The sequence below is a fragment of the Sorex araneus genome, chromosome 2, assembly GCF_027595985.1.
Source record: "Sorex araneus isolate mSorAra2 chromosome 2, mSorAra2.pri, whole genome shotgun sequence".
In the NCBI taxonomy this organism is placed as follows: domain Eukaryota; kingdom Metazoa; phylum Chordata; class Mammalia; order Eulipotyphla; family Soricidae; genus Sorex; species Sorex araneus.
Window position 1 is genome coordinate 201,100,552 of NC_073303.1, and position 72,089 is coordinate 201,172,640.

Sequence of the window (72,089 nt, forward strand, 5' to 3'; positions counted from 1 at the left end):
GCCATCTGTGTCCATAGGACCACTCAGCAGGGCTCATGCTGACGGGATGTTTAAGGGCCTGTAAATAACACCCAGTCTTCTGCAAAGGGGCTAAAAATAAATAAATAAACACAAGGATCAGACAGATGGAGATGCAGGGTGGCCTGGCAGCTCATCGGTCACCGTCGGCGACCAGGTGCTTTGTGGGAAGATCCTGTAAGAGCATGTGCTCTTGTGGCCGCTCTCCAGCTGGTGCGGATATGACAGGGTCAAATGGAGGTCTCCCCGTGGGATATTTCACCCGAGATCCCCACTTGCATAGGTCCCAGGTGGACAGGGAAGGAAAGAGACTTAATCCCAGTTGCTTACAATCTTCTAATAGATCAACTCCAAAGAATCCTGGAAATAAGCCAGCACCTTGTACACAACCTCCCCTCCACAGGCCCTGGCTCGTGGGGCTGCATCAGGATGCTGTTAAGTTATTGGAGTACCAACCGCCCCCACACCCATGGGTAACACAGACATGGAGTATTGCGTTCCCATCTACATTAAACTCTATGTACAATCTTAAAAGCTAAGGGGAGAAGGGGAGAAGACATCTTAGTGGTTCTGCCCATGTCTAGTATGTAGTTTTATCTCATATTTCTCATGGTCCTTGGATCACCACTGGGTGTGGTGCTTGGTCCCTAAATATTCCCAGACAAGGAAACTCACCTCAGGGCTGAAGCTCTGAATTGACAGAAAAGCTGAGAGAGGGTCCCTGGTTCCCCAACACTGTTGGGAGTGTACACTATGGGGGAAAAAAGGAAACAAATAAAGATACTTCAAACTAATGGATAATACAAATCGCATAGTAGGAAACGCTACAAAGTCACTTACAAACACTCCTAACAACTACTCAGAACAGAAGAGTTACATCACAATATACTCAAAGTTCCAACTGAATTAGAATTTTCACATGAGAAAAAAATCTATCCTGCCATATCATAATTTAAATATAAGGCAGGGTGAAAGATTTTAATCCTCTGGGTGCAGGCACTCGCTCCCTGTTCCTTTCATCTGCCCTCTCCCTGAGTAGGGTCCTGCCTGCAACTGCCTCTGGGTGGTCTATACTTTGCTGTCAATTGGGCCAGAATAGTTAAATTGTCAACATTGATATCTTTGAGCCAAACGGAAGCCAGCTAGAAATGTCTTCAATGTCTTCACATATTCTCCCCAGCTGTCTTTTAGCCGAAATCAGAGCTTTGCTGCAACCATGCCCTGAGAGTCGAATCAACATGAAGATGCTCTGAGAGTAAAATGTCAGTCGCCTGAAACTTGTCCACAGCGCAAGAGAATGGCACGTTTTCATTAAATACTGTTTGAGTAAGATAAGCAGCTGCGTGCCGCTGCCGGGACCTGCTTTCCCCATGGGTTCCCCTGGGGGAGGGCACGTCTTTGCTCTTCACTCTGCAGCCTCCCAGGAGAGTGAAGCTCTCCCCTGGATTTTGTCTTGCCACATTCCCCGGGACAGTTAGTGCCTGACACTTTCACCTGGAAGTGACAGTGGCCCTCTCCTCTCATGTCATGAGTCAAACATGGGGACATAATGGGGAGGTAGTAGCTGAAGCCCAGTTCTTCTACAGAACTGGAGGATAACCCAGAACAGTGCCAAAAGTCTGGAGGACCAGCACATAGATTTATGGAGAGCCACCATATTTAATAATTGTGCAAATTAATAAGCAGATATCTTGTGTCCAAAGTAATTCACTGTCACTGTATCACTGTCATCTCGTTGCTCATCGATTTGCTCGGGTGGGCACCAGTAACGTCTCCATTGTGAGACTTGTTGTTACTGTTTTTGGCATATAGAATACACCACGGGGAGCTTGCCAGGCTCTGCCGTGTGGGCGAGATACTCTCGTTAGCTTGCCGGGCTCTCTGAGAGGGGCAGAGGAATCAAACCCGGGTTGGCCACACGCAAGGCAAACACCCTACCCGATGTGCTATTGCTCCAGCCCGTGTCCAAAGTAATCAAAGTGAAAAATTCAATACTCTTGCTCTTTGGAAGTCAAATCCAATGTCTGTCTTCCTAATGTTAAACCAATAGTCAAAGCAATGAAGACTCTCTTCCATTTCTTGTCTTCTTTTTAGTAGAGGCTGAATTTCTTTAATAATTGAGTGCAAACTCAGCTATCATCTCACAGCATGGGCTAATGCCTTGAGGACTTCTGAGACTGCGTTAGTTCAACTTATTATTTCTCACTCTGAGGAGTGTAAAGAGATCAGAGGACCCACAGGACAGGCTCAGTGCTTATCTTAACTCATTCACGAACCTTGGCACCCAAGGAGCTACCTTTAAGCAAAATGTACTTCTTATCATTCTGGGTGAAATTTCAACCTCTCTGACTCATGTTGTATATATTAAGTGCATTATTAGGGAAATGCAAGTCAGAAACACAGTGAGATAGTGCCTTACACCTTCGAGATCTGTGTCCTGTGTCTGTGTCAAAAAAGATCGGAGAAAAACCAAATGTTACAAAGATGTAAGAGGAAACTATGGTGCACTCTTGGTGGGAATGTAAATTGGCATAGCTGCTATGGAAAATGGTTTGGAAATTTCCAAATAAAATAAAATGCAAATGTCATATACTTCAGCAATACCCTCCTTGGCATTTAGCTGAGAATATAAAATACTAATCAAAAGGATATTTCGCGTCTTCCCCCGCCATTGTCACCATACTCAAAGCATGGAATCAATCTAAATATCCACCCACAGATGGCTGCATTTAAAAAGCATGATATTTGTAATCCATGGAATATGACTCTATGACTCTGCCCTTAAAAAATAAAATTGTGCTTTTGGGGACAAATGGATACGAGGAGATTATGCTCAATGAAGTAAGTTAGGAGGTGCAAGATATTTCATTGCCAGATGTTTTCACTCACTTGAATATTTTCAATTCATTTAAACGTATTCAACTGACTATGATTGAGTTATAGTCCATTATACGTGGGTTATATTTAAGTAAAGCAAATAAATCAGTGAAAACAACATCTAAGTCCTAGATTTGTTGTAACTATCCTGGTTCTCAGAGGCGAAGGGGAGCAGGGTAGGAGGAGTCGGGAGAGATCTTCGGGGAGCTGGGGGTGGCGCTGAAACTTTGGCTGTGGGGTGCATTGACTCCTATCACATTGAGAGCTGTGAAGTCACACTCATGACATCTTATAATACAAACTACCAGCGACTTGAGAGGAAAAGGAAAATAAAGTTTATACAAGAGAAGAAAAATGTGGCAGTTCTGGGCATCTGAGGGCAGGTTGGTTATGAGAGAAGAAAAATCCCATGTGTCAAATCCATCCACAGCACGTCTCTGGGCCGAGAAAACTGACACTACTGCACGAAGTAGCCCCTCCAGTGGTCAATGGTGGTGGAGCCCAGGAGAATGGCTGCCTTTTCCAGAGTGGGTGTTTTCAGAAACCTTGGTTGAGACAATGATGCCTTCCCTCAGAGTGGAAGCCACGGCCCCAGGGCAGCCTTCCTTCCACCCACCTTCCCCTTACCTTTTGCATCTGCTAATTGGAGCTCCTGTCTGCTTTGAGAGGGGGTGTTCTCCCCTCCCACATCTGCATTCTCCTCCCAGCTCCTGAGGCACTTCCAACCGTGGACCAATCCTCCCGGCCCTTGTTTCTATCATCCTTGAACATTACTACGTTTTTTTGTTTTGTTTTGTTTCTTACTTGTATCACTTGTCACCCCCTTGATCTTCGATTTGCTTGAGCAGGCGCTGGTAATGTCTCCATTTGTCCCTGTCGCATGCTAGTGTAGCCCAATGGTATCTGCTCGATCCAGGAACACGAAGAGCTCAAACCATTTGTTCAGGGTTTTGAGGAAGAAGTCTGACCATCTCATAGGTGGGCGGCCACGCGGTCTTTTGACATCCCATGGAATCCAGTCGGTAACAGCTCTAGTCCAGTGGTTGTCTCTAAATCGCATTACATGTCCAGCCCATCTGATTTTCGACGCCTTAGCAAACGAGACAGCGTCCCTGATTCTTGATCGTCGATGGAGGTTGGAACTCTGTATTCCTTCTCTCACTTGAGTGAAATGTGATATTCCAAGCATAGCTCTTTTGATTCCTCTTTGGGATACCCGAATAGTGTTCTCATCCTGCTTGTGTACGGCCCAGGTCTCTGAGGCATATGTTAGTGCAGGAAGAACAGCGGAGTCGAAAATATGTGCCCGGAGCCAGAGGTTCTTCATCCTCTTAACAACTTCTTCGACACTCTTGAAGAAGTGGTCAACCTCCAGTACCTCCCTACCCAGCCACTGCCATGCTCCAGACTGCTTTCCGGACACTTGGGCTGAACCTCATGCATGAGTGAAACCCCACAGAACCAGGTAAAGCAGAACTTTGTGACGTTGGACTCCAGGCTCAACGAGACCCAGAAACAATATCCTCTGTCTGCCTCCTCCAATCTCCGGCAGCACAGGGATCAAACTCAGATGACCCACCTTACCGGTGCCAGATAAATACCTCACTGTTTTGTTTTTATATCCCACAAATGAGTGCAGTCATTCTATGTCTGTTTCTTCTGACTCAATTCACTTAGAATGATACTCTCCATGTCCATTCATTTATAAGTGAACTTCATGACTTCATTTTTCCTGGTGTCTGTGTAGTATTCCACTGTGTAGATGTACCATACTTTCTTTATCCAGTTATCTGTTCTTGGGCATTCGGGTTGATTCCAGATTCCGGCTCTCGTGAATAGTGCTGCAATGAACATAGAAGTGCAGATATTTTTTTCCTGTAGTATGTTTTTGGGCCCCCAGGGTATATTCTCAGGCATATTATTGCTGGGTCAAATGGAAGCTCAATTCCTAGGTTTTTTTGAGGAATGCCCATATTGTTTTCCAAAACAACTGGAACCATCTGCAATTCCCATCAACAATTAATGAGTGTCCCTTTCTCCCCACCTTTGTGTCAGCAATGGCTTTGTTCCTTATGATGTGTGCCATCTCTGTAGTGTGAGATGATATTTATTGTTGTTTGGATTTGCATCTCCCTGATGATTAGTGATGTAGAGCATTTTTCATATGCCTTTTGGCCATTTGTATTTCTTCTTTGAAATACAAATTTTGAGGAAGTTTCTGTTCATTTCTTCTCCCTATTTTTTGACAGGGTTGAGGAAGTTTCTTTGGGGAAGTTTCTATTCATTTCTTCTCTCTATTTTTTGACAGGGTTGTATGTTTTTTTCTTATATAGTTCTACCAACGCCTTATGTATCTTTGATATAAACCCCTTATATTGCTAATGAATCAAATTTGCTATTTTTGCTGGGGATAAAACCCATCTGATTTCTGAAATCCAATTTCAGGGTTAGAGGTCAGGTAAAACAGTTGTCTAGTCAAGTTGCAGAGAAAATAGCAGTGGTACTGGGGGCCAGCTGGTAAAAATGTGGAGACTGTGGTAACAAAGAGGTGATGCTAGTGGATGTTGAAAAACGGAGGGATGGAAATGGTGGTGGTACAGTGGTGGTGGTGGAGGTGGTGTTAGTGATGGTGGCACTAGAGATGGCTGGTGATGATGACGGAGTCCGTGATGGGAATAGCAGTGATGAGGAAACGCATGTGGAGATACTGGCGGTGATAAGGATGCTAGTGGCAATGTGAGAATGTTGAAGGTGATGATGATGGTAATAATGGAGGAGATAAAGGTGCTGATGGTCTCAATGATGTGCAGTCAGTGGTGAAGATGGGAGTGGTTGTGGAGGAGGTGGGGAGGGGGACGGACGGGTGAGGGAGAGTGGAGGGAAGGATCATGAGGGTGGTAGCAGTGTTTATGGCACTCGTGGGTGGCATTCAAGCTCTCTGGGAGGCACTGGCAGGGAGGGAGGAGATCCTCACTTCCCTGCCAACACTCACTGAATTTGAGTTTGGGAAGTTCCTGTGTTCTGTGTCTGGCACTGGATCCCAACAGTCCAATTCCCTAAGAAACACACAGCATTTCTCATTATAATTTGAAATTCTTGTCCATATAGCTGGCTGAAACAACCCAGGAATGCTTTCCTGTAGGATGACATTACTGTAATGTCATCCTACACTTTTCCAATATCACTAGCAAAAAAGCATCAAATTCCTAGGCACTCTGTACTTGCAGAGTTCAAAGTAAAGAGTGATGGTCTACACAAGCGGTCTACATAAGGTGGTGGGTGTATTAAGAACCTCGCTCCAGAAAAGCATCTCTTCCTCCAGATGCTAAGAATCCAGGCTTTGTGGGGCTGTGAGGGTGTGTGTGTGTGGGAGGGGGGAGGGTGTTTGGTGTTTGTAGTGGGGATTAGCTGCTACTTATCTCCATGTCTCCACCTTCAACTTTTAAGTTTCTCTGATTCTTGTTTAATTAACATTCAGGTCCTGAGTTTTATATGAGCTATCTACACCAAATGTCTGTATTTTTTTCCACACCAAAGTAGAGCTTTTAGTGATGTCAGTGAAGAATGTCCCCTTCTGTTCACATGACTTTTGTTTTTCTTTTTGGGTCACACCCAGTGATGCACAGGGGTTACTCCTGACTCTGCACTCAGGAATTACCCCTGGCGGTGCTCTGGGGACCATATGGGATACTGGGAATAGAACTCGGGTCGATTGCGTGCAAGGCAAACGCCCTACCCGCTGAGCTTTCGCTCCAGTTCACGTGACTTTTGAACCAACAGATCACAAGGAACCAGATGCTTTAGGATAAAAAAAAAAAGTCAGTTTATTGTTGATAAATGCTAAGTGTGAGGATATGGCTCAGGAAGGTGATGAGATGGACTGTTTGGTGGGTTGGGGTCTTGGCTCAAGACCACCCCTGGCATAATCCAGGGCTTGAGATACTGGGATTATTGTAGTGTCTCTGAAAAACATTTGCTCACCCAGGAAAGGGAATTGCTCACTTCTCTCTGGTTCTGCCTGGGAGGAGAGGAGAGAAATTTTCTCTTTTCCATATCCAATCATTCACTCACTCGACAAATCTGTATTGAGCACCTCAGCGCTGCCAAGAATGAACAAAACAAAACCTGATGCTGCTCTCGTGGCATTTATATTTCAGAGGAGAGAAAAATGCTCTGGGTTTGCGGCTTTTTATTGGATTTGTTCTAATGAAACTCACTTTTTATCTGGGAGGAAAAGGGAGAAAAGGGCCTTCATTCTCGTGAGGAATGAGGTACATGTATTTTCCCAAATCACACCTCAGAAGTCAAACGTGATTTCTCTTGGAGGTGAGGGAGTGTGTTGAGTGGGCAGGGTTTCTCCTGTCCGGTGCTCCTTGGCCTTTCTGCAGTGGCTGCTCCAGCATCACAAAAATCTGTGGGATTGGTCCTGCTTCCCTCGCATGGATGTAGAACTCTCCCCATTTCCGAGCTCAGTGTCAGGAGTTTTGTGAGATTCGTGAAGGACTGAGAGTCCCAGCTCAGATGTCTTGAAGGCATGATGCTCTTTGTTAATGGACATGGACACACTGGTGAGGGGCTTATTATTATTATTATTTGCAGGAAGAAACTGGTGAGTCCACATTTGATCTTGTGAGATACTGAGGAGACAGTGTACGACCCATGTATCTGAAGGTCACGACTATTTTGCATCCCATGGCATTGTGGAGGAGACAGAGAGGCCTGAGAATTCCCCGGTCCAGCATTAGCAAGCATCCAGTATCAACAGAGTGTGCATTTTCGTCGCTGTGTTAACCAAAATATAATATACCACTACATTCAGGAAAAGAAGAAGACTGTCTCTCAGGGTTTAAATGGGCAATTTCCATAGAGGGGGAATGAATATCATGTAGTCCTTATAGGAACAAAGCACTGGTCTTTGATGGGTATACGACAATTCCTAGCATCCTGGCTGAACCAGGAAATGCATATTGTCAGCTGGAGCCTCCTCCAGGCATCAATCATTCTAGGTGCAAGTGATGCAACTGAGGCAGAAGTGGACAGCAGTGGGTCTCTGTGTTTGCTCGTGATTCCCAGGTTCTTCAATATTTTCATTCTTGAAAATATTGACTAATAAAGGTGCTCAGACTCAGAGTTGGAAAGTAGAGAAGTTTATTGGAAAGCAGAAAAGAAGAGAAGCTTTCCCAGTGGGCAGGAACTGTTGGACACGGAGCAGGGCAGGAGCGACGCCATCATGCCCGGTTCCTGCTCCACGTCCTGTTTGACTTAAACCTTTTTGTTTTTCTTAAAACCCCCGCTTCTCCCCCCGGCCATCTGTGAGTGACAGCTGAACCATTTGGGCTGAAAACTCGGCCTTGGCAAATAGTTTCATAACCACTATTCACTGTCTATAGAAGCCACCCAGACACAAGCAGGGTGGGGAGCTGCCAGAATGTTCCGAAAACATGTCTAGATCACCTATCTGTAGCTGCTTGTTTGTACTATTTGGAAGTATGTTTTCTTTTGAATCATGAAACTTGCATTTTCACTTATGTTTTTGTTAAAAATTGCAAGTGCAGGCTGTGATGTAAGCACGGACTATAAAATTTGCGGCTTTTCCCTTGTTTAGGGCCTTGCTTGGGCCTGCGTGCCTAGAAGCTTGACCCCAGCTAGCTGGCTTAATAAACACTGTTTGTGTGTTACATTACTGGTTGAACTCCCTGTGAAGGTTCGGAGAAGGGGATATTATCGACACCAGACCCTAACAGAACTTAGTATAGGACTAAGTTAATAGGGAGTTTTGTGGGGGCCCTTTTAAAGGTTCCTGGCATTTCGTATCAGAACAAGGATTTACAGAAGATGCCAGAAAATTGCAAGAATATCGAGCTATCTAAATCTCCATGGACATATTTGTGCCTTATCTCAGTCTCCCTGTCTGCCTAGACTCCAGGAACAGAGTTTTATGCTCCTGGAAGTTTCTGACCCCTGGGCAGGCCTTTGGGAATGAAATGTGTCAGGGGAAGGGTGTGAAACCAATCTTCTAGGCCTTTATCTCAGTTTCCCCATCAGCCAAAACTCCAGGATTCCTCATCATCTTAGTTTTCCCGGCAGCCTAGAGTTCAGGGCAGAGTTTTACATTCCTAGGAAGGCCCAGGAATGCTGAGACAGAACCTTGGGGGTGGGATGTGTGTCAGGTTGATGGGGGAGAGAAGGTATATTGGAAGAGAGGAAACTGTGGCTTTCTTTCTCAATGGCACGGGGAGACTGAGGCTTCCTCTTTCACAAGGAAATGCAAAGATAACAATTCACCGTAAGATTTTTGTTTGGATGGAAGATCTTTCACCCTGGACTTCAGACTGGCATCGGAGGGCTGGAACTTGGATGGGATAGGGATCTTTGCAATTTAAAAAGGAAGGACTTGGGGCCGGAGCAATAGCACAGCTGGTAGGGCGTTTGCCTTGCACGCAGCCGACCCGGGTTCAATGCCCGGCATCCCATATGGTTGCCCCAGGCACTGCCAGGAGTGATTCCTGAGTGCAGAGCTAGGAGTGGCCCCTGAGCATCGCTGGGTGTGAACCCCCCAAAAAATAATAATGAAAATAAAAAATAAAAAGGAAGGACTTATTTTCTCCATGCCAGATTCACTCAAATAAACGTTGGAAAATCAGCTCCTCTATACTCACTGTTACTCCACAGTTGCTCCACTTTATAAAACAACAGCAAGAGCAAATTCAGTCTTCAAAGATTTCAACCAGTCTTCAGTCTTTTTGATTCCTTGTGAATCCTCCAACAAACAGATGTTGGTACAAATATGGTCTCCCCCCACCCCCCCCAAATTGATGCTTAGATATAATTATGTTATCACCGCAGGCATCGCTTGCCCCTGAAATGTCATTGGATAGTTTATATATAAACCCAGGGCAAATGAAGCTAATTCAGCAACAACAAAGATCGTCTGGACTTTGACCCACAGGAAATTAGGAACTGTAGTGGATCCCAAGGCACAGGAGAAATCTGAAGGTGTCTTTGTCGGTCTCACTGTGCATTTGGGTCCCTCTGCCTGACATCTGTAGGCTGCTATTTCATTTAGCAAACAACTGTGCTTTCACCCTCAGGATTATCATACAATTAAGATCTCTGAGAAAATGACATCTTGTCAGCTAAATGCATACATTTCACTGCTAAATGGAAACTCACAACCAGAGTGAAATTGCTATTAGTTTTATATTAGGAGCTGGAAATGTATACACAAGTGTGGCCTAGCTCTGCTGCCATGTTTGAAATGCAAATGTAGTTCTCTAAAAGGGAGACCCTATTGATGCACCTATCCAGGGTCAAAGGGTTTCTCTGAGGGAATATTTTGGCTTTAAGATGTAATTTCATGTAAATTTCTCTAGGCTTTCCACCTGGCAATTACTTTGTCTTGCAAACCCTCTGACATATGATTAATCTATCAAAGAGCAGAAGCCTGAACAAACAAACAAAAAAAAAGCATTTTCTCTTGTAATGATAGCTGGGTCAGTTCAGGTCAAAATTTTATTGGTTTTGACCTAAAAACTATTGGAAAATCCTGTAGAATGAAGAGTGGTTACAATGTGATCTTTAAAGCAGATCCTCAATGATGAAAACACAACCAATTCATGACTGTAAAATTCTATCCTCTCTCCCCCCACAATATCCTGTAGGTTAAGAAGGAATAGAAATATACTTACATGGTCTTCAGTCTTCTGGATATAAAGTCATTTTAAGACCTTAAGTCTTCTTGATGGAAGTAGACATTCCTTGGGGGTATTGGATAATGTCTTCTTGTATTCCAGAGACGATATTAAAGTTTATGATAGCCTTTCCTTCGGGGGAAGTTCTTCTAGGAGACCCACCCAAGGACAGAACCTCATCTAGGGGCTCAGCACTCTAGATTCCTGCTAGGAGATCTATCCAAGGGCAGGATTCCATCTAAGGGCATATTGCTCTCTCCTTTCTTTTGCTAGTAATCCATTTAAATTATCATATTAAATTTACTTCTTAATAATATGTCTAGTCATTTTGTATGAACACAGTAAGAGATATGTTAAGCTCAAAGCGTGGCTCTCAGGATATAGCTTGCTATATATCCCAGACTACAGTCCTCAGGCCAGGTTAGTTTTCTGTAACCCCAACAGGGTCCTTATTCAGTTACTTCTTTTGGGGTCATGTCAGAGCTTATTTCATGATTGTGCTCTTACTTATTATACTTCTTATGGTGTTTAGCCTGTCCCTTTCAAAGCCAGGGTAGCTTACGGCTTACTTTGGGTCAATGCAAGTACCTTGGTGGGAACACCCCCCCCCCCCCGGCTTTAGGGGTGTTAAGGACTAAGGGTAACTGAGGCTTAAGCAAGTTAATATGATGGATGCCCAGGAGTAAATATTCAGAGTCAGTTAACTCCATTGTCACAAAAGCATAGCATTAACTATCTTCCTGTGTTTATACAAAAAGTAGATTGCTCTAAAATAAATTATGCAAAGAACATAATGAAAAGAAAAAAGAAATATTTCACTTACATATACAAAATCCAGAGCTCTCCAAAGATTTGACTTTAGAAATTGCAGTGTCTTATTTGGGGATATTTGTGATAAATAGAGATAGGGGAAGAGGAAAACAAAGGTGAAGATTGTGTAAACACACAAAAAAGGAAAGGGAGGGCACCACACTGGGCATAGGGCAGCGGTGCTCTATCTCTCCTGCCGCCTGCGTTTGGTAGTCTCCAGCTGCTTCCCCCACCCCGGGGAGGTTGATGGTGATGATGAGGCAGGCGAATGAAGGAAGGAACGAGGGCCAGGCTGGTTGGTCTCAGTTGCAGCTTATTCCATTCCCATCTCCATTCTCCTCTGATTCTCCTCCTGCTTCTTCCTCCCCCCATGCAACTTCATTGTCCTTCTTCTCTGGATCTGGATCTTGAACTGGCTTCTCCAGATCTGGCACTGGGACTGGCCCCCAGCCCACTCTTTCAGCCTAGTTAAATCCCCAAGAATGAGGGGTTGGGGCTTACACATAGGTGTGGTCACCATCAATAGGGGTAAAATTCCTTTCCTCAGGGGATGCTGCTTCCAGGACAGATTCTCTTCCAGCAGGACACCTGTCCTAGAGCGGAATCCCATGGGTGTGTTTCTCCTCTCCTTGTCCAACTAACATATAAGTATTCATAATATTAATCATTTTGTATGGACAAGCAAGAGAGTCATTAAGCTTATGGAATTGCTCTCCTGGGGTCATCTTGATCTCAGACTACAGTGCTCAGGCCAGATTAGTCTTTCCTATCCCTAGCAGGGTCCTAGTCTCAGCGTTGTTTTTGGATCATGACAATAATTGTCCATGGTCAAACTCTTAACTTATAGTTAAGCATTAGGCACTTTGGCCAGGCCCATATCGATGCCAGGGTAGCACATAACATACCTCTTGCCCTGGGTCCGTCCTGTCCCTCATCAGGACCCTGCTTTTGGGGGTGCTAGGAAGTAAGGGCAGCTGAGGTTTAAGTCGAGAAAGCAGATGCCTGGGAGTAAATGATATTCAAAGCCAATTAAATCCCAAGTTACAAAAGCATATTAACAACTGTCTTTCTTTGTCCATACAAAAAGGACATTGCTTTAAACTATTCAAAAGCACAAGTAGAGGAGAAAGGCAATATTAATTTACAATACAAGTTCAGTGTCCTAGAAAGATCTGGACTTACAAATTAACAGAGTCTGATTAGGGGAAAAGCTGATTAACTGGTTGGGGAAGATAGCATAGAGAAGTGGTTAAAGATAGACAAAGGAATGTGAATGATTTGGGAGCACTTTGATGGGTGTGACCAATATACCAAATCTTCTTGTGGCAAGGAGAACAGGAATACCAATGTTGTCTTAAAATGTTTAGAGATTATTACCAGGTAAGCCCAAACTCTGTGGCAAGGGAGAAAGGACAAACCAATGATATCCTACAAAGATAAAGATAAACACAGAGGATTGGGAGTGCCCTGATGGAATTGGGTTGGCCTCGGGAGAACTCTGGTGGGAGTAATTCAATTAACTTAAGCTCCCTGTGGGAGAAGAAAGGACAAACCAATGTTAAACCTAAAATGCTTGGAAGTATAATCCAACACTCTGCAATCAGGGATTGCTTGGAGGACCATGCATTGTCAGAAGAGAACCCAGGTTTCTCACATGTGAACCAGTCCATTGAGCTCTCTCTGTGCCCCTGACACTTGTCCTTCCTCTGAACACAGTAGACATAGAGGTAACAGCATCCAGAATGAGATGGTATGTGTGTTTCAGAGTGCATCGCCTGAAAGATTTACCTGAGAGTAAGAAAGTTGAACTTGTTAAATAAGTGTTTGCTTGGATCAGAGACGAAAGGGAAGACATTACAACAGACTCTTCAGAAATTCAAAATATAATGAAAGATTACTATAAACAACTTTATGCCTTAAGCTGGAAAGCCTAGATGAAATGGATAGATATTTAGAGTCTTGTAATCTCCCACAGCTGAATGAGGAGGAAGCAGAAAGCCTAAACAGGCCAATTACAAGTAAGGAAATTGAACCAGCAATTAAGAATCTCCCCAAGAATGAATGTCCCTGTCTAGATTAGTTCACTGGTGAGTTCTATCAAATTTTCAAAGAGGATTTACTGCCTGCACTACTTACGCTCTTCTGAAATATCAGACACAGGAATTCTCCTGAACACCTCCAATGGAGCCAACATTACACGAATACCCCAGACAGAGACACTTCTAGAAAAGAAAATTTTAGACCAATCTCCCTGATGAATATTGATGCAAAAATCCTTAGCAAAATCTTAACTAACTGAATCCAACTACATATCGTAAAAACTATACACTCTGATCAAGTGGAATTCATCCCAGAGATGCAAGGATGATTCAGCATAGCATAGGGAAATAAATTAGCATAATACATATTAATAAAAGGAGAGATAAAAATTAGATGATGCAGAGAAAGCCTTTGACAAGATCCATTCATGATAAAAATCCTCAACAAAATAGGGGTGGAAGGAACATCCCTCAAGATAATAATGGCCATCTATAACAAGCCTATAGCCAGTACCATACTTAATAGTGAAAGACTGAAAGAATTCCCTCTGAGATCAGGCATAAGGCAAGAATGTCTAATCTCTCCACTTCTATTCAATGCAGGATTAGAAGTCCTGGCTACAGTGATCAGACAACAAAACAAATCAAAGGGTTCCAAATTGGAAAAGAAGAACTCAAGCTATCAGTATTCGAAGATGACATGATAATACTCATAGAAGACACTAAAGAGTCCACAAAAAAGCTCCTCAAGGGGCTGGAGTGATAGCACAGCAGTTAAGACGTTTGCCTTGCATGCGGCCAATATGGGTTCGATTCCCAGCATCCCATATGGTCACTTGAGCACCGCCAGGAGTGATTCCTGAGTGCACGAGACAGGAGTAACCCCAGGTGCATCGCCAGATGTGACCCAAAAAGAAAAAAAAAAGCTCCTTGAAACAATAAATCAATGCAGGGTTCACAATCAAATACACAAAAATCAGTCTCATTCTTATATGCAAAGAATGAAGTGGAGGAGAAAACAATCAAGGAGTCTATTCCCTTTAAAATAGTACCCAAAAACATCAAGTATATAGTAGTCAGCTTAAAAAAGGTGTGGGAGATTCATATCATGATAACTTTAAATCACTTAAGAAAGAGATAGAGGAAGACCTCAGGAAGTGGAAAAAATATTTCATGCTCATGAATTAGAAGAACCAATATTATTAAAATCACTATCCTATCTAAGTTATTATATAGATTAAATGCAACACCCATCCAAATTCAGACAACACTTTTTCAGGATTTAGAAATAATAGTAATAAATTTTGTAAAGAATCAGAAAAGACCATGAATAGCTAGAACTCACACTGAAAAAATTAAAAATTGGGAGGTATTTCATTACCTAATTTGGAACTGAATTATAAAGCTACAGTGATTAAAACTGTATGGTACAAGAATAGCAATGAACCCTTTGATCAATGGGTCAGAATCAAATACCCCATGGAAAAACACCAAATATAGGGGCAATTAATTTTTGATAAAGGATCTGAGAACATGAAACAGAGTAAAGGTATCGTTTTCAATGAATAGTGCTGAAGAAATTGAATAACCATATATAAGAAACTAAAATTGGACCCATATCTTACACCTCACACAATGTCAATTCAACGTTGATCAAAGGCCTTGAGATATAACCAGAGACTATAAAGTGTAGGATAACAAAGCCTCTGATACCTCTAATAGTTTAGGCTTATTGGGTAACTCCCGTCACAGTGCTCCCATTCCTCTGTGTTTATTTGTAGCTTCTTTCTTTGTGTTCTGTTGACTTGTAAATATTGTTTTCTCTTCTCCTTGAGTCCTTTGCATAGTTTATTCAGAGCCATGTCCTTTTTGTATGGGCACAGAAAGACAGTAGTAAATGCTATGCTTTTGTAACCTGGGAGTCATTGGACTCTACATGATAGTTTCCTCCTGGGCATCTGTTCTCTCGATCTAAGCCTCAGTTGCCCTCACTTCCTAGCCCCCACAAAAGCAGGGTCCTGATGAGGGACTAGACAGACCCAGGGCAAGGGGTAAGTTGTGTGCTACCCTGGCCTGGCCAAAGTGCCTAATGCTTAACTATAAGTTAAGAGCTTGGTCATGGATAAATGCTGTCATGATCCAAATAGTGATAACTAGATTTGGACCCTGCTAGGGTTAGGAATGATTAATCTGGCCTGAGTGCTGCAGTCTGAGTCTGTGGCAAGATGTTGCCAGGAGAGCTGCCTTGCAAGCCTCAATGTATCTCTTGCTATGTCCATACAAAAATAACTAATATCAAGATGTTAATGAGTGTTTGGACTAAGGAAAGGAGAAAAACACCTTAAGAGTCAGGAAGGGCTTTGGAATGCCCTTAAGTAGTGTTGCCTTTGAATTTGACCCTTGCCCTCAGGAAGGGTTTTCTTATGTTGATTTTGCTACCTGGCTGTGTGTGTAGCCTAGAGGGCAAGGTGGAGAGAGAAAAATAGGGGAGAGAGACGATAGGTGGCAGTAGATCCAGAGAGAGGACAGAGCTAGGAGTGTGGGTGATGAGAGAGATGGAAGATTGAATAAATGGTAACTAATCAGCAACCAGCTTGGTCCTCGTTCTTCCTTCACCTGTCCTTGGCCAACGGCCGTCCCGATCCAGCCCATACACAGTGGTTCCAGAGCACTGAACGCAGGCAGTGAGACAGAGCCACCTGGAGAGCCCGCAAGTGCACACGCCCATCAGTGTGCATTAGTTTTTTACAATAAAGTACATTGAAGAAAACTCAAGATTTGGACCTTAAAGGTGCCTTCAATAATCTGATCACTGTAACACTGTCATCCCGTTGATCACTGATTTGCTCGAGAGGGTGCCAATAACGTCTCTACTCGTCCTAGCCCTGAGGTTTTTTTTTAAATTGAATCACCATGTGGAAAGTTACAAAGCTTACAGGCTTAAGTCTCAGTTACACAATGCTCGAACACCCATCTCTTCACCAGTGCACATATTCCACCATCAAGAACCACAGTAAACCTCCCCCCCACTCCTCACTCCCCTAGCCCCACACCCAGCCTGTGTAGCTGATAAATTTTACTTTATTTTCTCTTTACTTTGATTACGTTCAATATTTCAACAAAAAACTCACTATTATTGTTTGGAGTTCCCCCTGCCAAAGTCGGCCCTGCTGGAAAGGAAGCATTTGATAATTTGTTTTCCATTGCTGAGAATGAAGAGATATGAGGTCCTGTGGCCACAATATCGGCCATGAGGTCTTATATTTCTGTATTTTAGTAACTAAGTCTAGAGGAATTTCTACCAGAAGTTGCATCATTGCTAGCTCATACCTCTCTGCTACTTTATATTCCACATGAGTGCAATATTTCTATGTATGTCTCTTTCTTTCTGACTCATTTCACTCAACGTAATACTTTCCATGTTGATCCACTTATATGCAAATTTCATGACTTCGTGTTTTCTAACAGCTGCATAGTATTCCATTGTGTAGATGTACCAATGTTTCTTTAACCAGTCATCTGTTTTTGGGCACTCCGGTTTTTTCCAGAGATTTTGCATGACAAAAACCAAAAAACATCCATGGGTTAAAACTAAAAGATAGCTAACTGAATGGGAAAAAATATTTGCAGTCAACACATCAGATAAAGGTTTGATATCCAGGATATATAAAATACAAAGATCAACAAAAAGAAAGAAAAAAATCCTATCAACAAACAGGAAGAGGAAATGAATGGACACTTCTCAGAGGATGACAGGCGGATGATCAGTAGGCACGTGAAAACATTCTCAGCATCACTTATCATCAGAGAAATACAAATCAAAACAACAATGAGATATCACTTCACACCAGTGAAAATGGCACATATCAGAAATAGTTGAAACAATCTGTGTTGGCGGGAATGTGGTGAAAAAGGAACTCTCTTATGCACTGCAGGGGGGGATGTTGTCTGGTACAACCCCTGTGGAAAACAGTATGGAGAGTTCTCAGTAAACTTAGAACTGAGCTGCCATATGACCCAGCAACTCCAATTTTGGGCGTCTATCCCCAAGGCATAAAAACACTCTCTCAAAAGGACATATGCACACCATTATTCACTGCTGCACTCAGTACAATAGCTAAGACGAGGAACCAACTTAGGTGTTCAGTGATAAATGAATAAATTTTGAAGATGGGATTATATATAATATATATGTATGGGATTATATATAATATACATGTATATATACATAGAAGAGCCTGCCAAGCTCCCTGTGACATATTCAATATGCCAAATACAGTAACAATAACAGATCTCATTCTCCTGACCCTGAAAAGAGCCTCCAATTGTTGGGAAAAATGAGTAAGGAGAGGCTGCTAAAATCTCAGGGCTGGGATGAATGGAGACATTACTGGCGCCCGCTTGAGTAAATTGATGAACAATGGGATGACAGTGATACAGTGATACAGTGATATATACATAAATGGAATGTGTAAACACAAAAAAGGGGCAGTGGCACTCTCTCTCCCACCGCCTGCATTCAGTAGTCTCACACTGCTTCCCCCATCCCTGGGAGGTCGATGGTGATGGGCAGGTGAAGGAAGGAACGAGGGCCAGGCTGGTTGGTCTCAGTTGCTGTTTATTCCATTCCCATCTCCATTCTCCTCCCCCATGCTACTTCATTCTCCTTCTCGCTCTGGATCTGGATCTGGCTCCCCCAGTCCACTCTTATAGCCTAGTTAAATCCCAAGCATGAGGGGTTGGGTCTTACACATAGGTGTGGTCACAATCAATAGGGGTAAAGTCTTTCCCTCAGGGGATGCTGCTTCTAGGACAGATTCTCATTCAGCAGGACACCCACCCAAGGGAGGAATCCCTTGGGTGTGTTTCTCCTCTCCTTGTCCAACAAACATATAAGCATTCATAATATTAATCATTTTGTGTGGACACAGTAAGAGATACATTAAGCTTATAGAATTGCTCTCCTGGGGTCATCTCGATCTCAGACTACAGTGATCAGGCCAGATTAGTCTTTCCTATCCCTAGCAGGGTCCTAGTCTCGTCGTTGCTTTTGGATTATGACTGATCAAGCTCTTAACTTATAGTTAAGAATCGTGGCACTTTGTCCAGGCCCATATCGATACCAGGGTAGCTCACAGTTTGCCCTGGGTCCCTTTGGTCCCTTGTCAGGACTCTGCTTTTGGGGTGTTAGGAACTAAGGGCAACTGAGGCTTAAGTCGAGAAAGCAGATGCCCGGGGACGAATAATATCTGAAGCTAATTAAATCCCAAGTTACAAAAGCATAATATTAACTGTCTTCCTTTGTCCATACAAAAAGGACATTGCTTTAAAGTAAACTATTCGAAAGACACAAAGAGAGGAGAAAGACAATATTTCACTCATACATATAAAATCATAGATTTCTGAGGAATCTGACCTTACAAGTTAACAGAGTCTGATTAGGGGGAAAAGCTGATTAACTGGTCGGGGAAGATAGCATAGAGAATTGGTTACAGATAAACAAAGGAATGGGAGTGACTTGGGAGCACTGTTATGGGTGTAACCGAATAAACCTAAGCTCCTTGTAGCAAAGGTGAAAGGACAAACCAATGATATCCTACAATGGAATACTATGTAGTATTCTATGTAGAATACAATGGAATACTAAGGAATGCTGAAATCAGACATTTTCCTGCAACGTGTTAAAACTAGAAGATATTATATTGAGTGAAGTAATCCAGAGAAGAATGACAAGCACGGGATGATCTCACGTATCTGTGGAATAAAGACTCCTTGATGAGGAAATGTATTGTGGTAAAAGGGGGATGTTTAGATCATCCTCACCTCCAGTGTTTAGAGCAGAGACAGAGAGGAAAATAAATAAAGGAAAGAAGAGAGCCAGAAGTAACGGGTTAACAGGTGTCACGGCTTCAGTTATACTAATGGTATGAATGCAGGGTGTGGTCATATTCCCCAAACACAGATTCAATAGAACTGAAATCATGAGATCTAAACAGCCACCATTGGAACTTTGCAGTGTGCCTGTCAAGTTGACGGTGGGGGTGGAAGGGGTGTTGGGCTGGGGTGGGAACACTGGTGGAGGGAAGTTGACCTTGATGGAAGGATTGTGTTGGATTATTCAATGTCTGAAGTGCTATTATCAGTAACTTTGTAAGTCATGGCTCTTTAATAAAATAAATAAATAAACAGTGCTCTTCTGAGCTCACTTTTGAGACTCCACTCTCCAAGGAAAAGGTCATGCCTAAAATATTCGACCTGTCAGACACAGAGCCTGGCCCAAAGACACAACTAATACCTGATAATGAAGTGTGCTGTGTGTTCTCGCGTAAGGAGCCAGATGGGATGTGTCTGGGGAGTTTAATCTCTGCATTGCCAACGAGGCATCATCTTTTATAGACTTCTTACTGGAGTCTTCTTTTTCCTTAAATGTTTAACTAGGGCCTAAAGGATGTGGGTTAATATGCAGAATATTCTACTCACTCATCGCCTAGAGGTGCCTGGATACTCCTGTACACGCAGAGTTTGAAGGGAGCGATTCTGCTTGGTTACCTGTGCTCTCTCCACTCACCTAGCTGCTTTTTTTTTTTGCTTTTTTGGGTCACACCTGGCGATGCACATACTCCCGGCTCTGCACTCAGGAATTACCCCTGGCGGTGCTCAGGGGACCATATGGGATTCTGGGAATCGAACCTGGGTCAGTCGCGTGCAAGGCAAACGCCCTACCCGCTGTGCTATTGCTCCAGCCCCCACCTAACTGCTTTATGAAGAATTTTGACTTCTTTTAAACTACAGAGGAGTGTGATGTAAATACCACTTCTATGGTAAGAATTTAGTATTATTTTACAGTAGCACTGTCTGTCCATCAGAGATTATATTAATATATGACTAAAAGGAGTAGCTGGTTGAAAAGAAACACCATCTGGATCCCTAAATACATGTTAGGGAATGGCAGTCGAGTCCCAGCGACTTGGAAATCTCTGGAAAGAAGTTATACTGGATAACGAAATTGAACAGTAGCTAAAAGATCCCCTTATTCCCTAGAATATTAAAGATCTAAATTGTATCTTTATTTTTGCTAGAGGAGGGAGACTTTTCCTTTCTTTCTTATTTAAAATTAATTAATTAATTAATTTTAGTATATGTACTGCTGAAGCGAGCGCATGTCTCACAATGGAGACGTTACTGGTGCCCACTAGAGCAAATCGATGAACAATGGGATGACAGTGCTACTACAATGCTATTGATTTATTTATTTACAGAATCTCCTGACCCTGTGCGAGGCTGTCTTCACTGGGGCCCCCTCTGAGTGGGGTGGGTCGAATTTCCCTCCCTGCCACAAGCAGAGCCCCAACAACCAAAAACCCTCAGAACCCAGCCACAGCCATGTTCAAGGCCACTCTCCACATGCTTGGACGAGCCTCACGCATGAAGGAACTGACAGAGGAACCCAGGTATGAGGGACCCGTGGCTAGGTGGCTGAGATCTCCAAGCCTGCTCGGATCAGGACTGGGCCTACTCCACCCAGATCCCCTGCACCCCCAGATCCACCCAGTAATTTTCCAGTAGCTTGGCAATCACACCCACAAACTCCTTCCCTCCCCCCGCACACCATGTAATTTCCTAAACAGCCAAGACCCAGAGACTATAAAACAAAGCTCCCAGAAGAGAGTGATGCAGAATCTCACACGGCAGAGCCTGGCAAGCTACCCGTGGTGTATTTGATATGCCAAAAACAGTCAATAATGGGCCTCATTCCCCTGGCCCTCCAATGTGACAGGGATGAATGGTGATGTTACTGGCACCCACTTGAGCAAATCGATGAGCAACGGGACGACAGTTTAACAGTGATTTAATTATTTATTTTTTTGGGGGTCACACCCAGCATTGTACAGGGGTTACTCCTGGCTCGTGCACTCTAGAAATACTCCTGACTGTGCTCAGGGAACCATATGGGATGCTGGGAATCAAACCTGGGTGGCCGCGTGCAAGGCAAATGCCCTACCTACTACGCTATTGCTCCAGCCCTGAGACCTTTTTTTTTTTAAAAAAAAAAAAAGATCATTGTAGTCATCATTGAGTTACTTCTTGGTATCTATGGTGATTTCCAGGCAAGCTATTTCATTGTCTTGGCATATTTATATAGAGCTGATCATGCAGGCAGATGCAAACTGGAATGTAGAGGTACGAGGCATGGAGTTGAGGGCATGCATTCATTCACAACTTGTTTTGTTGGGTTTCTTTGTTTTTGTTTGTTTTTGTTTTGGGGCCACATCTGGCAATATTCCAGGGTTACTCCTGACTCCATGCTCAGGAATCACTCCTGGCAGGGGATTATATGAGATGCTCGGGAACGAACCCAGGTTGATCACATGCAAGGCAAGTTTCCATACCCACTTTACTAGCACTCCAGCCCACACAACTTGTTTGAAGGACAGAACTTTGACAGTTGCTTTTACATCATGTGATTTTCTATCAAATTGGAGTGAGGCATATAGGATCACTCGGTGTATTGGTCTTTAAACACTGGTCTTGGACCAGTGCCAGTCTGCAAGTGTAGAAAAGCTGGGTACCACTGGTCTATTGCCTTGGTTATAATTGCTGTAAACATACAATGTCTTGGTTATAAGTAGTCTCTGGACTGGTGCAGGATAAGTGCCAGTAGCAGGTGTACAAAGGTTGAGGAATGCAGGTCCAGATGATGCACCAGCATTTCTATAGATGGGTAAACTTGTGCACCATTGAATAGATTTCTATTGTTTGTTTTTTTGGGGGCAGTCACATCCCAGCATGCTCAGACCTTACTCCTGGTTCTGTGCTCAGAGATATCTCCTAAGGGGACTCAGAGGACCATATGGGGTGCCTGGAACTGAGCCTGGTATGACCATGAGCAATGCAAGTACTTTATCCACTGTACTATCAATAACTCTGGCTGCCTTCAATAGATTTCTTATACACCTTCTAAAATTTTGTATTCTAATGCTTTTGATTTCTTGGAAGCATTTATACTGATAGATCTGACCTAAGTCACATTTGTTGACATTTATGCATGTCACCATTGACACTCTGTTCAAACTATGGAAGAACTTCCCCCAACCCCTATTACCCTAAAGTGATGTGTGCTGGGGAATATTCAGAGTAAATTGACTTGTCCTGAATTTCTGGTTCTCAACCAAAGGTGGTGCTGCGTCCCTTTCTCAGAGAATATCATACCCTGTGAAGAAATGTTTTTGATTGACATAACTTGGGGAGGATACTTTAGGTATCTAGAGAAAAGAGACCCCCAAATACTGCTCAATATTCCACAATGAATAAGAAAAACCCCAGTAACAAAGAATTATCTGACCCCAAATGTCAGTAGTCCCTCACTTGAAAAAGTTGAGAAGAGACGTTGGCAAACATGCCAGTCTACAGTCTCTTTCAAGTTCTCTTTATGCTTTACTCATGCTGCAGAGTTGACTCATTGAAAGTTGTATCTTAACACAAAATTTCCTATAAAATTCCTCCATAATTAGTCAACTTATATGATTTTTTCTAAATTCTACATATTCTTCTCTAATATGTATCTTAAAAAACACTGAGCCCACATCTTGCCATAATCAGAGTGAAGAATCTGGGCCAATCCGGCAGCACTGCAGGCCGGAGAACACTCCGGACCCCAGACCAGGTCAACAACACCGGGGTGCTAGACGGGGAAAGTACAGCCAGCACGCCTTCTCCAGATGGAGCCCTGGCGATACTGAGCTTCTACCAACACAGCTCCCGTATTCGGGACTGGACATCTCCAAACCACGTGGCCGCTTATGCGGCCGCACGACCTTTCCTGATATACAAAACATATGCTCTGGAATGGCTCCGCCACTCCTGAGCATCCATTATCCCACAGGCACAGAAACCAATCTCAGAACACTGTGCCTGCTGGCATATATACTCCTGGACTCTGAACTAAGCTACGGCCCTGTGCAGCCCCGGGAGGGGAAGGGTTTCTGTCCCTTGGCCTTTTCCCCCTGCGACAGCATGGCGACCACCACCGTTCAGAATCAGTTGGACAGAGAGGTAGGAGTTTGCAGTGATGGGATGGGATGCATGGGGAATCTTGTGATGGGGGAGGCAGAACTGGCCCTGCCTCCTGCCCAAATGGGACCCCGAGCAGTCGCCCATGGAACAGCTCCTCTGTTCCTGAACATGATCCCAGCACCACAGAAACCAATCTCGGAATGCAGTGGCTGCTGGCAGAAATACCTCTGGACTTAATACCGGAATTCCAAATCTGGACGGCCACTTCTCGACCATGCAACATCATATGCTCTTTGTTACCAACAATAGAAAACATACAATCTAATGATGCCATTCTGACAGGTCTGACTGTTGGGGGTAAAACACCAAATAATGATTGTGAGTTTCCTGTCGAAAATTGAATGTAATCAAAGTAAGGAAAGAGTAAAGTGCTAATCATCTGCCACACAGGCAGAGGGGGAGTTGGAGGGGGGGTATGCTGGGGTTATTGGTGGTGCAACATGTGCACTGGTGAAGGGATGGGTGTTTGAGCATAGTATGACTGAGACTCGATCCTAAAAGCCCTATAACTGTTCTCACGGTAACTCAATTAAACAAACAAACAAACAAACAAAAAACAAACAATGAGCCCAGAAATGGTAGGAAGAAGGTAGAAAGAAAGTTAATATGCACACATCATTAGCTCTGTACCTGAAAGGTGAGCTCAACGATTTATTTTGCATTTCCTTTTGGGCCACACGGGTTGGTTCTCAAGGATCACCCATGGTTCCGCACTCAGGAACTGTCCCTGGTAGGGCTTGGGGGCCATATGTGGTGCTTGGGATTGAACGGAGTCAGTCACCCGCAAAGTGAATGCCTTCTCCGCTGAATTATCACCCTGGCCCTGAGCTCACCCATTTCTAACTCTGGTGGAGCGGACACTTCATCCAGGAATCAGTCCAGAATCAGTACTTGTGTCTTGGAACAGCTTTTCAAATGACCATACGTGGAGTGACTTACAGGAACAGAAATGTGCTTCCTTATTGTTTTGGAAGCTGAAGTTCAAAATTAAGGTTTCTGAAAAATTGTGTTTCTTCTCAGTCCATAGGGGAGGATCCTTCCCTGCCATCTTAACTTCTGGAAGTTACTATCAATCCTTGGTATTCCTTAGCTTATAACACCAACCCTCTAGAGCCCGAGGGATTTCTACCTCATGTGTCTGTGTGTGAAAACCAACTGTTTCTTTGACTTAACATCTTAGCACTATCACCTCCTCTTGATTTTATCTGAAAAGAATCTAATTCCAATAAGGTCACATATTTGAAGGTGGTGGTGGGAGAGTTGTGTAGTTCAACACATTTAGCATCTAAAGCCTGTGGGAACTCCACACAATCCAATTATTTTCTCTCTTTAATACTTTATTGTCATGTTTAGTGAAGGAGAATTCATTTGGGGGGGCGGATTTTCATCTCTTAGAATTTCCCATTTTCCCATCGCTGTTCCTGTTTCTAAGCCCAAATCTCCAATCTCCCCCACTGACTCTATGAACTCCTCTTAGTTTTCTAAGAAATTTCCCCCCACTTTCAAGTGAGACAAACTTAGGGGATGTCACTTAAGGCTAAGAATCTTGATTAATATATTTACTTACAGTTCCATTCAATAAGTAGAGTAAGACCTGCATGTTTGTAAGCACTACCTTTATAAAATTTCATAGTTATGCTTTGACCGATTAATAGACCTCTGATAGGAAGCTAGTGATAATATGACACATCAGAGTGACGGACCAACCCCAAAACATAACCAACTAAAACTGTATTCATAAATAAATGTTTGAATAAATCATCAACTTTTCCTGTATTTAATGGCTCATTATATCTTTGGGGATGAAGCTATGCAAATATGTAAAAATGCATACGTAAAATTTTAGCATTTTAAATACTGGATGCCTCCAGATTTTCTATATTATATAACTAAATAAAGATTTGCATACATGAGTAGGAAACTACAAATTACTTTATAGTTAGAAAATCCTAGGAGACCTATGGTAATTGACTTTCCCTGAAACCGTGTAATTAGAAAAAATGAGGTGATTTAAGATGAAAATTGATTCACATAAATATTTATCATGGCCTTTTATTTCCATGGAGGAGGGATATTGATTAGTATTTATTTTTAATTTTCACAAGCCCTAGTGAACTCTAAGTTTTCACATGACAAGAAAGGATTGTCACAAACTGATTTCAATCCAGGGTGGTAGATGTTTTGCTTCCAATGGCTAAGCCAAGACTTGCAGAGGTGTCTGGAGCAAAGTAGCTGTTTATGCAATTAATTGAGTCAACAAATAATTGTTCTGGCTCTGCTTCCTGCTGCTGTGCAGTCACTTAGGCACAGTGTGCAACATGGGCCTCTGCCGTCAAAATGAACGTTGTTTTAAAAAAGACATAAAGGGTCACAAAAACAAGAGGTATACATCACAGTCTCCAAAACACAATCATCTACCAACACACCTGAAGCCCCAACTCGGGCTTCTCAGTCCTGTAAGCAAGCAATGTCATTGTACTGTCGTAGCACTGTCGTCTCATTGTTCATTGGTTTGCTCGAGGGGGCACCAGTAATGTCTCCATTGTGAGACTTGTTACCGTTTTTGGCATATCGAATACGCCACGGGGAACTTGCCAGGCTCTGCCATGTGGGTGGGATACTCTTGGTAGCTTTCCGGGCTCTTCGAGAGGGGCGGAGAATCAAACCGGGGTCGGCCGTGCAAGGCCCTACCCGCTATGCTATCGCTCCAGCCCATAAGCAAAAATAAAATAATTCAAGGAAGAGCTCAGAGGTGAGAAATGGGAGGGCAGGATGCTAAGGAGTAAAGAAACTCAACAGGATAGAAATACTGGTGTGAAGAGAGATGTCAGGACTGGGGAGGTAGCCTGGACCACTCCTTGTGTCCCGTAGTTCAGGGCTATAAATTTTCAGTTGATCCTATTGGTAGATGGAAGAAATTTATATTTAAATGCACAACAATTCCTTCTCTACATCCTTACTAATGTTTGTTGCATTCTTTTATATAGGCCATCTTTAAAGGTGCATGATAATATCACATTGTTATTTTGATAAGAATTTCTCTAATAATATTTTCATACTTCATGAGTATATTTTCATATGTCTATTTGCCACCCATATGCTTTCTTTAAAGAACTATTCGAGGGGCTGGAGTGATAGCACAGCGGGTAGGGCGTTTGCCTTGCATGCGGCCGACCCGGGTTCTAATCCCAGCATCCCATATGGTCCCCTGAGCTCCGCCAGGGGTAATTCCTGAGTGAAGAGCCAGCCAGGAGTAACCCCTGTGCATTGCCGGGTGTGACCCAAAAACCAAAAACCAAAAAAAAAAAAATAAAGAACTATTCGATTCTTCTGTCAATTTTTTTATGGTGTTACTTTTGTTGTCACTATTGGGTTGCATGAGTTCTTCTATAATGGAGTTAATATAAATCAACAAAGCTTCTATGAAAAACTGTATAGGGGCTCCTTGAAATTATTAGAAATAAATCTACCATGTAGTCAGCAATCTCAATTATAGGTATTTGTCAAAAAACAAAATAAATATACATTTATATATTTATATACATATAGGTACACACATACTTTGTTCATTGCAGTATTTTTCACAACAGCTAAATTATAAAACAACCTGAGTGTGGGGCTAGAGTGATAGCACAGCAGGTAGGGTATTTGCCTTGTACACAGCCAACTTGGGTTCAATTCCCAGCATCCCATATGGTCCCCTGAGCACCGCCAGGAGTAATTCCTGAGTGCAGAGCCAGGAGTAACTCCTGTGAATCACTGGGTGTGACCCAAAAAGAAAATAAATAAATAAGTAAATAAAATAAAACAACCTAAGTGCCTACTGGCACCTGACTGGATAAAGAGGACACGATGTATACGTATAATAGATTCTACTTAATTATCCAGAGCGTGGAGTCTTTCCATTTGTAGCCTTCAACAGATCTGGAATTCATTTTGTTAAGTCAGAAAGATAAAGACAAATACTATATGACTTCACTCGTAAGTGGAATCTAAAGAAACCAAAAAACCCTCTCACAACATGGTGGTTACTAGCAGTAAGGAACCAGGGGAGGGAAAAATGGTACAGGTAGTCAAATAGATAGTGGTCAATGGGAATTTTTCCCTGGTGATGGGCATGGTGTGGTATGTCCATTAATGGGGGTGTGAAGCCTTACCACTTAGACATAATAAGTCAAGAGTAGCACAATTTAAAGTCAGTTAAAAAGAAAGGAGAGGGTATAGAGTGATCTCTTTCATACGTGGGATATAGTGACACAGAGGAAGGAAGCTAAAAACTGGCCGAAGGTAACAGAACTGAAGAGTTGACTTACGGAACTTAATTTACCTGGGGCAGAGAGGACATCATTTGAATGGGAGATGCCTTGGAAACAGCAGTGGAGAGAAGTGAACAAACGCTCTGGTGACAGTTGTGTTGGAATGAGGTGTGCATGGAGCTACCATTAACAGTAGTGTAAGCCATAGTACCTTGATAAACATGGGAGAATGACTTGAGTATTGGGTTGAAATGGTCAAACATTTACTTTGGGAAAGCTACTTTAGTGAGTGGAGTTCTAATAAACAAAGGAGATACCAGACTCCGAAGGACCACAAAATGATTGTAAGGACATTTGTGGTCACTTAAGTGAAGGCAATGCAACTGAGAGAAGAAGAAGGAGACAGTAAGAAAAATTTGAGCCAGCTTAGTTGCTGGTTTGAATTAAAGTTTGAAAATGGTTTTGTGAAAAAGGGAAGAAGCAAGAGTGCTTCCAGGACAGGCGTCTAGAGTAGAGAGGGTACATCCCTGTTATAAAGGAAAGAAGAAAGACTGTGGATTGAGATCAGGCTGCACTATTAGCTCAGTAGGTCATTCACTTACGTAACCATCACTGTATTGGCATAAATATGTACTTTGGGTCAACGATGGACACATAGGAAGAGCTAAAAGTATGAAGGGAATGTGGCAGTCCATATTGGATGGGACGTAAAGGAGAAGGCAACCAATCTAATTAGGAAAACACCAGGACACAGGCTTAACCTGTAATAACCTGTGAGTAACTTAAAGGGCTTAATGGCTCTGTGGTGACATATAACAATATTCACACACTTTCTTCTAAGGAAACATTTTTTGATCATTTTTAGAAAATTATTTATAGGGGCTGGAGTGATAGCACAGCGAGTAGGGCGTTTGCCTTGCATGCGGCCGACCCAGGTTTGAATCCCAGCATCCCATATGGTCCCCCAAGCACCGCCAGGAGTAATTCCTGAGTGCATGAGCCAGGAATGACCCCTGTGCATCGCCGGGTGTGACCCAAAAAGAAAAAAAAATTTATAAAAAGCAATATAAAATAAATTATTCAGGGCTTGCTATAGGGGCAGGTTTGAGGGGTGGTTGAAAAATTGCAAATAATGGTAGCGAGAAGACGCAATGGTGGTAGAATTGGTGTTGAAATATTGAATGTAATAAATCATCATGAACACCTTTATAACAATGAATTTAAAAAATGTTTAAAAACATCATGTGGCTGTCTAGGGAGAGAACATGGAATGAAAAGAAGAATTACTTCCATTTGTGGTAGGTCAGGAATAAATGCTTCCCAAAGAAGACAGGTGCTGATGGTGGAGGGGATTCCAAGAGAAAAATGACATCTTGAGACCGAGGACAGAGGGGACTCAGGAGGGAAGACGTAGAAGTGTCAAGTGCCAGAGAGAGCACATTAAGAGATTCAATTTTCTCATTTGTTGCTTTGGAATAGGGACAAACCAGTAATATAAGGTTTTTTAGGTTGAGGAGTCTAATCTTTAGGTAGGTAAGTTTTTGTAATGAGGTGAACATTCACGCGTCCCATGATGGACAAATGTGCCCTTATCCTGGTAGTATAATCTGTCCCTGTGCTATGTTATCAGCATGTAACTGGACACCTGGTTGATATCTGCTCTTTCCCATTCTACTACAAGTTTTCTTAATCTTGGTAACATTGACATTTTAGATTAGATACTTCTTGGTTGTTGAAAGATTGTAGGTATATTAGCAATCCTCTCTCTTTCCCTACCTGATGTCATTACCACTCCCCCTCCTTCCAAGCTGTGAAAACCATTGACTTCTTCAGGTGATGCCAGTGGTACGCAGTCAGACCCAGTTGAGGACCATGTTTCTAGTTCTGTAGCAAAGAGATACAAGCAGAACCTTGTGAAACATTTTTCAGGAGGGGAACATAACAAGTGAAAGGAGATTTTGGGTGAAAGGTAATCTGATCACAAAGTTATGTCAGAAAGTGTGGTGATAGAAGACAAATAATCAGCAACACAGACCCGCTTGAGTAAGACAGCTCATTCTTTTTCTGGAGCAATGAACAAATTATCTCTAGAAGGACAATACATGAGTGAGAAGTCAATAAGAAAGATTGCACTGTCACATCCACACAGCCATGTACACTAAGCACGGGGAAGAGGAGAATCATGGCAACAACCATTTATTTTGTGCCTGTTGATGATCAAGAATCCCTTTGTTATCATTTTCCTCAATCTTCAGTAGCTGATTACAATACCAGATTAGTGATGTAATTTATACTTCTCTTCTACTTTCCCTAAAGCCAAAAAGCCAAGACATGTGCCATGTATTATTCCTGTTCATTGAGTTTGTTTTTATGATTTCCAGAATCTGGGGATGCTGTATGGTTATGAGTAGGCTTAGTTTTCTTTACCTATTCTAATAAAACCATGCTTGCATAAGCCCCTACTGAGGTCTTTCCCCTCCTACTGAGTATACAACTGTGACTCATATTAAGATCTTGTTGAGTTTTCATAATTCATTGAATCATTTAATGAGTCAACCCACAATTATCTGCTGTGTGTGAGATACTACTTCCCTCACTGGAGAGATAGGTGACAACTTGAATAACATTGTTGCTATCTATTTTGTTAAATTTTGGGAGAGAAGCAATAAACAAATCAACCATAAATCATAAATATAAAACAAACACAAATTGTGAGCAAAGCTAGGTGTGGAGCAAATGGAGTGACATGACTGTAATTGGAAGGAGTGAGATTTGGAGATATGATTAAGACAAGATGGTCATGAAAGGAAAATTAAAAACAAACAAACACACACTAATATTTAGTCTGCTGCCTATAAGATGAGATCCAGCCAAGAAGTTCTTTAAAGAGCTGGTGAAAAGAAAATAATCTTTTGCAACAATAAGAATAACAATCTAATGAGCAAGGGGTTAGGTGAGGGAACTGGAGGGGGGGAGGGGGGAACTAGATAGTCAGGCAAATATCTAGAACAAAGGCCAATTTACACTTGCATTTTCATCTCAGTAGTAAAAGGAAGATAGTGAAGTGTGACACTGAAGTTGGGGAAGACTGAATGATCTCAGTGATTAGATATCATTTTTCCTACTTCCTGGAAACTGTGTGGGGAAGAATAGGAAGAGAAGCAGAAAGATCGAGGAAAGGGTCATTGCCTAAGCCAGAGAGAGATGAGAGGGGCGTGGCCAGTTGTGATGGGAGTGGAGAGAAAAATATGAGTTGACTCGAAATGCCTATGGGGCACAGAACAGGTGTGATGTGGTAAGCAGAATAATTACCCCTGAGCATGGCTGTGTCTGATCCCTAAAATGTATTGATATGTTTCCTTGCATGATTAAAAAGGAGCACAAATCAACTGTGGCTGTGATTGAGATTACAGATCTTGAGATGATGAGTTATCCTGAGTGACCTGAGTAATGTCAGTGTGAGAGGCCCTTAAAAGCAGAGAATGGTCCCTCCTGAATCAGAGTGTTGCAATGGGAGAAGAGACATGAAAAAGAAGAGAAGGATGACAGAGACTTGGTCCATCATTTGAGATAGAGAAAGATGGATGACAGCCAACATGTATGAGTTAGCTCTGAAAAGTGAAAAGACTTTCAGCTGGCAGCCAGCAAACATTTCCTATGCAGTCCTGCACGTACAAGGAGGAAATGTCTGCCAACAACCCAAATAAATGAGGAAATAAATTCTTCCCCAAAGGTTCTGTGAAAAGGAGCCAGAGAGAGTACAGTAGGTACTGTGTTGCTTTGTGTGCAGCTGACCCAGGTTCTATTCCTGGTACCTCATATGGTTCCCCAGGCCCCACCACAAGTGATCCCTGAGCACAGAACCAGAAGCAAGCCCTGAGTACTGCTAGGTGTGACCCTGCAGCACTGTAGCACTGTAGTCCTGGTGTTCATCGATTTGCTCAAGTGGGCACCAGTAACATCTCCATTGTGAGACTTGTTACTGTTTTTAGTATATCAAACATACCGCAGGGAGCTTGCTAGGCTCTGTCGTGTGGGCGAGATACTCTCAGTAGCTTGCCATCGCTCCAGTCCCAATAATAATAATAATAATAATAATAATAATAATATAAATATTCTGAAAAGAGACAGGTCCACCCAGCTGACACCTTGAGTTTATGCCAGGGAGACCTGTGTCAAACTTTTGTCTGTAAGACAATAAATTTATGTTGCTTAGGCATTTGTAGTAATTCATTGCAGTGCTACACAGAGTGACTGATGATACAGGGTCAGAGGACCACCAGTGGATTCATAGATTTCTAGCTAGGGTAGTTACTGAGACTGAGGTACAGATAACACAGGGGGAAGAAGACTGACATTTTGGTTCTATTAAATTTAAAATGCCTGCAAGATATTTAACAGGAAATATCAAGCAGACAGTTGGCTATGCAAGTATGGGGTTCAGAGGGGAATTTTGAACAAATAAAAACTTCTGGACTAAACTCTACTACAAAGTGGTTGTCATTAAAACAGCATGGTATTGGAACAAAGGCAGAGCTGCAAACCAATGGAATAGGCTTGAATACTCTGACATACACCCCCAAATATATGATCATCTAATCTTTGATAAGGGAGCAAGAAATGTGAAGTGGAGCAAGGAAAGCATGTTTAACAAATTGTGCTGGCAAAACTGGACAGCTACATGCAAAAAAATGGGCTTAGACCTCCACCTATCACCATGTACAAAAGTCAGATCAAAATGGTTTAAAGACCTCAACATCAGACCAGAATCCCTAAGGTACATTGAAGATAAGGTCGGCAAAACCCTCCACGACATTGAAGCCAAAGGTATCTTCAAAGCTGACACGCCACTGGCCAAGCAAGTGAAAACAGAGATAAATGCATGGGACTATCTCAAACTAAGAAGCTTCTGCAACTCAAAAGAAACAGTGACCAAAATACAAAGACAATCTACAGAATGGGAAAGGATATTTATGCAGTACCCATCCGATAAAGGGTTGATAACAAGGATATACAATGCACTGGTTGAACTCCACAAGAAGAAAACTGCCAACCCGATCAAAAAATGGGGTGATGAAATGAACAGAAACTTTTCCAAAGAAGAAATCCGAATGGCTGAGAGGCACATGAGAAAATGTTCAACATCACTAATTATCAGGGAGATGCAGATCAAAACAACAATGAGATATCATCTCACACCACAGAGACTGGCCCACATCCCCAAAAACAAAAGCAACCGGTGTTGGCGTGGATGTGGGGAGAAAGGGACTCTCCTTCACTGCTGGTGGGAATGCCGACTGGTTCAGCCCTTTTGGAAAACAATATGGACGATTCTCAAAAAGTTAGAAATTGAGCTCCCATTTGACCCAGCAATACCACTCCTGGGAATATATCCCGGAGAGGCAAAAAGGTATAGTAGAGATGACATCTGCATTTCCATGTTCATTGCCGCTCTGTCTACAATAGCCACAATATGGAAAAAACCAGAGTGCCCGAAAACAGATGATTGGCTAAAGAAACTCTGGTTTATTTACACAATGGAATACTACGTAGCGGTCAGAAAACATGAAGTCATGAAATTTGCATATAAGTGGATCAACATGGAAAGTATCATACTGAGTAAAATGAGTCAGAAAGAAAGAGACAGACATAGAAAGATTGCACTCATATGTGGAATATAAAGTAGCTGAGAGATACAAGCTTACAATTTTTTTTTCTTTTTGGGTCACACCTGGCGATGCACAGGGGTCACTCCTGGCTCATGCACTCAGGAATCACCCCTGACGGTGCTCAGGGGACCATATGGGATGCTGGGATTCGAACCCGGGTTGGCCGCGTGCAAGGCAAACGCCCTACCCGCTGTGCTATCGCTCCAGCCCCTCAAGCTTACAATGTTGCGATTCCTGGCAGACATTTCTCTGGACTTAGTTACTAAAATACTAAAATACAGAAATCCAAAACTATGCTGCTGCTAGTGCGGCCTCCTGACCTCATATCTCTTCATTCTCAGCAATGGAAAACAAATTACCAAATGCTTTCTTTTCAGCAGATCGACTTTAGGGGGGAGAAACTCCAAATCAATAATAGTGAATTTTTTTGTTTAAATATTGAATGTAATCAAAGTAAAGTGAAAGTAAAGTGAAATTTACCAGTTACACATGCGGGGTGGGGGGCTGGGTAAGTGGGGGGAAGGGGGGAGGTATATAGTGATTCTTGGTGGTGGAATATGTGCACTGGTGAAGGGATGGGTGTTTGAGCATTGTATAACTGAGACTTTAACCTGAAAGCTTTGTAACTTTCCACATGGTGAATCAATAAAAGAATTTAAAAAAATAAAAAAAAACAACTTCTGGACTAGAAAGAAAATATTTGCAAACATGGCACTCACTGAAAACAAGTGAAGGGATAAAAGAGATCGAAAAACAAGATGAAATACCTATACAAGACACTGATATGTACAGAAAATGAGCAAGAACAAATAGGAACCAGAAAGGGGCCAGGGAAGGAGTCCGGTGTGGTAGGTGAAACCAGAAGAGCCATCAGGAAGTCAAGAGAGGGCTACACCCAATAAGGAGGAAGTGGTCAGATGTGCTGCAAGCTGAAACCAGGTGTAGTGGGAGCGTGGCAGAGCAGTGACACTGAGTTTGCAAGATGAAGTGGACCAAGGTCCTTAGAAAGACCAAAGAAGGGCATCATGGGGTTTGGCTAGAAATCTAGGAGTTCATCGCTTTATTGTCTTTCTACCCTCTGAACTCAGTCACCAAACCCAAGGCAGAGAATAAGGTTATTAAGTTCATAGAGAATCTTATTACTTGTTTTAATGAAAATTCCAAGAATGCAGAGACCTTTGGTGGATAAGAGGTTTGAGAGGTATCTTTTAATGATGAATGGGTCAAGCTTGTATACTGGTTTGAATATTCTGGTAGGGAGATGTGGTCGGGGCAGTGAGGGAGTTAAGAATACATGTGGTGGGGCTGGAGTGATAGGACAGTGGGTAGGGCATTTGCCTTGCACGCAGCCGACCCAGGTTTGATTCCCAGTATCCCATATGGTCCCCTGAGCACCACCAGGAGTAATTCCTGAGTGCAGAGTCAGGAGTAACCCCTGTGCATGGCCAGGTGTGACCCAAAACTAAAAAACTAAAAAAGCGCATGTGGAATAGAATACTGAATAAGCAATTATGAGCTGGGACCAGGTGACTGACCCGCATTACTCCTATTAAAGGGAGGAAAGTATAAAGATATAAAGGTGGATGGAGACGTTGGTACATCTAGATCTAAAGCTGTGTTGGCGGCAGGAGAGGAGGAATAAAACTCATGACAGCCCAGGAGCCCAGCCTTTATACATCAGCGTTGCCTGTAAAGCGAACTTGGGAGTAATCATCGAAAAAGTCATATGTGGGGATAGAGAAGCCACTATTCAAAGGGCATTTTTATGATTGTACTGAAAATGTTTATGACATCTATAAGAAGAAAATCTTAGAGTGCTGAGCCACAAGGGCCTTTGGGAAAGGGCACTAACCTTTTCTGCCAGACCTAACTGCAATCTTGGTCTCTCTTCCACCCCCGAGCCGTGTGCTTCTTCTATTATCACGTACCTGAGACGTTGACCAGCAAGCAGACATTGAGGACAAGATTCTTTAAGGTGTAATTCAAGGATTGACAAGGGGATGTTGTAGAATCAAATAATTTGTCTTCCTGGGTGAACTTGAAATTGGAGAGTCACTTTGGAGGTTAGCTGGCATTTGGGAACATTCACGGGTACACAAGGAAAAAGAAATTATTAGAACTGTCATGATAGTAGTTTTTCATATTTTATACTAAAATCAAAATAGACTGACACAGCAATTTGCTCATGTATTAATGGCTGAAGGAAATTATTCAGAACAGTGCATATACACAGACCTTCATCCAGGGGAGGAAGTGTGGACTCCTGTTCTGAATAGCTAGGCCGAATGATTGAGGTAGTTATTTGCCTCGCTCTCATTGTTTGCATTCAGAAACTTATGGCTAACTTTAAGTCCAGCGTGACTATAAACAGCCCCCACACTCACGCCGCTGTGTAAGATCAGTGTATGTGGGTGTGGGTGTGGGGATAAAGCAGGAAATTCTCATCACTGTCATCTTGACTGTAATTTCCACACAAGAGTCTTGACCAACAGATCTGAATCATAGTCTTCTGCAGAGACTAGAGGACTTTCTGTGAGTTTCTGAGTTGAGCCTTGAAAGACTGGTTCCTGAAGGAAGAAAGAAAGGAAAGAGAAAGACAGAGGGGAGGGGAGGAGAGGGGAGGGGAGGGGAGGGGAGGGGGGAAAGAAAGGAAGGCAGAAGGAAGAGAAGGGAAGGGAAAGGGAAGATAAGGGAAGGGGAGGGGAGAGAAGGGAGAAAGGAAAGAAGGTGGAGGGAAAGAAGAGGAAGGGAGGGGAGGAGAGGGGAGAAGAGGGGAGGGAAGAGAAGGGAAGGGTCTCAGCAGCTATTCCTTGAGGTGGTGCACCAGTGTCCATTGTGTTCTGCCTTCAGCTTTAAAGAAACTCTACGTGGTGCTCAGAAAACTGTGAAATGAGAGAGTGTCCCACTCATCTGAGTCCTGTGATGTCACAATAGCAACTCTGTCTTGATAGCAACCAGTGAGAGTCATTATGTCTCCTCTGTTCTAGGCACTGTTGAGCATGAAGGGACAAAACAACCCTTTGATGGGTATTTTTTGATCCAACTTATGTGAAAAATAAGGGATCGGATGCCTTGAGAACTCTGATTTGCTCACAGCTCCTAAGCGATGGCCTCAGGCTTTGCCGCTCATCTAGATTCTGTCCAAGTCTGCATCCTCTGCTTTCTGTTCTCTGCGTTGTTGGGAGCTGCTGCCCACGAGTCCTTTTGTGAGTTAGGGCATCTCCACTTATGTGATGATTTAAGGAATTGCTGCTGTGTGGGAAGCGCTAAGCTGCCCACTTGGATTACGGAGAGAGTAGACTCTTTCCTCCGTTTCACTTGGCATGTGGGCTTGCATGCCCAGGTGATTCCTTGGAGCTGCTGCATTACCTCACATCTTTAAAGGCTGTAAACAGAAGTGCTTGCAGCTTTGCTTTTGTTTTAATGATAAAAGTAAGGATTAATAAGTCAGTGCATTCATTGTACTTTATCTGTACCAGGAGTGATTTTTCTTGGGGAGGAGGGGAAGGTGGGGGCGGGGACAGATATTTTCATGTTCCCCTGTGAATACTAAGAAAACTTATTACAATAGACTTTTACATTTTTAAATCAAGTTAGATGTTTCACCCATATGGGGTTGCTTTATTTGTCACTGGTTTGGCTCAAAATAAAACACCATGCTTTGATTAAATTACTAAATCTCAGTTGCCCTGATTTATTCCTCCTTCCCCCTTTAGAAAATTGTGATGCTGATGTTTGAAGGTTGGGAGGAGGGGGACACAGTTGCTGCATTCATACCTGAGCAGCCTGGAGAGAATATGGGCACCCAGTTTGGGAAGACAGTCCAGCAGGGAGGGAGCGCGGTGGCCTTGGATACTGGTCGTGCACTGGCAGCCGCCCTGGAGCAGATGGAGGGATGCATTGCAGGTCAGGGTTGAACCCACCTGTGAAGAGAATGCTTCTAGCCATCCCAGTTTGTCTCTGCCCAGCTACGGTCCCTGAAAGCAAAAGAAGGGCCAGGCAGGCATGGCGTGGGGGCCTCTGGATTGAATTTAGGTGTGCCATTTTGCTCCACAGGTCAGGATTGAACCCCACCCATGAAAATCTGGGAGAAACACCTCTCCATAACTCATTATAAATGTACAAAGACATCCTGACTCTAGTTTCCTAACCTCACAACAACACACAATAAACAAATCCAAACTGCAAAGGTCATTATGATCAAGCAGCTCAGAAACCCCCAAGGCTTATCACTAAGTTTATCACTAAACTCATGTGAGCTTGGATGACCAGTAATAATGAACTACATAACTTTTATGATGAGAAATTGAGAGTGGAATTGTTGAGGATGCACCCAGATCCAGGATGCCCAAAGGGTACCATCTAAAAGAAATCTAAATAAAAATACTCCAAGACACATCCTAATCAGAATGATGAAAAACATAGATAATGAGAGAATGCCGAAAGCAGATCAAAGAAGGAAATTACGTATAAAGGAGCACTCTTCACATCTACAGCAGACTTATCAGACTAAACCCTTCAGGCCCAAAGACAGTGGTGGGATATAGTGAAAAAACTCACTATTAATGCCTCACTAAGAATACGTTATCAGCCAGACTCTAACTTAGATTTGAAGGAACAATACACAACTTCACAGATAAACAATTTAGGAACTTCAAAGACTCAAAAACATTGTTAAAAGAAGAACGAAATGGGCTATGTTAAGATAAGACAAGTCCTACAAAGACACCAAACTCCTGCAGAAAGATGGCACAAACCTCCAAAACAATGATGTCTCTCAACACAAAACCCCGGAACAATTACTATCAAGGAAACTGAAATGTTAAGCAGAAGTCTCCCCTACCACACCCAAAAAAAGAGTCCAAGCCCAGATGGATTCACTAGTGAATTCTTCAAATCTTCAAAGAGGACACACTGCCAATCCTTTTCAAGCTTTTCCAAGAAATTGAAGAAACAGAAACATTGCCAAGCAGTTTCTATGAGGCAGATATTACCCTGAGACCAAAAGCAGACAGAGACACCACAATAAAAGAAAATTATAGGCCAATATCCCTGATGAACACAGATGCAAAGGTCCTCAACAAAATACTAGCAAACAGAATCCAACGACTCATCAAAAAAGATTACACACCATGATCAAATAGGATTCATCTTAGGAATGGCCTAACATTTTCAAGTCAATCAACATAATATACTGTATCAATAAAAGAAAAGATAAAACCATATGATCATATCAACAAAGGCAGAGGAAGCATTTGACAAGATCCAGCACCCATGATAAAAAAAAAATCCTCTCAACAAAATGGGAGATGGAAAAACAGCACTGAAGCCAGCCTGTGTGTTCTGTCCTGAGAGCATCTTCCCAACAGTCTCCCAGAAATGTGATCATTTCCAAACTTTCCCAAGTGTAGGCTCAAGGTTGACAAGACTAGCTTGGGATGCCCCATAACGGAGTTGTGTGTTTATGCCACAGTGGACACTTGGTGCCATCAATGGGCTGAACATTTGTGTCCCTTCAAAACTTAGATTTTGAAACTCCCTCTCTCACTGTGATTGATGTTTGCGACTGGTTGGGTCATAAAGGTGGGCTCCTCATGAGTGAAATTTGTGCCCTCAGGAAGGGGGTTCAGAGGGTCTGCACCATCTCTATCCTGAGAAGGCACGAGGAGAAAATAACCATCTGTAACCTGCAAGAGGGCTCTTAGGAGAACCTTTTCAGAATCCTGGACTTTGGAATCTCCGACTCCAGAACTATGAGAAATATGTTTCTGCTGTTTATAAGGTAAATAATTTATGGTGCCTTGTTAAAGCAGCTTAAACCGATGAAAGCAATACCTACCCACCCTGAACAGGAGTTACTGAAATAGATTCACTTTTTTGTCTCTGTCTGAAAGAAGGGCAGGAAGGGCCAAACAGGATGAGCACAGGGAACTGAGTCTGCCATAGAGGGCGACAACTAACCACGGGCAGTTCAGTGTTACTTGCTGCTCTGATTTTGCATTATTTAGTGAAGAGAAGGTCAGCATAGAAGGGAAAGTGGAGGAGGAAATGAAGGGCTTATAAGCACGGCTTAGGTTGGGCAGTTTTTACCTCCCGGTGAACAGAAACCACTCCAGTTTTTATTAAATAGAAGACTGGGTGAGTTGGCATTGTAGTTTCACTTGGTTTACCTGGTAGTCATATGTAGGGCTGATTAAATTAAGGGGAACACAGGAAAGTTGGTGAGAGGATTGTGGCCCCACCACTGAAAATGAGAAGCTGGATTAGGGAGTGGGGGTGGGTTGTCACAGTCAGGGCAAGAAGGAGCAGGGAGATAACTCATCAGTGTGGGGTGCTACAGCTAAATCTTCTTTGACCAACTTTGCCTTCTGTAAGGGTATTGGGACATAGGTCTCTGCCATTTCCAAGTTTGTGTTTTGCACTCATAATATACCATGTTTTCTGATGAAATCTCCCTAGTGCCCTTATGGTGCCGATTATTTAAGGATTTTTATAGCATATGTTTATCTTAGAGTGAAGAAAAAATTATTTTATTTATTTATTGCTCTTTGGGTCACACCTGGCATTGCAGAAGGGTTACTCCTGGCTCATGCACTCAGGAATTACTCCTGGCGGTGCTCAGGGGACCATATGGGATGCTGGGAATCGAACCTGGGTTGTCCACATGCAAGGCAAATGCCCTACCCACTGTGCTATTGCTCCAGCCCTGAGTGCAGAAAAAATTATAAAAGAGTATATCGGGAATAAGAAGGCAGCACAACTGCCAACAGAATCAAGGTAAAATAAACAGGAAGGAAATATGTGGGGCCGAGAGAGAGAGAGAGAGAGAGAGAGAGAGAGAGAGAGAGAGACAGAGACAGAGACAGAGAGACAGAGACAGAGACAGAGACAGACAGAGACAGACAGAGACAGAGAGAGACAGAGACAGAGAGACAGAGAGACAGGGAGGAGAGGAGAGAAGGAGAGAGAGAGAGGAGAGAGGAGAGAGAGAAAGGGAGGGAGAGAGGAACTTGTGGGGGGAGGGAGGCAGGAGATATGGAAAGTCAGAGTTCTTAATCTTAATCTTGTTTAATATCAAGACACACAACCTCTCCATTATTTATGGAAGTTTTCCCAAGGGTTCAAGATTGACAGGGATTGGATACCTAGGCCTTAGGCTTGTAAGAAAACTCTCACTTTAATGGGAAAAAAAACCCAGATAAATATTATCTCACTCAGGATTATTGGTTTTTCTTATCTGAAAATAGAAATAAGCCAATAACATTGCTAGGCTTGCTCATTCCTGGGACGCACCAAAGCTGGCCGTGCGTCTTCCGGACCTCTAGCTTCTACCCTGGGATGGGGGCACAGCCGGGCGCCCTTCAGATAATAACGTCATTTGCAGGCGCACTCTCTGTAAGCCCGCCACGGCTGATAAGGGCACACATGTGAGATTGGCACACTCATTCGGAACTGACTGACACTAGACTCTTATCTACGCAGAACATGGGAAGGGCGGCGGCAGGAAACTCAAGTCAGAGACCGCTGGCTTGGGAGCAAGGCCTTCAGACAGACCTGAATCTGGGTTTCAGGGAGTCCCTCTGAGGATGGCTCATTCCACCTGTTGGAGGGAGCATGCTCCGGGAACCAGTGCTCTTTCAACAGAAAATCTCTCGGTCTGATGGCTCTTTTTCCTTTTACTTGAAAGCTCTTCCTCCTTTTCCTTTCTTTCTTTTTCTTTTGACCACACCCAGAGGGGCTCAGGGCTCAGAGTGCTGGAGAAGGAAGGGGGGTAGACTGCATGCAAGGAAATGCTTTACTTCCTGTGCCTTCTCTTGCCCCCTTTCCTCACATTTCTGTACCAGATTCAGCTTTACCCAGAACCAATCTTTTCCAACAAGTTTCCTCCCCTTTTAAGGCATAAGCCTGTTCATTACTCCAGTTAGATGACTCCTTTCCTGGCTCCCTAGCCAGGTGGGGAAGCATTTTTTTTTTATAATCCACTGCTTTCACTTAGATATCATGCACATTTCCATACCTTTCCCGAAGACCAGGATGCACATTCTTTTCCTCGAGGCAGAGGCTTTTGCAGGGTGGAAACCAGAATAGAACTGGGTACAGCCCTAGCCCTCCAGCTCCTACGGACTCGAATCTGCTAATACACACACCTTTTGCAGTGTTTAGAACCTTTCCAAACAGCAGGACACTCTCTGTAGTTCTTTCCATCTGTGTGAGACATTGTTGCACCCAGGGGCCCACTGCCTTACCCTTGAGCCCTCTGTTCCCCCCTCCTTTTTAAAATTTTTATTATTTTTATTAATGAGTCACCGGGAGGGTGCAGTTACAGAGTTTCATGCCTGTGTTACAGTCATACAATACTCGAGTACCTATCCCTCCACCAGTGCCCATTCTCCTCCATTGATGGCCCCAGGGTCCCTCCCTCCCCGCCCATGCTATCCGCCACCCCCAACCCCCTTGACAGGGAATTCCTTAGTGTTCTCTCTCTCCCTCTCCTTTTGGGTGTTATGGTTTGAATGGAGATACTGGGTAGCTATCCTGTTCAATCTATAGTCTGTTTTCAACCCGCCTCTCCTATCCCGAGTAGATCCTCCACTGCACTTTTGTTGGTGTTCCCTTCTCTGTCTGAGCTGCCCTCTCCCCCAGCATGTGAGGTCAGCTTCCAAGCCGTGGACCAGGCCTCCTGGTACTATTGCTACTATTCTATTTTATAGTCCGCAAATGAGTGCGATTTTTCTGTGTCTGTCTCTTTCTTTCTGACTCATTTCACTTAGCATGATACTTTCCATGTTGATTCACTTATATGCAAAGGTCATGACTTCATCCTTTCTGACAGATGCATAGTATTCCATTGTGTAGATGTACCAAAGTTTCTTTAACCAGTCATCTGTTCTTGGGCATTCGGGTTTTTTTCCAGATTCTGGCTATTGTAAACAGTGCTGCGATGAACATACAGGTGCAGATGTCATTTCGACTATACTTTTTTGCCTCTTCAAGATATATTCCCAAAAGTGATACTTCTGGGTCAAATGGGAGCTCGATTTTGAATTTTTTGAGAAGCACCCATATTGTTTTCCAAAAGGGCTGAACCAGTCGGCATTCCCACCAGCAGTGTAGGAGGGTCCCTTTCTCCCCACATCCACGAAAACAGCGGTTGCTTTTGTTCACTCTTCTTTCAGCAGACTCTGCATTCTCTCTCTGAGTGGCAAGAAGAAAGGTGATATTTCTCCCTCAGCATTGTACAGTGCACACAAATTCTTCAAGAGGAGTATATGTCAGAGAGAATGTAAATGCGTGTACATGTGTGTGTGTGTGCAGGTGTATGAGAGAATGTCACAACAGCATGTGGCAGCAGGGAAACTAGATATACTAGCCACCGATTTCATGTAACTGCAAACGGACGTAACTTGTATCGATTAAAGTTTTAATCCTTAAATAATTAATTTTAATTTCCCTTTTGTGCTTGTGATCTGGCAGAACCTACCTTCTTCCCCCAATGGGTACTACACTTCTAAATCTGTTTAGAAGGACCAGGACTAGCATCTAAAAGTTGACCTTAGTAAAAAAAGCTGTTGCCCTGCTAGGAGAGATGAAGGCATGAAATTTGCTTATAAATGGATAAACATGGAGAGTATCATGCTAAATGAAATGAGTCAGAAAGAGAGGGACAGACATAGAGGGACTGCACTCATTTGTGGAGTATAAAATAACATCATATGAGGCTGATACCAAGGACAGTAGATGCAAGAACCAGGGGGATTGTCCCATAGCCAGAAGACTACTTTATGAGCGGAGGGGAGAAGGCAGATGGAATAGAGAAGGGACCACTAAGAAAATGATGGCTGGAGGAACCAGTTGGAATGGGAGATGGATGCCGAAAGTAGATAATGACCAAACATGATGACCTCTTAGCATCTGTGTTGCAAGCTATAATGCCCAAAAGTATAGAGTATGGGAAATATTGTCTGCCATAGAGGCAGGGGGGAGGTCAGAAAGGAGGGGTATACTCAGGATATTGGTGGTGGGGAATGTGCACAGGTGGAGGGATGGGTGTTTGATTATTGTGAGATTGTAACCCAAACATAAAAGCTTGTAACTATCTCATGGTGATTCAATAAAATTTTTAAAAAAATTTTTAAAAAGCTGTTGTCTCTATTAGTTGACTGGGTAGCCATCAGCCATCTGCAGAATGGGGACATGAGTGCTATTACATTGCTCCAACGATGGCTAGCTTAGAGTGCAGAAATTTGGGTCTTTAAAAATAATTTTTGCCAAGAATGAGGACTTGGTCATACTCAGGAAGTCTGAGGTTGCGGCCGGAGGGACAGGACAGTGAATTGGGCACATGCATTGCACGCAGCCAACCTGGGTTTGGCCCCCAGTATCACATGTGGTCTCTTAACCTGCCAGGAGTGATCTCAGAGTGCAGAGCCCAAAGTAACACCGAAGCATCACTGAGGGTGACCTCAAAATCAACCAAATAAAAGTCACATCTCGAATTCTAATGAATTCAAAATTGTCACCATGAACCTACACAGACCTGTGAAGAGGAATGCAGACTCTTGGGCTTCTCTTCATTGTAAGATTCTTTTCCAGTACCAAAGGCATCTCTCAGAGGGTCCAATCTTACCAGTGCCGTTGCTTTATCTTTGCTGCGGGGTCAGATGCATCTCTAATTCTCATGTTAGGGACACAGCAATTTGAAAGGACCCTTTTCCAGCTTGCAGTGGTAGGGGACATTGCTCTGGTATCCCCTCGCCTCAAAAATGTAGGCAGGACTCTGTCTACACTGGCCTTGGAACAAGATGGGGTTCACTTAGAGGCAGACACTGACACTCCCCTCCTCCTTCTTAGTCTATTTGGTATTAGGATGTTGTTGAGGGGCTGGAGCAATAGCACAGCAGGTAGGGCATTTGTCTTGCACGGGGCCAACCTGGGTTCAATTCCCAGCATCCCATATGGTCCCCTGAGCACCACCAGGAGTAATTCCTGAGTGCAAAGCCTGTGCATCCCTGGGTGTGACCCACCCAAAAAGAAAAAAAAAAGATGATGTTGAAACAATATCTTAACAATGATGTCAAATAAAGATCTTTTCTTTTATGAAGAATATTAAATTTTATTAGTAAAAACTCCTTTTCTCAAGATGAGTTCATATCTAAGGATGGGGTCCCAATTACAGGTACAGCTTCCCTAAATTGTTAGACACTCAGAGCTGGGTTCTACGGAAGAAGTCAGGTTAGGAATTGGCCCTTATTTGCTAATTTGTGTACTTGGCTTCATGCAAGGCATGTGTTTGACCAGCTATGCAATCTCTTGAGCCCCTTTGTTAACATTTTATTGGTAGGTTACATTACTCTATTTTCTCATTTGTGCTCCTGATTTTCCAATCACCCTGCTCTGCCTTAGAACCCATCTTTGCCATGGTCGAAAAGTGATGGTAAGAGAACAAAACAGAGCAGCCCACAGGGGGTGCTCGCCAGGCTCCAGGAAGACGGCACAGAGATGAAGCACTCATCATTTATTTATTTATTTGTTTGTTTGTTAGTTTTTTTATTTATTTATTTTCTTTTTGGAGTTTCATAAAATTTTAATGGACTTAGAATAGAACTTTTATACCACAAAATTTTTTTTAAAATGTTGATGTCTAGGTTTTTCTGTCATATATTTTATATCATACATTTAAAAATGCAATATTCTTTCAAAGCACGGTGTGATGGGACAATAAACTTAATTGCTGTAATAAAATAATCACATATGCAAATTAAATTACAGAAATTTAAACTTTGATATATGCACCTTTTTAATTATTTTTTAATTTTATTCTTTAATTAGTGAATCACCATGAGGGTGCAGATACAAATTCACACATTTTAGAATTTGTTTTTCCTTCATACAATGTTCACAAACACATCCCTCCACCAGTGCCCATTCTCCACCACCAATAAACCCAGTATCCCTCCCCCCCTACCCCATTTCCCCCCAACCCCACCCTGCCTCTGTGGCAGGGTATTCCCTTTTTATCTCTCTCTCTTTCCAATTGGATGTTGTGGTTTGCAATGGGGCATTGAGTGGCCATTGTGTTCAGTCTCTAATCTACTTTCAGCACGCATCTCCCTTCCTGGGTGGGATCTCCAACCACATTTTACTTGGTGTTCCCTTCTCTATCTGAGCTGCCTTTTTTCCCAGCAAGTGAGACCAGCTTCCAAGCCATGGAGCCAACCTACTGGTACTCATTTCTACTATTCTTGGATATTAGTCTCCTATTCTGTTATTTTATATTCCACAGATGAGTGCAATATTTCTATTGTTTATTTATTTATTTATTTATTTGTCTTTTGTTAAAAATAAATGCCATTGGATCACCGTGAGATACAGTTACAAACTTGCATGATTATGTTTCAGTCATACAATGCTCGAGCACCCATCCGTCCACCAAGTGCCCATTTTCCACCAAAATTGTTCCAAGTGTCTCTCCCGCCATCTCCACCCCACCCCTGCCTCTGTGGCAGGCACCTTCCTTCTTACTCTCTCTCTAATTCTGGGCATTATGGTTTGCAATACAGATACCGAGAGGTCATCGAGTTTGGTTCTTAGTCTACTCTCAGCACACATCTCCCATCGCGAGCGGTCTCTCCAATCATCACTGATTTAGTGGTCCCTTCTCCATCGCAACTGCCTTTCCCCCCAGCACGTGGGACAGGCTTCCAAACCGTGGCATAATCCTCCTGACCCTTATCTCTACTGTGCTTAGGTAGAGTTAGTCTCATATTAAATCCCTCATTTATGTCTCTCTTCTCCCTAAGATGAGAAGCTGATGACCGATTCTGGAAAAATCTGGATGGAGCAGGTGATCCAAACTCAAGTGTCGTTATCTATTTTTGTTCTTTGGGTAGTCCAGGAGACTCAGAGGTCTGTTAATAACATGACTTGATCTTGCCTGGTCCTTGCCAGTTTGGATGTGGGTGTTTTTAGTAATGCTCTTCAAGCTATGCAAACACACCTCCAATGGGGGGGTGGAGGAGAGTGCGGGGAAGGCAATTTCCATGATTCAGAGGGAAAACTAATTCCTTATAGGAAAAGTTGCCTGGGGTAGCCTGAGTCTGCGGGTGGGGCAGAGTTATGATTCCAGGCTGGAGAAATTCCATGTCATCCTCATTTTCTCCCTACAGACACCTACAGCTGTCACCAAGGTAAGATGTTTTTGCTGTCTGATGCTTGCCTGGCCCTGGAGGGAAGAGACTGTGTTTGCCAGAGCAGGCAACACTCAGCAAGCATGTAAATAACTGGCATTTGTGTTGTTTCCCATGCAATTATGTTCTGAACTCCTCCTGCACCCCTTTTCCATAGACAAAGCAGTAATTCTGCCTGAAAGTTTTCATTAAATGATTCCTGAATGAACTGTCTGCTTTCCTGAGACACAATAGCATCTGTTGGATCAACAGTTCCATTGTTCCCCACAACCAGGGCTATAAATAGGAGTCAGGAAATCGACAGCCTGCTTAAGTGTTTGTCGTGCAATGGCTCAGGTGTTGGTCGTGCAACGGTGAGCAAGGACTGGGTCCAAGGGTACTGACACTCGACAAGGGGAGAACACATTTTGTCCTATAGGTGGGCAGGATGAAAGCAAGACGGGGAGAAGACACATTTCAGGAGATCATCCCTCAAGGAACAGGGGTGTTTACAAGTGAACACCTAGATCCATAAAAAAGTTTTGCATTCCTTTATTTTGTTTTCTTTTGGGAGGACACGCATGGGCGGCTCAGGGATTACTCCTGGCTCTGCACTCAAGGATCACTTCTGGCAGGGCAAGGGGACTGTTTGTGGTGTTGGGGATCCAACTCTGGTCAGCCACATGCAAGCCAAGCACCCAACCTGCTGTCTTATCACTCTGCCCCCAAAAGCTTTGCATTTCTAAGTATTTTACACAAGCAAAAGACCGACAATCACGGAGCAAGTGCTTACAGCCCTTTACTTCAGCATCGCCTTGTTTTTATAGGCAATAAAGTTCTAAGACAATGATATACCTGAAAACTAAATATTTGAATAATACCATTTAAATAACTGGAAACCGGATTCAAGTTTCACCCAGTCGTCCCACTCAGGTCCCTTGTCTATGGCACATTTCATCCTGGGTGTCACTTCCACCCTGTGCCCATCCCTCCCCTGCCTCCTTTCACAGCAGTTTGTGCTGGAAGAGTCGTGCTCAGGGGAGTTCCAGTCCCTATCTGTGGGTGTTTGCCCACGAGCAGAGGAAGCTGTGTGCAGAAGTGGGGGAGGCTAGGGGCCATGGGCCCTTCTCGGCACAGTGTGTTGGGGTGTCTGTGTGCCTTAACTTCCAGGGATGATGACCTCGATTGCAAGGTTAGGGTGTTGGTGGTGGCCAGGATTCTGCTTGATGAATTTGCTAGTTTTTTATTTTCCCTTTATAAGTCATCCGGTGGTTTAAGGGAGATCCTTTGACACTCTGAAAATGACCTGTTTCTTCATAAAATCTCACTTGCTAATTTCAGCATCCATTGGTGAACCTTGTCTGTAGAAAATTTTATTGTGGGGTTTCCATGGTGATTTTCTGTTTTCCCGGTTCTTTCTGCGTTTACTAACTGAAATGTCTCCAGGAGGAAGAGACTCCTTCTCCCTCATGTATTTATGCATTCAGTTATTTATTTACACTCCTAGGAACCCAGAGTTATGTTATCCTTCGGTTTATAATCCAATACTGCTTTAATTTTATGGTTCAAATTTTGATTCTGAGGGGACCATGTCCACTGGCACTTCCTGTGGTCTGATGCTCCTTCCCTCTGTGACCTGCTCCGACCCACTGAATTTTGTCAGTCCTTGCTTCCGGCACCCTCCGGTTCCCTGTCTGTCTGATACAGTCTTTCTAGGATGCTCCGGCCCCAGGGCTTTCTCAGAAAGCAGCTTGTGACTTTTATTTTCCATGAAAAACTGCTCATCATCACTTATCCAAATCATGACAACGATGAGATATCACCGCACACCAATGACAATGGCACGTAGCAAAACTACCAGGGACAATCCCTGCTGGTGGGGAGCTGGAGAAAGTGATTGCTAGAGGGAATGCAGACCGAGTCAGCCCCTGTGGAAAACAGTGTGGGGAGAATTCTCAGTCAATTTAGAAATGAGCAGCCACGGACCCAGAAATTCCGATGGGCATCTACCCGCAGGACACAGAAGCAGTTATTCCAAAGGACAGTCTCCCTATGACTCATTGCAGCAATTAGTACAGTAGCTAAGGTATGGAATCAACTTGGGTGTCTAGGGACAGAGGAAACAGCTTTTTTTTTTTTTTAACTATGCGGATGAGGGCTTTGATGAGAGGACTCATATCTAAAGCCAGGAACGAAAGGTGGTGGCCAATTTGAATAATTATAGCCTGGAGCAGGGCTGGAGTGATAGCACAGCGGGTAGGGCAGTTGCCTTGCACACTGCCAACCAGGGTTCGATTCCTCCGCCCCTCTCGGAGAGCCCGGCAAGCTACGGAGAGTTAGGTGTCCAGCTCATGGAAGAAGTGTTTCCTCCTCTGCTCTCCCCACCGTGCCCCAAAGTCCCGCAGTACACACTCCTTCGGATTCCTCCTGCCACAGAGATGCAGTAGAAGGAGGAAGGGCAGGACCGAGGGGTGGAAGCATAAGAGGGGCTTGGTCTGAAGACAGAGGAGAGTCCCCAGCCAGGGGTGGGCGTGACCCTAGCAGCTGCAGAGGCAGCCAACAAGGAAGTATCAGAGCCAGAGAGGAACCGCGATTCTGCCTACAACCTGAATGACTTTGGAAACAGACACAGCTCCCAGATCTCCAGAATGGAACATTGCTCCTGTGAGACCCAAGGCAGAAAAAATAGCCAAGCTGCCCTGGGCCTGGACTTGTGACTGCAGAGGAGTCCGTAATAAATGGAGTTATTTCTCAGGACCACGTTCTTAATGTTCTGTTACAGGGGCCACAGGCGAGTTATGCTTTCCCTTCCCGGACATACATGGAGGGTCTTCTCGGTGCTGCAGACTAAGGAAGGACAAGCTTTCTCCCGGGAGAAGCGGATGCCAAACAAAATGTCAAAGTGATCTGTATAAAAGCGACAGAGTGGCATTTTACTTGTTACAAAGAAAAGGAAGCAATTCAGGCTAACTTTATGCAGCTATAAAGATGAGGGAGAGGGGATGGAGAGAGAGAGAGAGAGAGAGAGAGAGAGAGAGAGAGAGAGAGAGAGAGAGAGAGAGAGAGAGAGAGAGAGAGAGAGAGAGAGAGAGAGAGAGAGAGAGAGAGAGACAAAGAGAAAGTTACACACCCAAACACCCAAGGGAGAGTGTGGGCTTCCCCAAAGACAGAGAGTCCTTGGAATGGCCTTTAGGACTGGCTTTAATATGCATATTCCCAAGGATGCCTTAGTCTGGAGTTTTCTGACAGAGGTGGGGGTTGATCAGCTATTATATCAAAGGAACAGCTCTGAACTTTCTGGTGAATCTCTTTCAAGTCCTTAATTGTGTCCTTCTCTCTGCTGAAGTTCGTCGTTTCTGTAGGGTCCAGCCTCCTCAGGGTCTGTTCCTGCTTTTCTGCTTTTTCCTGTTTTCTGCTGAGCATCTTCTCAGGCAACTTCCGGGCTATCATTTCCCAAGAAATTTTCTGCCATTGCCTTGAAGGGAGTCTTCCCTCCCTGCCTGCTTACATCAAGCTGGTTTCTCTCTCCGGGATCCTCGGACCCAGGCGGAAGAGAGGAATTGATCTTTGCAGAAGAGGAAAGTCACTCCCAGACCTTACCCAGGCCTCTCAGGTCTGTGGGTTTCTCCCTCACGGGAAAGAACTTCCGGTGGAAGCAAGATAATCAAGTAAAAGCGCTTTTATTTGGAAATTATGAGGAAGGGGGAGGAGAGAGACAGAGACAGAGAAAGACAGAGAGAAGGAGAGAGAGAGAGAGAGAGAGAGAGAGAGAGAGAGAGAGAGAGAGAGAGAGAGAGAGAGAGAGAGAGGAGTAGGAACACACTCAGGAGGGAATGTGGGCTTCCTGAGAGGTGGAGAGAGCCCAGAGTACACATCTCATGAGGGGAGATGTGGGTAGTGCATGCCCGGGCACCCTGGCACCCTGCACTTCCTCTGTCCGAATAGCTGTATAGTGTTTCCCCGGGCCCCCGACCTGGTTTTCCACCTCAGGAGGAGTCCAGTGCTAGGATGGTTGCCAAGGGGAAGAATTGGTAGTACTTGATGGGTTTTTTTTTTTTTTTTTGACATTCCTGGCTTTTGTTCTTTCTGGATCTTTTCTAGGAGGGGCGGCATCCAGCCTTCTCTGGGTCTCTGCTGGTGCCTGTTAAAAGCCTAGTCAGACTTATTCTTGTCTCCGTAAACTGGGTCCTAGAAGCCTTACTAGTTGGTTGTTACTTCCCAAGAGCTCATTGCCATGTGCAGGGTGGGGAGGGGGAGGGGGAGAGGGCGGTGCTTTCCCTTCTCTGCCTGCCTGCCTACTTCACTGTATTCCTCTACTTGGTCTCAAATTTTGGTCTCCATCTCTCTATAAATTTCAAATATAAGAAGAAAACCTGTGGTCTAGCTGGGGTCAAACAGTATCTGTTTTGGAGGCTTTGGATAAAACTGCTGTGATTAGAGAATGACTAAGGTGTTTGTGTCTGTGTGTGTGTGTGTTTGTGTGTATGTTTTTGTGTGTGTGTTTGTGTGTGTGTGTGTTTGTACTTTGTAAGTAAAGATAGTCACACATTAGGGGCTGGAGCTCGTCCTTCCCAACGCTGCCATACTGAGGGCTCTTTCAGTGTCAGGGGAATGAGGCCCATTATTGTTACTGTTTTTGGCATGTTGAATACGTCATGGGGAGCTTGCCAGGCTCTGCCATGCAGGCGGGATACCCTCGGTAGCTTGCCGGGCTCTCCGAGAGGGACAGAGTCTTTTAGGGGGGGTCTCTAATTGCCCTTACAGGTGTTCCCAGCCTACCGAATGTAAGCTTTTGGTCGACTGGCATGTTGTAATGAATGATCTGCACGCTGACAAACACACATCCGCCTGCGTCTCTGAACAACAAAGAGTGTTTTTCACTCTTTGCCAGTTGGCATCATTGCCACCCCCTCCAGGATGAGGCGGTGAACCACATTATCATTATCAAAAGGAAATATTAAAAATAGATCATATCAATAGATGCAGAAGAAGTTTTTATAAGGCCAAATCATATTTTTTATGATTATTACTCTCAACAAAAGGATATAGATGTAGAGCACGTCAACACACTCCATAGTTTAAAAACATAACCATAAAGAGCTGAAAACTTCTCCTCAAAGAGGGAATGAGGAGGTAGTCTCTAAAACCATTATTATTCACAATGAAGAATCTCGTGTTCTAACCACAACAATTAGGTCACGATCATGATCACGAAATCCCGTTGATCATCAAGTGGCTCGAGCGGTCTCAGTAACCTCTCCATTTGTCCTATCCCTGAGATTTTAGAAGCCTCTCTCTTCTTGGCCTTCCCAACGATGCCGTATTGGAGGCTCTTTAGGGTCAGGGGAATGAGATGCAGCTGGTTACTGGCTTTGGCATATAGATACACCACAGGAAGCTTGCGAGGCTGTCCCATGTGGGCAGGAAGCTCTCAGTAGCTTGCGAGTTTCTCCCAGAGGGAGAAGTAGGTTATAAGATATCTTCTGGGAGCTTGCTTTTAAGTCTCTGGATATTGGCCGTTGATGGGATCACACACACCTGGATTCCTCTACAGGCACCTTCATGCTTGAGGGCTGTCTGAACGTGTGGAGAGGGACCTTGAGCATGGCTGTGACTAGGTTCCTGTGGTCTTCAGCTGCCGGGAGCTCTGCTCGGGGCAGGGAGGGAAGCTGGAGCCCATCCCCTCCGAGGGGCCCCGGCGAAGACAGCCAGGCATGCGGGCAAGAGACTCTCAACTAGGTAAGAAAAGAAATAAGAGCTACTCAAATTGGAAACGAAGTAAAACAGTAACTATACATTGATGAATAACAATATACCTAGAAAACCTTAAAGATGCCACCAAAAAAAAACATATTGGCAATGAACCAAAGCAGAAAATTTTCAGGGTACAGAGTCAATGCACACAAATACATATTTCTGTATGTTGAAAATCAGAGAATGAAATAAAAATAAATCCAATTTATAATTGTACAGAAAAATCAAATACCCAGCAATCAGCCTGACAAGAGTGGAAAGACTGGTAGATCAAAAATAGTAAGTGAAAACTAAGGACATAGAAAAAGACACAAGAAAATGGAAAAATATCCCGTGGTCATGTGCTAAAAAATAATTAATTGTATTATATAGATAGAACTTAATCCTTTCCAGAATCTCACTAGCAATTTTTTTTTCTTTTTGGGTCACACCTGGCGATGCTCAGGGGTTACTCCTGGCTTTGCACTCAGGAATCACACCTGGCGGTGCTTGGGGAATCATATGGGATGATGGGAATCGAACCCAGGTCGGCTGCATGCAAGGCAAATGTCCTACCCACTATGCTATCACTCCAGCCCCTCACTAGCATTTTTCAAGGACATAAAACAACTAGAGTTTAGGAACCACAACCCCCAATAATCAAAACAATATTGAAAATACAGGCTATCAGGGGCATTGATGTCCCTGACTTTATACTAAAAAAACAATAGTAATCAAAACAATTTAGCATTGGAATAAAATTGAGAGCGCTGAGATAAACCTTGCATAACAACAAAGGAGCTATAGGTATGTAATGGAGGAGAAAAAGCCTATTCGGGTATCCCAAAGAGGAATCAAAGAGCTATGCTTGGAGTATCACAGCTCACTCAAGTGAGAAAAGGAATCCGGAGTTCCAAACTCTGTTGACGATCAAGAATCAGGGACACTGTCTTGTTTGCCAAGGCGTTGAAAATCAGATGGGCCAGACACCTAATACAATTTAGAGACAACCACTGGACTAGAGCTGTTACTGACTGGATTCCACGGATGTCAAAAGACCTTGTGGCCACCCACCTACAAGATGGTCAGACTTCTTCGTCAAGACCCTGAATGAACGGTTTGAGGCTCTTCATGTTCCTGGAGCGAGTAGATGCCTTTGGGCTACACTAGCATGAGACAGGGACGAAATGGAGTTGTTACTGGCGCCCACTCGAGCAAATCAATGAGCAATGGATGACAAATGATACAAGTGATAGGGGCTGGAGCAATATAAGAACCGGGTGCTTGATTTTTATGCATTGACCCAGGTTTTGCTTCCCTAGCAACCTATATTGTCCCCCAAGCCTGCTAGAGAATCAACATGGGTCTGGATTCTAGAGCCAACTGGGTAAAGTCGGGGCAGAGATCCTGAGTGAAGGAGGGACGGGGACGTCAAAGAAACCCGAGCAGGACCCCCGTGACGGAGAGCAGACGCTTCTGTGTGACGCTGTCCTGTGTAGATACAGTTTGCTCTGAGGGAAGGTTATTTCTGATCCTCGTTCTATTTATACTCCCAATTTTCATTCTTCTGGGAAGCTAAGGGAGCTGTGAGTTTCTCGTGAGCCCGCGCGACCTCGGCTGGGAAGCATCTATCTGCCAAAGGGACACCTCTGGGGGATGGTTGGGGTGTCGACTCGGGGCACTTTGGGGAGCTCTATTCTTCACTCCTTAAAACAAGTAACTTGGAGGGAGTTGGTTTGGGCTGCACCAGGTGGCGCTTGGAGCTTGCTCCTGGTTCTGTGCTCAGAGAGCACTTATGCTAGTGTTGCAGTGCCGGGGATCGAGCCCGAGTCAGCCGAGTGCAAGGCAATGCCTTAACCCCTGTACTCTCTCTCCAGCCCTTCTGGCAAGCTGTTTTTACAGAAAATCAAGAACCCCGGGAGCTGCTGGCTGATTTTAAAAGCTGTCGAGAACTACTCCAGGTGGAATGACATGATCTACACTTATCCTGGAAAAGTGAAACCCTAGGGGTTAAGAACAGACAGTCTGGTTAGACTAGACGGTAGCGTGGACAGAAGGCTCAGGGTGTCTCAGTTCAAACGACAAAGACTCTTAGGACAATATACAAAGCCCAAACCGTGCCTTGGGGATTTCTGACAAGGTAGTAGGAGAGACTTTTTTCCCCCCTCCGATGCGTTTCTAATCTTAACCAGCTCAGAAAGTTAGGCTTGTGTCCTCTGAACCCCAAGAGGCTCAAAGAGTCTGGCCAACTCTTGTCTATTCTTTTCCTGCCTCCCCCAGCCAGCCTTGCTTCCGGGGGGCCAGGGCTGACCTTACAGGAGCTGTGTCTTTTATAATAGAAGGAGCCAAAACCGGACCCCTGCCCCCCTCCCCCCATCCTGCCTTCTCTACCTCCTTGCAGACGAGTCATTCCGGCAAAATCTCGATATTTATGTATTTGAGCTTGCCATTGTGGGCAGCCTTCCCCCACTTTAGTGTTCATTATCATTTTGGAGGGGTTGCATCAGGCGAAGGCGTCCTCATTCTCCCGGCAAGGAAGCCTCAGCCAGATGGTTGCTTGGCAACGGGAAATGCACACTGTGAACTGCCCAGAAAAGGCCTTTTCTAGCGCTTTCAGTCTGTGCCGTGTTGAAGCACAAACTTAATTTTCAAGCTTGGCAAAAAGATCTCTTTTATGGCTAATTATAAAGTGTACCCAATGTTATCAGACTGGGTGATAGATGATTGCCTGGTAAATGTGATGTGAAAAATTAAGGCAGTTTTCAAAACGGCGAGACCTAAATTAAGCATGTCTAAAGGATCGATCACTTATTTTTGTCATTTTCCGTACCCAGAACAGAACAGCTGAATATGTGTGAGTGTGTGCGTGCGTGTGTGTGTGTGTGTATGTGTGTGTTTGTGTGTGTGTGTGTGTGTGTGTGTGTGTAGGACTTCCAAACTCATATTTATTTGAGTACATTGTACGTTCAGCTTCCAAATGTATTCAAAAGAAGGTAGGAGGTGTCTCATCCATATTTAGATTTTTTGGGGGGTAGTAGGGGGACTTTAAATTACATCCATGTTGGTCAGCATTGAGTTTTAAATTATTCTCAGCAGATTACATTATAAAATCAAAATTTGCATGTTTATTTTAGAGATTTAACTGATGTTATAGATCCTTCTTAACCCACACCCCTTTTTCCCTCCCCCAGATACTCTCTGCTCTTCCTTACTTTTCTGCTCTTTTTTTTTCTTTCTCTTGCCACACATTTGCTCACATGCAAACTCCAGTGCTAATCTGTCCCTCTGCTCCACAAAGTGGCGATTCAGAGCTGAAGAGGTCAAGGTTGAGAACACTGATCTGATAAGCTACCTTGTAACTGAGTTCCTCTGGAAACAATGACTTTAAACTGACTATACAGGGAATGCTGATCCAGTGCTCAGAGTCTGACACAGGAATTCAATGATGGAGTCAAATTATTAACTGTAACTTTTCTCTTCCTCCCTATCCCCCCACCTGTATCCCCAACATACACACACAGGCTGAATTCCCTACTCTGAAAACAAGGCAAAGTTGTATGGACTGGGAATAATTAGATATTTTTCCTGAGGTTCTCACCCCGGGGAAATGAAAAGGGAAGTTTCAGCCTGCGATAGAAGTAATTGAATTTGCCTGAATAAGAGGTGAGACTTTTCACTTCTCGGGACTCACTGATTGGCCATGAAATGGAAGCACATTTATGGATCTTGCCTAGACACACCAGACCAAGAGACGCTGATTACCCAGAAAATGGAAATGTCATGCTAAGCAGTAATGCTTCAGCCATTCCTGTGCACGGTAGTTACTCAAATGTATTCTAGCAGCTTGATGCTTCAGGGACTGTGTTTCCAACACAGCCACTCCCGCCCAGGGATGGGAGAGGAAGTCATGGGACCAACAGACATGCCAGTCAGGCTTGTTTGGACAACTCCCAACACTCACCCAGACTGCCGTGTCCTCTGGAGCTTTGAAGGGGAGGCATTATTATCCGCTGTGGCATTTCCACATGTTTCAGTGGGTCCTCAAGGTAAATGTTCAAGAGATTAAAACTAGAACTTCACACACACACACACACACACACACACACACACACCACATGCCTGAGTATAATGAATATAATGAATCGCTAAGTTCCTTTTCTTCCTCATTCTATCTCTGGGGTGGAGGTGGTGGGAAGCTGTGAAAGGAAAGAATGGCCCAAAATAAGAACTGAAGTAAAACAAGAAGGAGAAAAGTTTCCCAACGGCCAACTTGCTGCAAGGCTATGAAAACGGAGAAACAGTCGCAATTTCTGGGAAACGGAGCAACTGGCTCCTCAAATGGGCACAGGACCTCCTAAACCAGTGATGGGCAAAGCCAATAAGCTGGTGATACAGTCAGGGAGACAGGAAAATGTCCTCCAAACACTGTCAGTATGAAAGAGGTGTTTGCCCTTGTGGGTCATGTTAAAGCAAGTTGTGCAGCAGAGAAGGAAACTCTAGCCATTGTGGAGCTACAGATGCAATAGGGCGTTGCTTTCTGTTCATTTGCTTAAATAAGGTAGATTTCCAAGGGGGTGCAGAATAATCTTTTTCTAAAAGCGAGTTGTGGGCTAGAGAAGGAGTACAGGAGTGGGTCGAGGTGTTTGCCTTGACTTGGTCAATGTTGGTTTCCTCTCTGATACCTCCTATGGTTCCCTGGGACCACTAGCAGTGATCCCTGGGCTCAGAGTCAGGAGTAGGTCCTGAGAACTGCTGAGGTCCCCTCTTAAGAGCTCCCCCAAATAACAAATAATAGAAAAAGGTCAATTGGTGAAGTAAGTTTGGGAACCTCTGGTCTAAGCAGACACAAAACTCGCAGAGGTGTGGTCTGGGATGGCTCTTACCAACTTCATTTGAGTCTTCTACGTCCCTCCCACCAAATCTCTTTCCCCCAAATGTCCTTCAGTAAACTATACTGATAAAGGAAATGGCATGACCGAAGGGGCTGTAAACTCTAAAGATGCTCGATAAATGTTTAATTCTCTTTTACAACACGAGATTGGCAACATTCTTGAATGCCACATCCAAGGCAATCGGTTCTGCCCAACACCATTGGAAATGCCGGTGCCTTTCACGATGCCTTTCGGTGCTCACTCACCCTTCACTAATAAGGTAGCACACACCATTAACCCGCCTCCAACACTACAGTTGGATGGCAGTGCACATCAACCAATGCTTAGTTGCTCACTCTGGCCCCTGTGGCAACATGGAGGGAGAGATGGTTGAGTGACTCAGAGGTGTAACGAGGAGTGGAATTCAGCAGCACAGTAAAGTGCAGTGGTGTGAAATAGGACCGCACTCTGTGATGCAGTTAAAATGATTCTGACTTAGCTGCGGTTGTGAGAAATGACTTTGTCTCTGGACTACTGGGCATCATTGACCCAGGAAACTCTACATACAAAGAGCCATGGAAAACAGGAAGATCTGATTAAGGGGTTGTGGAGAGACTACAGTGGATAAGGTAGTTTCCTTGCATGCAACTGACCCAGGTTCCATCCCTTGTGGTCCTCTGAGTACGATCAGGAGTGATCCCTGAGCAGAGAGCTAGGAGTAAACTCTGAGCACTGCTGGGGGGGGGGTAGCCTAAGAACATACAACGGAATTAAAGACCTGATTAAACTTTTAGGACTTGTTCTAGAATGGGAAAAATTTACAAGTTCTATCCTTGTCAAGATTTTTGTTGTCTCCATTAGATGATTTGAGAAGTGTGAGCACAATGTTCTATGGTTGCAAGTAGAAGTAAAATGCAGTCCCATGTCATGAACCAGGTGGGGATCCTTGGAACTGAAAAGAGAATGAATGGGGGGACACGAGAAAAGGTGCTGATCGGAGTCGATTTCCGCATTTAGATTTCCAGGAGATAGACTAGGAAGGAACCCTGTGGAGAAGGCATTTGAAATAGTCAGGGATGATGTAAATTCCAGCGAATTCTCCATCAGAGAAGATGGAACGTTTTTGATTAAATAAGTATTTTGGGGATGTACATACTGCCAAAGAAAGGACACAGGGTTTCCTTTTATGAAAGTAGTGATAGAAGAATTGGATTTGATTCATGAGGTCAATCTGCAGGTGAAATTAAAGTGATAGAAAAGAGACTGCACCACATTTCTGTGGTGATGAAATGAGGCACATTCTAATGCCAAAGGAAAAAGACAACAGGTAGGCAAAATAAAATTAACATGTGAAGCAGAAAGATGGTAGAAAGGTGAGTGAAGGTGATTGCCTTGCCTATGCCCAATCTGGCTTCTGTTTCTGGCACCACATGGTCTCACAGGCATTGACAGGTACATCCCTGGAATCCCCTAAACACCTCTAGGGGATTCCAGGGATGTACCCAAGTACCTCCCAAATCTCCAAGACCTGAGCATTGTGACATCCTTTGGTTGGGTATTGAACATGGGCCTGGTTGGACAAGGACCATGGGGCAGGAGTGTTATAGGCGGTGATGACATCATGGAGGCATAGCGCTCCTGAATGGCATCTCTGTCCTCCTCAGAGGGACCCTGAGCCCTGGTTCTCTCCACAATACGAGGACACAGTGAGGACACTGGAGCCTGTCACCCTGCTGCTCAGACTTCAGGCTTCCAGTCTCCAGCACTGGAGAAATCAGGGTCTGTTGTTGGAAAGCAGTTCAGCAAGTGGCACTTTGTTAGAAGACCCTGAACCGAGCAGCGGATTGGGAGTGACAGCACTGAACCCTGGTTCTGGCAGGCAGTGGCTGAGGGTGATGGGCACGGTGCTTCGGCTGTGCCTCCCACCTCATCTGAAAGAGAAGGAGCAGTCGCCACCGCCCACTGACAGGGTGGGAACAGGAAGATAAAATGAGACCGTTGCCCACAGTCACAAGATGGTTTTATAAACCAGGGCGTAGGTAAATAAGTCATTTGGATGTGACCTTAAATTTTTTTAAATGTGAACATGCAAATTTGTTCCTTTTAGCATGGCTACATTTTATGCCTTTATAAATAAAATTGTTTCATGGGCTGTTGGATTCAGAGTTTAAAAGATAGAGGCAGAGAGAATTATTATTCAACCATATCCAATGTCAAACAGCATGAGAAAAATCTTTCAATTTATAGAAGTCTAAACATCCATGGTTATGAAACTCAAGTGATACCATGCTTAAGAAATGATTTTTGCAAAATACAATGTTCAGTGCAATCGCTTTCATTTTAATTCCTCCTTTTTTACAAATGCCTCATCTTTCTTATCTTCCTGATGTTGGCATAGTCTTGTTACAGTAAATGTCAAAATATTAAAATATATTAATTATTAGATTGACAAACTTCCCTGGGAATTAATATATCTGTATTTATATATTTACCTGTCTCCCTCTGTGCCTATTGACTATTTCTCTATATCTAGTCTATCAATCTTATTCTCTCTCTCTCTCTCTCTCTCTCTCTCTCTCTCTCTCTCATTCTCTTTCTTTCTCTCCATTTCCTCCTGACCCCAAGGCATCTGGATCGGTCTATGCTGCCCGACCACTTATCTCCTGATTTTTTTATTTCACACTTCTCTCACCTTTTGCATTAACTTTGCATTGAACCCATCAGTTTCTATATATTTAAACCAAAAAACAATATCCAACTTTGCATTCATTAGAATAATGCTTTATGATTCAAAATACTCTTCGAGATTGTCCTTGCTGAGAAAGCTTATTTCAAGGTCCCTGGAAGAGTGATGAGGATGCAGTAATTGCAACTTCATATTTAGGGAAATTGTGGTTAAAACTGCTTCCTCATACATGCATGAGCTCATTCGATCTTTTCTTATAACAAGAACAAAGCAATGCCTATAAAGAAACTTTTGTTAAAAAATCTCACTTTTACTTTTCCCACACTGCTCCTTCCTTTCATTTTTGCTGTTGTTAATGATGGCATTGTTGTGATGACTGGGGTCACACACACACCTGGCTGTGGGACCCGTACGGTGTTAGCTATTGTACTAATCAGGGATTGCATATTAGGTTGTGGTACTCACACACTTAGCCACTGTACACAGTTGTTAGTTGCAATGCTTGCACGTGGACTTACTGTGTCTCATACTTCTCACTGAGACCATTGAGACACACAAGTGATGACTTGCAAATGGTACTTGCCAGGGATTTCCCTTCCTGGCTCTGGTGTTGTTGGGGGTCACAGCTCCTTTTGTATTGCTCACACACACCTGACTATGGTATGGCCAGAAATTGCTTGTGATGCCAGGGGCCAGAGAATATAGAGTTCCCAGGTTCAAACACCAGAGCTGCCAGGATTATATACTTAGCACATGTGGGACACCAGGAGCTTGAACTTAGAAGCAAGAGTTTACAAGGCAAGCATTATGTCATTGAACTATTCCCTCAAGGCCCAGAATGGATATTTTTAGATGTATCTACTCATCACTGTGTAAGAGAGAAAGCTACTGAGAGTTAAAAGAGGTAAGCTTCAGTATTTCATGACCACTAAGGAGAACTTCACTTTTCTGCTTAAACTCAAGACTTTATCTTTTGAGATTTTTCTCTATCATTGTTTTTCTGCCATTTGAATAGGATATACCACATATGATTACTTGATTGCTTGTCAATTATTCCATCTTATGCCCCCAGAACTCCCCAAATCTATGGTTTGCTATTTTTCATTACTTTTAAAAAGATCTTGGATGTGATTACATCAGACTTCTCTTCAGCATCATTGCTTTACTCACCTTCCTCCACGATTCTAATCACTTACATGTTATGCCCTCTGAGATTATTCCCCCAGTCTTTCATTCTGTTCTGCTCTTATGTTCATTATATTTTTGTATTTTATAGTTTAATCTCAGCTTGTAACTTTTTGTGATCAACTGTCTTCAAGCCCAATGATTATTTTCTCACCTTTGCTAGTTCTCCAAGGAGTGATTAAACTTGCTTATTTCTGTGAGTACTTTAGATTTCAGACATCTTATTTTGATGCTTTTTTTTGGTATTTTAACTCTCTGCCTCCATCCCTCATCTGGTTTTAGACATTGTCTCCTTCTTCCTTTAGGGTTCTTTAACACATGAAGTATGGGTATTTTAAATCTATGTCATAATTATAACATCTGAGTCTGAATCTGATGCTTTTATACCCCCACTCCTTTCAGATCATGTTTCCCCCTATCTTCAATATGCCCTTATACATCTTGGTTGAAAGTTTGAAGTGTTGTATTGGGCATTAAGAACTAAGGTAAATAATTTTGTATTAAGACACAGGAATAGGAGTAAACAGACTTTTGCTGTGAAAGTATCTGACCATCTGGATAGGAATGAGCTTGTGCTCAGTGTTTGCTGCCATTGTAGATAGATGTGTCTTAAATACCTCTAGATTTCTTGTTGTTCTCACTTTTGGTTTTCGTCTTCCCACTTAGGAGTCTGCTGTTCTTGTCTCCCAGGAGACTCATTACACAGGACTCTTGCTGAAGGGGTGGTGGAGCCCAGGAGATGAGACACAGTCTATCATTTCATGAATAAATCTCAATCTTCTCTGTCTCAGAGCTGTGAGCGTCATTAAGTGTTTCTCTGAGGATTTTCCATACCCCCCCACCCCAGTCTCTATTTGCTTCCCTGATTGCAGCATGCCTAATATCTTTCCCTTCAAGTCATAATCCTTCCTGATTCTGGTGCTGGATCCCTGTGGTCAAGAAGATCAGACATCTCTCAAGTGCTGGAGTAAGAGGAAGACTCTTTCTCTAGGGAGGATGCCCCTCTCCGTGGAGCAGAGGTTTCTGTTCCAGACACATTTCATGAAGTTGCCTTCCCCTCCTCTGCAAGAGCAAGAAGGGATGGAATTTCAACATCTCCACCTTGGAAAACCCTCTCCTGGATGGAGAGCCATGGGATGTGGGGGTCCTTCTCACCGCTGACCTGCACAAGCTTTCTCCCCTCATACTCATCCACACTCAAGCCTGGGCCATTCATCTGATAACCGTCAGTGACGGAATTCTGCTCCAAGAAAGCAGATCACAGCTTTATCTCTCTAGATTTGGAGGTGGAAGTTTACCCTGAATCTTCAATTATCTCATGGACCAAGAAATGCCATTAATTTTCAAAATTTTTTTAAATTCTTTTTTCCCCCCTCATTGTTATGTAGAATGATGTCCAAGCTCTTCACATGTCAGAGCTCTCATCAGAAGTCCCAAATCTTTCTCCTTGTCTGTAAATCTTTACCGGGTTCTAAGGGAAGAAAAACAGTCTGTTGATGATCCATCTCCCATCGCTTGCTAGTTCGAAAAGTCACTAGTGTATCAGTAGAGAGAACATCTCTATTCTCCATCCTCAAAGGAGGAAGGGATCTCTTAGAAAAGTCTTCTTCTAAGGCATAAAGACTTAGGCTATCACACTGGTGAGGGAGACAGAGCCATCCAGCTTAGAACCCTCACTGATGCAGGCAATCAAGGGCATTATATGGAGGGAGGGGCGTGGGGCAGGGAAGAGCCTCAGAAATAAATGCACCTTTCAAACACTCCCACCTCCTTCCCAATTATGGGTCTATTGTCAGAAGAAGCACAGGGACCTGTAGAAATCCTAAGATTATGGCATGTAGGAACCAGCAAGAGAAAAGAAAATGGTTCTTCCTATTAATTAAATACTTTTCATTTTTATGAATGTGCAAAATGTCCCCAACAGGAACACAGCAGCAGCGATGCTAAAATAGAGACGCCAGGCAGGACACTCTGGTGGAGAGTGTGGTGTTGGAGCGTTTCAGGCATGAAACCCTGTCATTATCGGTATTGTAAATAATTGAATAAAAGCAATTTTTTTTTGAATGAAGGCAGGTAGCCTTGATCTATTTTCCTTTCTTCATGGCTATCAAGGCATTCTGTGACCACAGCTTAAGGGTGTGCCTCTCACAAGTCAGCTGCTATGCCATCTCGCCCTCCACACCACAGACACTGCTAGGGAAAGAAGCCAAGAGCGGGCTTGTGGTCCTCTTGTTCATTGGTTCAGATGACAAGGAAGAGTGTAATGAGAGTCAGAAAAAAAGAGCGAGAGAAGTCAGGAATAAGGAACCCCTGTGTCTTCTTCTCCAGTGCACATGGGACATTCTCCAAGGTGACCATATGCTGAGCCGCAAAACATACCTCCATAAAATCAAGAAGATAGAAATAGCATGAACTATCTTTTCAGAGCATGATGCACTGAAAATAGAAGTTAATCACACAGAAACAAATAATCAAATCAAATACCTGGAAATTAAACAGCTCATTAATGAACAACCAGTGGGTTAGAGAGAAAATCAAAGAAGAAATAAAAAGATTCATGGAAACAAATGAGAACAATAGAACTTATGGGACACAGCAAAAGCGGTGTTAAGAGGAAAGTTTATAACTCTGCAAGGGTTCAGGAAGTAAGAAAGGGTGCACATTAAAAACCTGACTTCACAGTTTGAGATCTTGAAAAATGACGTACAATTAGAGCCCAAACCAGGCAAGAGGAAAGAAATAATAAAACTTGGAACAGAAATTAATGAGTTGGCATCAAAAAAAATTTTAAATCCAAAAAAATTAAATAAAATCAAGAGCTGGTTCTTGAAAAAAATAAACAATATTAGTAAACCACAGAGGCGGGGGGGGGGAGAGGGGGGATGGGATTGGGAGGTGGGAGGGATACTGGGTTCACTGGTGGTAGAGAATGGACATAGGTAGAGAAAGGGGTGCTCGAACATTGTATGAGGGAAATGCAAGTATGAAAATGTGTAAATCTGTTACTGTACTCTCATGGTGACTCACTAATTAATGAAAAAAAAGCCTCAAAAAAAGATGTTTTAGTAAAAAATGAATTTTAGGTGAAAAAAAAACAAAGACAGCTCATGGAATGGGAAAAGTTATTTACCCAATACCCATCTAATAAGGGGTTAAAATCAAAGATGCATAAAGCACTGGTAGAACTTTAGAAGATGAAAACATCCAACACCATAAAAAATGGAGAGAAGAATTGAACAGGAACTTCCTTAAAGCATAAATAGAAATGGCCAAAAAGCACATGAAAAATGGTCTACATCACTAATCATCAGGGGGATACAAATAAAAACAACAATGAGATATTATCTCACACCACAGAGACTGGCACATATCCAAAAGAACAAGAACAACGAGTGCTGGCATGTATGCGGAGAGAAAGGGATTCAGTGTTGGTGGGAACACCAACTGATCCAGCCTTTTTGGAAAACAATATGGTCATTCCTCAAAAAACTAGAAATTGAGCTTCCATATGACCCAGAAATACCATCTGGGAATACACCCTGGAAGTTCCCAATTGTTCAGCAGAACGCCATCTGCACTTGTATGTTCACTGTAGCACCTTGAATCTGGAAACAACCTGAGTGCCCCAGAACAAACAACTGGATAAAGAAACTATGGTACATCTACCCAATGGAATACTATACAGTCATCAGGAAAATGAAGTCACAAAATTTGCTTATAAATGGAGGTACATGGAAAGTTTAATGCCAAGAAAAGTCAGTCAAAAGGAAATCACTGTCATCCCGTTGCTCATTGATTTGTTCGAGGGGGCACCAGTAACATCTCTCATTGAGAGACTTATTGTTACTGTTTTTGGCATTTCCAATATGCACGGGGAGCTTGCCAGGCTCTGCTGCGCAGGCTTGATACTCTTGGTAGCTTGTTGGGCTCTTCGAGAGGGGCGGAGGAATCGAACTCGGGTCGGCCTCGTGAAAGGCGAATGCCCAACCGCTGTGCTATTGCTCCAGTCAAAAGGAGAGAGACATAAATATAAAAAAGCACATAAAAATGCTCTGCATCGCTAATCATCAGGGAAATGCAAATCAAAACAACAATGAAATATCATCTTACACTGCAGAGACTGGCACGTATCCAAAAGAACAAGAACAACCAGTACTGGCCCGGACACCAGTAATAGGAGATTAATACCCACAGTTCGTAGAAACAAGGGCCAATAGGACTGGTACAATGATGGAATCTTGCCACAAGTGAAGGGGCAGGGGAGGGCAGTTAGGATAAAGGACCACTAATGCAATGATAGTTGGAAATGATCTCTCTTGACAAGATATGAGTGCTAAAAGTAAGTAAAAGGATATATGTGATAGCCTGTCAGTACCTACCTGTATTGCAACCTATTGTGCCCAGAAGGAGAGAGAGACACAGAGAGAGACAGAGAGAGAGACAAAGAGAGACAGATAAACAGATAGAGACAGAGACTGAAAGAACAGAAAAGAAAATCACCTGCCATAAAGACAGGCTAGATGTGATGTGGGGCTTGTGGGAGGGAAATTGGGGACATTGGTGGTGATAACTGTGCACTGGAGAATGGGATAGGTACTGGATTATTCTATGACTGAAACCCAATCATGAAAAATTTTGCAAGTATATATCTCACTGTGGCTCAATAATTTTTTTAAAAAAGAAAATAAAGAAACCCATGTGTCAAATGAAAATATTTATGCAAGACTTCAAATTCGTCAACATGAGTCATCTGAGGATATCTTTCAAAATGGTACTTTTGTTTGTTTGTAATGTTATATAATTTTTTTTTCATGTGCTTGGTTGTCTTGGAATCTTAACTGCCAGTGTAGGAAGGCACCCAGGGGCCAATCTAAGTTAATGTTTCTCAGTCTCTGCTTGAAGCTTCTGAATACCCAGGACCAGCTGACCTCTATGTCCACCCCAGCACTGGGATGCTGATGGACTTCTCAACCAAGATTAACATATCAGAGTTTGGGTTATTAGACTGTTCTTTTGTTTGTCAAATGCAACACCATCTCTCTGTAGGTCCATGGATTGACTTTAGTGTTGTACCAAATAAATCCTTAACAATTGCACTCTTCCCTCCACATAAAAACAGTTTCTCTGAGGCAAAACCTTAGATGAAATTCAACACAGTCCTTCATTTTCATGACTCTCAAAATATGTTGACCAAAATGCCTGGCCTCAGGAATAAGAAGGAGTAGAATGACTTGATCTCTAAGCTAAGATACTGAAAGACTTGTTAAATAAGGATAGTTCAGAGCTTGTGAACTTTTTTCCTCCACCAAGTGAGTAAATGTAGGTTCCTGCTGAAGGGACAGAGGGAAAGATTTGCCCCCAATTTGTGGAGATTAAAGGGCACTTTCTCTCAATAGGAGGGAAAAATAGTTAAATCTATGAAGAGATTAATTCCAATCCCACTATTAAACGCAGATGTCAATAGACAGCTATGAGTAAGCTTAGTGAATACATATAAGTGCAATCAATTAGAGAAAAGTGTCGCTTCAAATCATGATAGGTCAGATGGCAATTAGTTTTCTACATTTTTTTCCCCAGAAAGAAAGCAGATCTCTAGTTAGAGCAACTTGGACACAATAGCTGATGTGGAGACATTCAGGACCCTAGTGAATTCAGACAGGCCATTTGTTCTCTCCTCAGCCTAGGTCGATCTCAAGGCAAGACAGCCAGTTGGTCAAGAGGGGGCTGCAGAGAGAGCAAGGGTTGGAACAAATGGCTGGAGGGAAGCAAGGCAGAGGAGAGCATCTGTTCCACCTGTGAGCTGGGTCACAGAGGAGACCAGAGTGAGCTCCAGGCTTCAAGGACCATCGAGGGGAGGAGCTCATGAGTCCCAGGGGGCTGTGTGATAGGGTCTTGAGTTCCTGTACTCTGCACAAGGAATGCAAAACCTGCTGGAGTGCCCAGTGGTGACATGTGGGACACACACGAGAGGAGGAGGACAAAGGCAACTTACAGAGCAGCGTCACTAAAAGCAATTCCGACCTTCCTCCGGGCAGTGCCAGAGTCTTTAAGTTGATTGCTCTTTGGTGTTTGTTTTCTTTTGGGCCACACCCAGCAGTGCTTACTCATGGCTCTGTGCTCAGGGATCACTCCTAGAAAGGCTCAGGGTACCATACGGGGTGACAGGGATTGTCACCTGTGTCAGCTGCCTTCGAGACAAATGCGCGCGCCCCCCCCCCCCCCCCCCGCCTCCGTACTGTCTCTCTGTCTCCTTAGTTGCTTGGTCTTTAAAACAGAAGAGTTTCTGTTTGGAAGGGTACATGTGCTATGAATTACAATGTATCAGTGATGAATGAAATGGAAATATTTTTCAAGGAAAAAATGCCCAGGAAAGTCATGTTTGAAGCAAAGGATGATTAACTGACTAAAGACAGTAGTTACTTTCTGAGTTACAAAAGAATGGTTCATCCCATCACAGCTTCTATCTCCACCAAAATTTACTTGCTGTGGCCTTAAGCTCTCTTTTGAGCGGACAAAACCAGACCAGGCTTCCTTTATGCTCCCATCTTTAGTAAGTGGACATCTAGAAACAGGAGGGCAGGCAGCTCAGTAACAAAACTGAACTGGATTTCTTCAGGACCAGGCTTAAAATGAAATACTTCACCTCAGAAAGTCTAGGTCCAAGCTGCCTCTTTCAAAGGGAAGTGATTCGGCTAAATGGGTATATATGTGTATATATATATATATGTATATATATATATATACACACACAGGTATATGTGTGTATAATGCAATTGACATTAGGTATATATGTAAAAATTATAAGAGAGAAAGAGGGAGGGAGGGAGAGACAGAGAAGGAGAGAGAGAGGGAGAGAGGGAGGAAGGGAGGGAGGGAGAGAGAGAGTATATTCTAGAAGCATTTCTCTCAGTCTTCATGGTAATCCCGAGGTATCCCTTTGACTTTGGAGGCCAAGGTCCCCCTCCAGGTGTCCAGAGGCACCCTGCCAGGGAGGGGCTGGTGACCTTATCAGCAGGCAGAAAATGGGCTTCTCAATGACTTACCTGTTATGGTAATTCCTCTCATGTCTTCTGTTTGAACAGGTATGGGGGAAAAGTTATAATTTCCATGTAAAAAGAGAATAATTTTAACAACATTTTAGACAATATTTTAAATTTGGCATTTTAATCTATCATCCTTAAATGGACTTTTATTTTTAATCTTTATAATACCATAATTAGTATGCCTTTATCTTTGGCAGGATGGCAAGTAGTCCAAGGAGCATCTTTAGAATGTATTTATACCTACATTTGCATTCAAATATTTGAATTGAAGATTTGAAAAGGAAACTTTTCTCCCACAGAAAAGGAAAAAGCTCTATCAATTATTTGTCTTTCTGTGTATTAGTCATTATGCTAAAATACATTATTCAAACATTCTCAAGAGAAATCATACATTTAGTATGAAATCCTATTTGTTGGTATTACAGTCATAAGGGGTTATCATGAGAGAAAATATTCCTAGTGTTTCTCAGAATTTCTAGCTGTAACCCTAGGTACCATCAGAAATAAACCTTCTGGTTAGTGAAACAAACAACAAGTTGAGCCCATCACGGGGACAGAGCTAAAAGCACACGGGAGAAGAGGCAGCTTTCTTGAACAGGGAAGGACGGACGGTGGATTCAAGCCTTGAGGATCACGGGAAGGCAAGAGGGAAGCAATGGGGGGCTTCAAGGGTGAAGACTAGCAGGGGACAAAAATATATATATTGGAGGAGACAATAGCCCATGTAAAAAGGTGTTTTCTCTGCTCTTTCAAACTGAAGGATGCAGGGATGAACAGAACACCCAACTCACAGAGTTTAAGACTTTTCCCTCTTTTTTTTTTTTTTTAGAATGGCTAAAGAGTTAGGATGAGGGTTAAGGCACCTGCTTTGCATCCCATGCTGTTGAGCCTGGGCTTGATCCATATTGCTGCTTGGTTCTCTGAGCCAGGAGTACTAAGCTGGGAGTAATCCCTAAGCACTGGACGTAGTGCAACATCACCTCCCCACACCCACCCAAATAAAAAAACCTTAAAGTAAGTGTCATAAGGAATGGGCAAAAAATAGAATACGTGAATGATTAGTGACTTTGGAGTTCCTCTGAAAAATACCTCAGAAATGTGAACTCTGAGGAAGAAGACCCAGGCTCAGGGACGAGACAACTGAAAACTATCAACCAATGAAATTAATTTAACTTAATTTTCAATTAAGAAAATAGAGCAGGAGAGTGACCAAAACATTAACATGTTTGCTAAACTTGCTATTCTGTGGGTTAAATATTTTACTCTAAAATTAATAAGGTTTTTGAAAACTACGAAATAATGACTAAGGAAACTCTGAAAAGTTGAGAAGGATCTTGACCCCATGAATATCAAGACCAGCAATTTCAGTCTAAGTGGAAATACTCTATGAATACACAGATACGAGGCCAGAACCCAATGCCCTAAGGTAGATCCAAGTACAAATTCTGTATAGGAGAAAGGATGCAGCTCAAATCATTGAGGACAGAGGAACTTTCTTCTAAATAGTATTGGAATAGCTAGACCTTGTAAAAGGGCAAGATTAGATCACATGTTTCACAAGATGCATAAGAGAAAATGCTGTAGGATAAGTGACTGAAGTGTACAATTGAAATAAAATAAAACCTAATCTTGGATGGAGACAAGAGCTCAAAAATTATTGGGGGGGAAATGCCAAATAAAATGGTGAGTCTTTTGTCAAAATATTGAATGTAATCAAAGTAGAGAGAGAGTAAAGTGGAAATCACCTGCCACACACGCAGGGGGAGGGGTAGGATGGGGGTATACTGGGAGCATTGGTGGTGGAAAATGTGCACTGGCGAAGGAACGGGTATTTGATTATTGTATGACCAAAACTCAAACATGAAAGCTTTGTAACTGTTCTCACGGTGATTCAATAAAAAATTTTTTTTAAAAAAAGAGCTCAAAATTCAGCTCCAACAGAAGATAAAGAAATTCAACTCCATAGGCATGTATGTATGTGTTATGTGTGTGCCTTTAATATAACAAATGGAGCAGAAACCATTATCAAAGCTAAGATAAAGGCTAAAAAAAAACTCACAGGAAGCATTTAAATCTGTGAATCAAACAACCTATTTTCGAGAGGGAAAAAGAGAAATCTATATTTAGATGCATCTTTGTAAAATTTATAAAGTTCAAGGTGAAGGCCCATCTTCCAAGTACTCAGACAGAAAAGTCAATTTACCTATAAATTAAGAAAAATAATCCCTGTCTGGGACCTTTCCACACTGATGAACATTAACTATAAACAGCAGTAACATTTACAGAGACTTAAAGAGGAAAGGTTGCAACTGGGAATCTAGACTAAGCAGGTTTTCCTTTACGTGTCAAGCAGAAGTAAATAGCTAGGACTTTAGAAACTAGTTCATTTCCTAAAAAAGACCAAAACCCTAAGTAATATTAGATCTAAGCAAACAACTTGAAAATGTAAAAATTTTGTTAAGGGAATTGAATATATTTGAAAAATGTGCAATAGTTATTGAAAATATGGTTGAAAATATAACATGTACATTACAAGTGATTAATCTCTCTCATACACACTTGTATCACTTGTCATCAATTGTCATCCCACTGATCTTCGGTTTGCTCAAGTGGGCGCCAGTGACGTCTCCATTTGCTAGTGTAGCCCAATGGTATCTGCTCGCTCCAGGAACAAGAAGAACCTCAAACCATTCATTCAGGGTTTTGACAAAGAAATCTGACCATCTCGTAGGTGGGCAGCCATGTGGTCTTTTGACGTTCTGTGGAATCCAGTAGGTAACAGCACTAGTCCATCTGATTTTGACGCCTTAGCAAACAAGACAGTGTCCCTGATTCTTGATCCTCGATGGAGGTCAGAACTCCAGATTCCTTCTCTCACTTGAGTGAAACGTGATACTCCAAGCATAGCTCTTTTGATTTCTCTTTGGGATACCCGAATAGCATTCTCATCCTGTTTTCATAGGGCTCAGGTCCCTGAGGCGTATGTTAGTGCAGGAAGAATAGTGGAGTCAGAAAGATGTGCCTGGAGCCGGAGTTTTTTTGTCCTCTTAACAACTTCTTCGATGCTCTTGAAGGTGTTCCACGTTGCTCTCTTCCTCCTGTGCAGTTCTGGTACCAAGTCTTTCCTCATTTTGAGTTCTCGACCCAGGTACACATAGCTGCTGCATTCGGAGATGTTGGTTCCATTGAGAGCAAAGGGAAAGTCAAGGACAAGTTCGTTTTTCATGAACATCGTCTTGGTGAGATTCAGCTGCCGTCCGACCTTTCCACACTTGTGGTAGAAGTCACAAGTGCCGCTTGGCTAATGTTTGGTGTTATGAGAACGATGTCATCAGTGAAGAGGAGGTGGTGGAGTTGCCAACCGTCTGTCTTCACTACCATTCCTTCCCATCCCAGTCATCGCATGATGTTCTCAAGGGCGGCACTGAAGAGTCAGACCAAAACGAGAAGGCATGGATCACATCATGCCATTTTAGACACTGGAGAACCGTTCCTCAGAACATGTGATAACAGAGACGTCGGTGGCATCGGTGTCCTTGTCAACATGAACTTGGCCATGAGCATTGATTCATTCGGATCCTAACAACCCGAATCGGACAATTACCCTTGAATAGATGTGGCTCACTGCCTGCAGTTCTATCTTCATCGTCTATGCACCAACATCCAACTACAATGAAGAAGATATTGAGAAGTTCTACATGGAGCTGGAAAAGTTCTATAAAGAAGATCACACCTTCTACAAGATCATTGTCGATGATTTTATTGCCAAGATAGGACCTATAAGGTCACCCAAAGAACTCCATATTGGGACCCATGGCCTCATACACACATAAACTATAAATCCTTCCTGGCCCAGACAGAGTGTTCAGTGATTAGGGTGCATGGTTCACCTGTGACTGGCTGGGGTTTGAGCCCCAGCAACGCCATGGTCCCTGAGCATAGATGGGTACCGCCCTTGAAGCTCCTAGCAC